The 51,312-nt window shown below is 38.7% G+C and overlaps 1 protein-coding gene across 1 annotated transcript; it reads right to left on the bottom strand.

Moving 5' to 3' along the window:
* Window positions 1-16,405: 16,405 nt before the first annotated feature.
* LOC113279279 lies at window positions 16,406-40,494 on the bottom strand. Its single transcript, XM_026527976.1, has 5 exons — window positions 40,318-40,494; window positions 18,010-18,101; window positions 17,798-17,867; window positions 17,567-17,701; window positions 16,406-16,918 (listed from the first exon to the last, which is right to left on the bottom strand). The coding sequence occupies exons 1-5, from the start codon at window positions 40,492-40,494 to the stop codon at window positions 16,406-16,408; spliced, it is 987 nt and encodes a 328-aa protein (XP_026383761.1).
* Between the last annotated feature and the right edge of the window lie 10,818 nt (window positions 40,495-51,312).

Here is a 51,312-nt window from a genome sequence, read left to right as displayed (position 1 = left end):
ATAATCACCTGAGATGGTATGATCGATTTGTTGTAATTGGTATGACCAACTCTAGACATTGGGGAACTGATCCTAGTAAGAGGTTCAACCGATCACAAAAGGGGAATCAATCCTTGTAAGAGGTGCAACAAGTTTTTAGTAATTGGGGAATCGATCCTATGAACATGTGAAACAAATACAAGTTAGATACCATATATATGTGGGAACCGATCCTAGTACCTAGTCAACCAAGTTTTGATAACTAGCGTGACTAATTCTAGTACCCACATGGAGGTAGAACCGAAACTTGTTTTGGTAGAACCGTGAAACCCATGATTAGTGATTTGATAGGATAATCAATGACATAGTTCTTGGAAGTCAGATGAACCAATTTTAAATTCATTTGGAAGTGTGGCAAATCGGTTCCAAGATTGTAAATATGAAAAAGGATTTACAAAATAAAGATGTCGACACACTTTGAACATGTGAAGTAACGCTTATCTTTTATTGTTCAAAGATATTCCTTAATAGCTAAAGGAAAATCCCGGATCGAAATAAATTAAGAATCTTTTAATTAAGGTTTTTAGTTTTATATGCTTTTAATTTCCAGCAACCAAAATGCATATCTTTAGAAAATAAAAATTGGTAATGTGCATTTACTAATTGGAGATTTTCTACTGAGATTTCGGTCAATATTAGACAAAGCATTTCCAGGAATTACGAAAACCGAATTTGGAAATATATTGCATATCTTGAGAATATTTTCGTTTTTGGAAATTTCTTGGTGTTCGAACTTCCTTGGTCTACAAATATTGAAGTTTGCATTTCAAGCAAACTAATCCTCAGAGCCAGCAAAACTACCTTGTTGTGTTTTTACTGGTGGAGCCGTCTATTCGGAGAGGAAAGTAACCTAATTAGGCGAAATCCCTTACGACCCTCGTTTTAAAGACTTCTTTAGGATTGGGAAGCTCTACGAGTACCGTTGGTGGGAAACTAGATAAATTGTATTTTATTATTAGTTTTCGATTGATTTGATTGATTAACGGTTGTCGAAATTTTATTGCACCTAGTTTGTTTATGCTTGAGAATCTTCTCTTCTGATATAAGATTCACTCAAACTAGATCGAAGTTTCGACGGGGATCTTTAGACTGTTTGTAGATCTAAAAACGTCTTGTGATAATCCATTGTTAACAGACTCTGTTCTGTGTGTGATTGATCACATGAGATTCAAGTTGATTGTGTGCAGGTGTTTATTAAAGATCTAAGAAGATTTGAAGACGAAGAAGATTTCTGATTTGGGTTCATAATCTTTGGTGTGCACAATACTTGTTTCGGCTGGAAAAGGATCCAATTATAATTGGTTTATCTTTGTGATAGATTTTATTGATTAGTTTAGTAGATCGGCATAAATATAATTCTTTGTGGTTAAAAGTATTGATTGCATAATCTTAACAATTACTTTGGTAGTTGTTGAAAAGAGAGATCTATGGACCGAACAAAAGAGTTTATTGGGATAAACGGAAGAGCCTTTTGTCAAACTCGTATCACTTGATTGAAAAGAGTTGTTACCGAACATATTTGTTGTTCCTTTACTGTTTGGAATACGAACCAAAGGAATTATTCCAAGTGCGTGACTTACCGTAAGATGGAGGCGCAGGGATACATACGGAACTAGGTGAACTATAGGTTTAGTTGCTTGGTCTCAACTATACGAAGTTGGTTTAGATTTTGTATAACGGCTTAATCCTGAGAGTATTCAATTCTGGACAAGGTCCCGGGGTTTTTGTGCATTTGCGGTTTCCTCGTTTACAAAATCTTGTTGTGTCTTTTACTTTTCTATTTTCGCAATTATAATTGTTTTATTATAATTAGAAGTAAAATACACAAACGTTAATTCCTATTTACTTGATAGCAATCCTATTTTGTTTGGTTAAGTCCGAACCTATTATCAAGTAAACATACTTCGTTGTTGTATTGTCTCGACCTCGTATCCGTAGACGATCACACGAAGTGTGAACCGATTAGTTGTATTTTCTCGACTCAGTCCATAGACAATCACTTTCGGAGAAAAGACTTATAGGTGGAAAAGTTTTAGATTGAGGTATATTTGGGTACCCTCGTCTTTTCAATTGGTATCAGAGAAGGAAAACACGAAAAGATCTAACAATCTGTGTTTGGTACGATCCAACCTATAAGACTGGAATCTAAAAATGGTTTTTATAGAACCTGATAATGATTCAGTTAACGTAAATCAAGGTATCAAGAGTTTTGAATTAACACTTGATGATGGCATCTACGAATCAATATCTGAAAACGATCATGAATTCATCACCAAAGATTCTACTAGACAAGTTAATCTTGTTAATGATGTAGAAACCGATGACAACTGGAAAATTTGTGTAGAAGAAAGGATGGATGAAATTTCGATGCTGATGACTCATATTTTGAGCGAGAAGTTCAAGAGGATATCTCAGAATACTCTAAATTACTGAATCCTTTGAAAAATAAAAAACTGAGATCTTCATATTTCATTGGTTTTATGACTCCTCTTTGTCGTGAGAACAAGAAATTGAAGAAGGTTTTTCAAGGATATTATATTGCTTACCAAATCGCTGATTCTATTCTTAAAGATCGTACAAACGAGCTAAATTCTAAGAAATTGGAATGTGAAAATCTTCGAAGAGATCTCTTTTTGTCGAAAAAGAAACTTGCTGAATCTGAAGCTAGGGTCAATTCTCAACCAAAGAGTTTTGAAGAGAAAGAAGGTGTATATCTCTCATGAGAAAAACATCTTAAGGCTGATCTAGCTGGTGTTCTTGATAAAATCAAGACATTGGAAGAAGAAATTTTGGACCTTAAAAAGTTCAATGTCAGCTCAAACAATTTAATCTCAATGTTAGAAGCAAGTAGAAATTATCGTGATACACGAGGATTGGGCTATAAGGAAATTGATGCTTCAAATATTAACAAAGAGGTAAAATTTGTTAAAGTTATTAATTATTATCAACCAGAGGCTTCCAATGTTGTCAAAAATGATATTATTTCTTGTAAAGAATTAAAGACAGTCAAGCCTAAGAATTGTGTTCAACCAGCAATAATCAAAGAGAGCACTTCTGTTAATGTCAAGAAAGCAACAACGTTGAATAAGGATAAGAATAAGAAGAAAACTCGTCGAGCTCCAATACAAGAGGATCCACAAAAAGGTAACACTAAAACTCATACTTCGTATGTATATACTAAGCATTGTTATTATTGTGGTAATAAAGGGCACTTACAATGGGGATGCAAAGTTCGTAAGATGCAAGATGGACTTTCTTTTGTATCAAACGAATTGGCTAAGATTGCTCCCTAAAGGAACTCAGATCGATATTATCCAAAGTTTAGGCAAAAGAATTATTATAATGACAGTTCAAATTTTGCCTGTCGCTCACCAAGGTCATCTTATAAAAGACCCGAACATAGAAAGAGATGACTTTGTAAATGCTAAGACAAGATCTGATGTTCCAAATTGGAGAAAAGTTGTTTCGCAAAATATCCAAAAGGACAATGGTTCTAATGGTATGAAGGAGAAAGCTGCTTCTGCGAAACCCAACTCTAAAAGGGTCCCAAAATCTTCCGTAGCCAAGAAAGAACCAAAAGTTAGTCACAAGAATGATTCTCAGCTGTTAATTGTTGGTAACAATAATAACAAGAGTTTTTTTGTTAGGGGTTTCAAAATGCCAATTTCTTCTTCTCAAGTTGATACGGCTTACAAGATATATAGAAGCTTCAAAGACAAGTGTGAAGACGATTGGGATGAAGGCATATTTCTATACAGAACACTTCTAGATGGTGAATCTATTCATGGTGATGAACCAGCACCACCACCTCCTTACATTGTTCTCGTTGAAGGACCCCCCAAAGTCAGTAAAACATAGGAGACCCCCCACCTTCTTCACTTTTATGACTTGATCTATTCTCATACTTCAGAGCACATAAGCAATGACTGACTAGAGTACTAACCATGGTGTTTGCGCTGTGTTAATCCTTTTCCAGGTTGGAAAGTCCCTGCTGATTAAATCTTGTCAAGTATTTTACTTCGATCCCATCACCATCATTAGGTTGGGGAGTCCCCATCACCGTCATGATAGATTTATGTGTAATATTAATTATCTACAAACTGAATATCCTGACTTTTTATTCATAGGTAGGGGATAACTTATTGGTTATGCTTAAATCTTGTCTTCTAGATAACACGAGAAGGCTACAGTTTGTTGAATGTCCAGATGATATTAATGCCATGATTGATGATATAAAGTACGTCGATCTTGTGCTGTTATTGGTTGATGCAAGTTACGGGTTTGAAGCGATATGTAGGTTGGTTAGTTTCTTTATTTCTATAACTACATTCCTGTACACTGTATAAAAATGCTGGGGATTTATTTTGATCATAATTACTTTTGTCGACTTCAGGACACATTCGAGTTTGTTAACTTTTTACAAGCGCACATTTTTCCACCTGTTATAGGTGTTTTGACACATCTTGACGAAATCAAAGATGAAAAGAACCCGATGAAACCATACATCGTCTCATGTACCGTCTCGCTTATCCGACCCTTGTCATGACTTGTAAGTTTCTTTTGATTAATTCATGCGCCTATCTTACACGCTCTCACTAGGTATCACCTCACCTTACAGTCGAGGCTCAAACCTCTTAGTATGGTAGGTTTTGTTTAGATAAAACAAATTAAATATCTCGACTTTTAATTTTTCTGTTATGGTGTATGAAAATTAGTACATTTGGGTAAAAGATATCATATGACCCCATAAAAATAAAAACATATATAGAGTTTCACTTGGAAAAGTAACAATTAGTTGTAATATATTTGGGTAAAAAAACACATGTAAATAATATGATAAACAAATATTTATCTGGAAATGTTCATAGTATTCATAATATTTCTACTTCTTTTTTTATGTGTGCAAAAGTTAAGGCATGTTTGGTACAATTTTTAAAAACAAATTTCAAAAATCATTTTATACTGTTTTTAAAACATATCATTTTTTCTTGTTTTCATTTTCCATTAGACTTGAAAATGGTTTTTGGTGTGAAATTTTAAAAACTGTTTTGGAAAATATATTTTCTAAGAACAAAACTTAGTTATAAATTATAACCAACAAAAGTTCATACTTGCCAACTCCATGAAATACTTCAAAACTGATTATAGATTCTGTATAATTAGTGGATCTAATGCAAGATGAAATTTTGTATAACTATTAATTTTTAATATCACTTTCAGTCATTTCATCAAACAGTTCATGCGTATTACAAATCTTCCATTAATTTGATCAGAAAAGTGATTGTTATAATATTATGATCATAACGTCTCTTAAAAATTTCACAAAACAAATAGAACTCATAATCAATTTGACTTAATTCACAACAAAAACTAATCAATATGGTATAAGCAACGATACTGGGTTTAATTCCCTTATCAGTTTCATCATTTTATACAGTGTGAAAACAAATGAACAACATCTTATTTTGGAAATTGAAGTGAATGGAAGATTGAATGGTTGAATAAAGAAATTAACCATGCAAGAGAGTTTTGAAGAGATCATACCTCTAGCTCTTTTACCATAGCTCATACCTTTCATTTGAAAAAAGAAAGGAAAATAAAAAACAGAGAAAACGATAGTATGTTGTTTTCATTTTTTTCGTTTTTAAAAACTGAAAATAATGGAGAAATTTTTTTAGGAAACATGTTTACCAAACGTGTTTCATTTTGTTTTCCGTTTTAAAAACTGTAGACGGTTTTTAAAATCCATACCAAACATGGCCTTAGGTTTTGTTTGTCACATTTCTTGTAAATCGTGTTAGTCATTAAGGTTGACTAATTTTGACATACCGTGGACTTAATGATGTGATGAAAAATATTCATTAAAAGTGAAATTATACAGTTGGGAGTTTCTCTTTTGCGTGTAAAGAAAGTTTAGTAGAATATTTTAACATGGATTAATTACGATCTAATAAACAAACTTTAATATGAAAAACCTTTGGTTCTCAGTTTGATAAATGTTCGAAAAATTTGTATCAAATTTATTAAACCAACTTATACCACTATACGTCATGAATAGTCTAAAGTGAACCAAAAAAAGTTAAGCCATGTCATTAGAAAATAACACCAAACTAAGCCGTAGAGCAACTACAAAAATATTATGAGAACAAAATATAGTAATTGGGAGTCTGTCTTCTGACATCAGTAAAACACACCTATAGATCCATTTCTTCGTAAGTTTAAAATATAAATGTAATTATTGTTAGTGATACTAATATTTTGCATCAAACATAATTGACTTATCAAAAGAGTACGCCTTCTATTTCGTCTGCACATAACAAACGATACTTAATTGAAATCAAGTTGATTTATGATGCATAGTCCAATTGCCCATCCTTGTACGTAGTTCTCCTAAATACATTAACTCATAAAAAGAAGCAAGGTTGTTACACAGAGTTACCAAATTCCATGGTGAATATGGTATCAAGCAAAAACAGACCCACAATCATATGGTGGGTACCATTACTATGTCAGAAACTATATTACATTATTAGAAAAAACATCTACCTGCATGGAACTCTGATAGCATGGTAAAAAATAAAAATAAAAAGAAAAGGAAAATAAAAATAAAGGTAAATGAATTACGATCAAACCCACATTCTACTTTCATGTACACTACCCGACTGCCCAAAAGGTTAAATCAAGTTGATGGGACTTAAAACTGTTCACTCAAAGTACAAACACTTGCGTGAAACCAAGATAGTCTTAGTTTTATATTAATATTTAAATCTAAGAAGCAAACTACACAAATCAAGGAATAAATGGTACCTTAGTTTATCACCTCTACATTGAGATAATACCGGGTTGCATGAATTATCTGCTAAATAATGCCCAATCACCCTTCAGTGATTAAGATGTCCCTGTCTCCAATACCATAGTTCGGTTATCATAAAATAGTCCATACCAATACGGGTTCAAGGCAATCATTGGAACAATTTACATGCATCATGTTTCCATGATACATTAATTAGCCAAACTTAAAAATCTTAACAAATGCAATCTAAGGATTATTTTAAAAGTCAAACAAACATAATCATTATGGTGATGAAATGATCGTCATTGTATAGCTTTTACATGTTAGAAAGTTATCTTGAAAAGGTATTGAAAGTCAAGTTCCATTAGGTGAGATTATGGTCTGAAAGAAGTTGCCTACACAACATTTTTCTCAGAAAACATCTTCATCATAAATCAAGCACAATTTCTAACATTTATCTCCATAAAAAGTGTCCATCATGATACTAATGTTTGGTTATGTTTTTAAATTATAAGTTTGAAAAGAGAACTACAAAAGTTACCTTTATAATGAAACTTCTTAATCAAATCAATCACCTTATTCGTTTCCCTACTACTATAAAATCAGTAATACCCCAACTAACTTCAACTAAAACCCATAAAATTCGTTTTCCTACTGCTATAAAATCAGTGATACCTCCAACTAACTTCAACTAAAACCCCTAAAATTCAATTTACAGTGAAGTTGTACCTTAACCTCTACTTCGATTTCCTCAATTTTAGTTAGTGAAAGTGCTTTGACGCTTCTACGGGTCTCAAAAGTTATGGTTTATTTTAGCGGAGAAAGAACAATGGTCAAAGGAGAAAGAATATAAGATGAGTGAGAGAGAAGGAAGAGTTTGAGAGAAAGATTTAATAATCATACAATATCAATGTCATGTTTGTATTCAATAACGATTACTGATGATCATGCTTCAAAAAGTAAATATTTTACTAAATATCAATTTAGGAAGAGAATTAGTTTTCAACATTTGGATACATGAGGTCAGAATGGTAGTTGAATAATGCAGACCGAGAGCCCGGGACAATAGGATGGCGGGTCTATCCGTCCTTCACCCGAGCATAAGTAGATATGGTTGGGTTGAGTTGTCTGTGTTTAGGCATAATCCTGATCGTCCTTGAAAAATCAATTCGGTCAATCTCGACCGTCCACCGCCAACTAACTTCAACTAAAACCCCTAAAATTTAATTTACAGGAAAGTTGTACCTTAACCTCTACTTCGATCTCCTCAATTTTAGTTGGTGAAAGTGCTTTGACGCTTCTACAGGTCTCAAAAGTTATGGTTTCTTTTAGCGGAGAAAGACTAATGGTCAAAGAATAAAAAATAGAAGATAAGTGAGAGAAAAGCCAGAGGTTTTAGAGAAAGATTTAATAATTATATAATATCAATGTCATGTTTTTATTCAATGAAGATTGTCATGTTTGTATTCAGTAAAGATTATCATGTTTGTATTTAATAAAAATTACTGATGATCATGCTTCAAAAACTAAATATTTTACTAAATATCAATTTAGGAAGAAAATTAATTTTCAAAATTTGGATACATGAGGTCAGGTTTGATATTATTTAATAATTATATACCATCAATGTCATGTTTGTATTCAATAAAGATTGTCATGTTTGTATTCAATAAAACTTACTGATGATCATGCTTCAAAAAGTAAATATTTTACTAAATATCAATTTAGGAAGAAAATTAGTTTTTAACATTTGGATACATGAGGTCAGAAAGAATAGTTGAATAATGCAGACCGAGAGTCCGAGACAATAGTATAACGGTCTAGATGTCCTTCGCCCGAGCATAAGTAGATATGGTTGGGTTAAGTTATCTAGACTAAGGCATAATCCTGACCCTCCTCCTTGAAAAATAAATTCGCCAATCTCGACCATCCTTGTTCCCTAGACACATGGATACCACTTCTTCTTATAATATAAATGTAGTTGCACCTTTTCAGATGACTACACCCAAGTAAATATAACGACTACAAATCTACTAACATTCAAGATTCAAAGATAAATAAGATGTAAAGAACATAAAAGTAAAGATAAACAAAAGCATATAACGTGGTCCGACCTTTGAGACCTACATCCACGAGAAATAAACTATCTCTTTTATTAATAAGGTCTTACCCTTGAATGAGTTACAGATCTCACTTAGACTTGTCACTTTTTCTTTCTCTAAATCTCTCTCTAGAATTCTCTGTAGAAAGACCATCTAAGATTACATATCAATTTCCTTCTACATGGACTAGTATTTATAGATAGACTGGGCTCATGAAGGTGTAACCCGATATTTCTGAGCTGGTGGTTCTTTCGTACATCTTATCATTACTTCAAACGAACTCTTCATTATTATCCTTCGTGGTGTCTAACTCGACTCTCCTTCCGAGTTGTCTCGCCTTGTTTACTATCGTACTGCTCCTCCTTGGAGGGCATCGTACTGCACCTTCTTTGGGTTGTATTGCAGATCTTCCTTCATCCGAGCTTCTGATACGATGTAATTTCTTCCACAAATGTATCACACCACTTCTGATCCTTCATTAAATGCATTGTTTTCTTTTTATACTTGACCGTCTGTGTTGATTAGACCACTCCTCATACACATCATACATGTATCCATTTAGCAGACGTCTCGATTCAGATGCAATCACTTTTTGGGGTATGATTCGGTACATCCTTCTTACTATCTTATCATGAAATCATCTCTTGAGATGGCGACACGTGGCGATCGGCTATTTTACCCTCACAAGTTGCTCTTTTTCTTTTCATCTCGCCGAGGGCATGATGGGAAGAAAACGTGTAACTGTCCCGTCTTTGTCGCCACGTCCCGAGATTTTTGCCACTTCTTTGCTTTTAATGTACTTTTACCTGTTGGACTTGAGGCGCCGGTTGATTGTCCAAAGGTTTGTATAAAATCCTCTTATGATTGAGAAACATGCTTTTATTTCTTTTTTCCTTTTGCAGAGTTCAGAGTTTTCTTGTTCTCTTTCTTCTCTGTATTTTCGTGTCCCTTCTTAACTTATCAAATCTCATAAGGAACTTCAATATGTCTGGCAGAAATGCTCCATCTCGACCTTCAAGATGGTAAGGGTTATACTTTTTCCCCCTTTAAGGTTGTTTTTTTTATTAATGGCTTTTGCCACTGTAGATGGTGGATTTTCGACAAGGGTTAAAATCGTAAAACCATAATTATACATGCTCCTGATCCGGCAATCAGATGAGTATTGAGGCTCGTGTCTCTCATTGAAGCATAAAATCTCATGCCATAAAATCTCTGACTGAGAAGGATGTCTCTCAGAGTATTATGTAGATGTGTAGTCTCTCAGTTGAGGCAACGACACATCTCATGAATACTGAGCAATATCAGTAATTATTTCTATATAGAATCGAAAGATTGGACGGCTCCTAGACAGCATGCCTGCTAGTATAGAGCAACAACGTCTTCAGGATGCGACAAAGTTTTCCCTGACCATATAGGAGAGACATGACGTTTCAACAAGCTCATATCTCTTAATCCTCAGATAATTAATGCTCATATACATCATGCCTTATGGTATAGAGCCATCAGTTAATTATCTATAATCGTTAACTGAATATTCAACAATATTCTACGATTCTTCGTAATATTTCATGACTTCAATTTGTGGTTCTTCCCAGCAGAATTCCATGGGTTAGTGATAAATATTCAACTTACAGGCATCTGAGCAGCTATCAAGTAAGCCCTGATTAAAATGGTGCAAGTGTACTCAGCAATAATGCACAAACGAGCATTCCAAAACACGAAGGAATGATGAACCTATGCAAAATAAGAAGAAAATAGTAAATATTGAAATATTAACTGAGGCGCTAGGGGACTGGGCCCACCGGCCGGCCGTCGTGCCGTGGCTAGTCCCACTCCCAATTTTACATTTTATCATATTTTCATTATTTTCCTTGATTTCATGAAAATATCTTCATTTGAGCAAATATCCTTCGTTTCATGAAAACTCCCTGATTTCATGATATTTCCCTAAACCCGTGAAAATAATATAAAATTAGGGAAAACTCGTGGGACCGACCCCTAGCCGTCCGGTCATGCCCTAGCCGGTCCCACACATCCCTTACTTTATTATTATTATTATTTTTTTATGTTTCCCTCATCTCATGGAAACTCCTTGATTTCAACAAATTCCTTGGTTTCAACAAACTCCTTGGTTTTATGATATTTCCCTAAAATCATGAAAAATATTATAAAATTTGGAAAAGTGCCTTGGGACGGGCCCTTTAGCAAGAAGGCCATGCCTTGGCCATAGCCGGTCCCACACTTCATGACTCTCTATTATTTTTATTATTATTTCCATGATCTCATGGAAATTCCCTAACTTCATGAAATTCCTCAGTTTCATGATAATTCTCTCACATCAGAGAACATACATAAAATTATATAAAATTGGGAAAGGTGTTGCGGGACTGAGCTGGCTAGATGGATGGCCATGCCCTAGCCATGGCCGGTCCCACACCTTGCAATCCCTTATTTTATTAATTATTTTCATCATCTCATGAATTTTTCCTAGTTTCAGCAAAACCCTGAATCCTTCATATTTTCTCGAAATATTGCTCAAACGCGCATCAGAAAATATCGAAACTCTCAGGACTGAGACGCTGACATTATGGTGACACGGGCATGTCTCCTTGACCGACCAAGGCCGGCACTAAGGCTTGCAAATAGCCGTACCCATATGTTTTAATAATTTTGACCTAATTTGCTCAATTGCTCATATTGGATCCAAACTATTCTCAAACAACTGGGAGTTTGCTCAAACGACCATCAGCTGGTCCCACGACCACCAAGAGCCGGTCCCATGACCCCTTGGTCGGTCCATCATCTCTCCATAATCAGGTTTTACTACCTAACGCTCACACGAGCATTATTATAATAAATGATTAAACCAGCATTTAATCATCTTTCACCAACTGGTCTTCAGGAGGATTTGGTATTTTGCTCATCCGAGCATCTAGGCGTTACATGGTCGCTCGTCATCCCGTGTAGCCGGTCCCTCCTTCACTCTGTGATCGATTTTCAATAAATCATCAATTGATCAAAATTAGGGTTTCGAATCCAGAGCTCTGCAACAACATAATTCTGAGCAGATTCAAATACTAATAATTTTATATTGATCCCGTGATCAACACCTTTATTATTATTATGCTCGGCCTAGCCGCCAGTATTTTAAATTAATATTTTATTTGGTCCTGCCACCAACAATTCATCAAATGAGCAATATTTGCTAAGATAAGCAATATTTGCTCAGACTAGCAATATTTGCTCAGACTAAGGAATATTGGTTCAACTATCAATATTCAACAATTCAGCAGCACAGTTTGCTCGTCTTAGGTTATCAACATTAAATCTTTGTCTCAACAGACATGTTCAGTTCTTGAGTCTCAGAACATTTGCAAATCACGTTAAACTCAACAATACAAGGACTCATCGTCCCATAAAGTCAGCAACTGACTCCACAATCACGAGATGTCAATCGTGTCACATGGGGGATATTAACTAGGGTTTTGGTCTGGCGGTCTACGAAACGTGTGTTCATACACACGACGAGAATGTGAGCAAGTCGTGCAATCAGTTGGAGGAGTTAACAAAGTAGTGGGTGGAAAATTAACCAAGTCTCCACACGGTGAGCAACTGGATTTAACATGATTTCCCACTTCCCCACTCTTTGACTCCGGCAACTGTCACACTTCATGGGATCATGGTGTTTTCAATTCAGCAATATAAAAGGCCTCTGAATCATGATTGAAAAAAAAACATTCGTCTACACAAGAATTTCTCGAAAAGTTCATACAGACAATCTTTCGTCTACACGAATTCACCGTCTGAGCAATCACTCTCAACTGAGTAAATTAAATCATTCAGAACTTTCCTACGCAGAATACACAACACACCTACAATCTCAGATCACCATTGATCTCACACATTTCTCAGCTTCCCTTCTACATATCAACCCATCCTCTCTTGTGACCGAATTGACTATGGAACGACCATTGTCTTGGTTTAAGACGGAGTCCTACAGATTGATCTCTCGAAATTAAAGCACTCCCTTCTTGCAGTGCATCTGTGTGAGGTTCAACATTTAGCTCGGTTCAAGGAATCTCCGCACGGTAGTCTCCTCAATTCCATAAAAACCATCAAATATTTTTTTCCCATCTACAGATTGGCGACCACAGTGGGAGGTTAATCTCTCGGTTGCAATCTCAATTCACAAAGATGGCTGGTCTTAGGTCTGGGTTAGTTGCAGGCTCCAACATAAATGACGCTAGCACTAGCAACAATAACAATGAGGATATCTCAGAAACCATTACGACCTCTAACACTGACTATGGTGATGTTATTCCTCCTCACACTAACATGAAAAGTCATCCCCTGTTCGGCCGACACCCTGAGGAAGTCAGGGGGAATCCACCACCTACCATGGATAATCTCATCAAAGTGCAAGAGACTCTTGCAAAGAATCAAACTGACATGGATGCAACATAGAAGGAGCTATTTAATTATCTCAAGACTCTCACAGATAAGATGTCAGAGAAGACTCAAGGAAAAGGAAAAGAAAAGGAAACATCCTCAGATGTTGATCCTGAAGTAGTTCCAATTCATACAGTGGATAACAGCAAAGTCCGGAAAGCTGCAGACGATCCATCAGCGAAGGAATCATCAAATTTTATTACTCGAGAAGGTTTGGAACGCCTCTTGGAGAACCATGGAAAAGATAAGACATCACATGTCCACCGTCACCAGCCTCCGTACCCTGCTGCGACGTAAAGGATTCCTCTTCCAAAAGGTTATACCTCTCAAACTTTCACTTTGTATGATGAAACATGTAATGCTCGGGAACATGTTTCTCGGTTCCTGGAAGCCTTGGGTGAACATGAACATAACCATGTTTTTCGCCTCAAAGAATTTTTAAAATCCTTGAAAGACAGGGCATACACCTGGCACAACAACATTGCACCAGGGACTATCAACAGTTGGGGAGAAATGATTAACGCCTTATACAGAAAGTACTTCTTTTTGTCAGAGAAAGTTACTCTCTATGATCTTGGAAGAATGTTTCAGAGGAATAGTGAACATCCCAATGACTATGTGAAAAGATTCAGAGTCCAGGCCCTAGATTGCCATGATCCAAACGTCACGGAGCAACAACCGGTATATTTGTGTATTAGAGGCATGATCCCGGTCTACAGAGATTTATTGGAAAATCTTCGTTTCCATACCTTCTCAGAGCTTCATGAAGCGGCGAAGAGATCGACAACTACTGCACCCGCCTTACTAGAAAGAGCAAAAGCTACCAAGGCTGAAGAACCACGAGACACTCGAGGTAGAAGACATCTGATCAACAAGCAGTACAACCTTCAACCTTCCACAAAAGTTGTCGCAGAAGGGAGCAAACGGAAAGTCGAACCATCGCACAAGCATACCTCAACTCCTTCAAAAGCACAAAGGAAGGATAAGCAATATGCACAAGCTCCTGACTAGCGCACGGGGGCTCCTGATCAAGACGCACCTGACTTTACCATTTCCATTGAATAGGTGATCGAACTCCTGGATGCTTGGATCCAAGATGGCGCTATCAAGTTGCCATATGTTAAGAAAGAACCAACTGAAGAAGACATGGAAGGTCCTAGTTACTGTCGCTTCCACAGGTTTGTCAATCATCCCACAAGTGATTGCAGAGTCTTAAAGTGTATATTCAAGGAAAAGGTTGAATCCATGGAACTTAACTTGGGTACTGAAGGAGTACACAGAGATCCTCTCCCAGTCAGGACTTTCTCCATCTCTGAACAACCAGTCAAAGAAGCAGTTCAGTCACTGATCGAGCATGTCTGCGAATTGCTCTATCTGTCGAAGGCGTAAAGGGGAGACATGTTCATGTCTTTGAACCACATAGTATCTGGGAAGCGTCTACCAATTCCATAAGTACCTCCTGAACCTCCAGCCATTGACAAAGAAATGTATGACTGGGGACTGCTCACCACAGTGCATATAAAAGGAAATGAATTCAAGAGAGCATTTTTTGATGTTGGCACTACCATCAACATCATTCCTCTGAAAACTCTCAGAGCCGCTGGCATTACCCGGAAAGAGGCTACTCATGCTCCCATAGCAATCAGAGATCACGAAGGGACTGCCAGAGACGCGTATGGCTACATCACCCTTAAGGTCAAAGAAAGCTCGGTCTGCACTGAGACAAAGTTTTAAATAATTCGAGAGGACCCAGAATACGACATGATCCTCGGAAGAACTTGGATTCACGCTGGAAAGATGGCTCCAAAGCCTTCAACACATCCTGTTGTCGAAGAGGACTCTGACTCGAAAGAAATAGAGGATACTCCATCATTTGAGCATCTGGAGGAAGTTAAAGCCTTAAAGAAACTTACGCAGAAGCCTGGAGAAAGTGCACACTCTTTCATCAAAAGGTTCCGTAGTCAGGCAAGTCTGATTCCCCTTCATGCACCTATAATACCAATGTTTAATCATATTGCCCTGGTCCGGGGACTTCTTCCCACCAAAAGCTTAGCCATCGCAAAGTTCTATGAGTGGGTAGCCTCACCTCAACAATATTACACCAAATGGTTGAGTACAGAGCCTCTTCAAATTGATCATTCTATCAAAAAATTTATTGCTGAAGATTTGGCTAAGCATGACAGACAGTATGCCGGATACTCCCCTCTGTACGAGTGTCCATATGTGCCGCAACCCTAGAATCCCATCATGCAAGGAATTCCGAATCAACAGAATATATTCAAGGCACGGACGACCAAGCCTAACGAATTCAAGGAACGAGATCTAGTTCTTAAGGCAACTAAGCGTGATCTCCATTCTGCAAGGAGCTCCAATTGGGAAGGACCTTTCATGATCGCAAGATCCATAACTGGAGGCTACTACAAACTGATCAACAAAGATGGGAGGACCCCGCCGGTGATCCATGAGAATTGGCTTAAGGCATTTGACGCCTGAAATTATTGGACATTTGAGGTACTGGGCGTTTGAGCATTCATGGCGTTTGGGATTTGGTGTTTAGGATTTTCTTTCATTGTATTTCAATTTCTCCAAAACGTTTGCAATACTTGCATTCAGTATTTGAATTCAGCAATTTATCAAATTTCAGTTCATTTTGCTTAAAGAAAATCTCCATCAAATCCAAAAGAAAATCCTCAATCATCTACCAATCCAAAACCAATGAATATTAAAACCAAAATAAAACCTCACATCTCTCATAAGTCCAGAAGTTCAAGAGATTATGAAAAGGAAATTAAAGAAAATCGGCAAAGAAGGATTTTCGCTCCTCTGCATCCTTCAAGACTTGCAAGGCCGCCTTCTCCATGTTCAGCTCCTCAGTCAGCTTAGCAATCTTGTCTTCTTTCTCCATCACAACATTATTGGGAAAGGGTATGTTATTCTCATACGAGTTCTTGATATCATCTATTTTCTTACGAAGCCACTTCCCGTTGAAGCCAAGTCTTTCAGAATTCTCCAACTTGAACTCTCAATCAAAGAGTACATATGGAGTCATAATATTTCTGTCCCTAGCGCATATATCACTTACAACACGCAAGATAACACTTACTTGCACTGTTAAAGCATAAGCGCGTCCGGGATCCCTGTTAACAATGATGTGACCAAACTTCCTCCATATTTTCTCGTACAAGCCTGCATATCCAATGGGAACGGTGAATCCACCAACTAGTTCATGATATGGGAGTGATGCATCAAATGGGGGATCAAAAGCAACTCCTGCACTTGGATATTCGTACACCACTATGCGATTCTCAATTACTGGAGCAACTTCTACGGTCATGGCAACAGTTTCTTCAGTCGCCTCTGCTTGTGGCTCGGTTTCTTCTATTACCGGAGTGGCAACAATTGAAGTTTCCATAACTTCAGTGACGACCCTCTCATGGCTTTGAAGTGTAGGGATAGTTTTCTCTTCATCAATAACTCCAGGGCTGCTCGAATTATCCTTATTGGTTTCAGTATCCTCAACTTCGGTATTTAGCACCTAATACGAAGATTACATGAGGTTAGAGCAATCTAAACATGGAAACCAAATGGGATCATAAACTACAGCATACAAGCAGTCCAACATCATCAAAGTTCATCATTATGCACTCAAGACAAATAGTGTGAAAGTCATAAAACACGTTTTGCGGCAAGCTCACCGGAAGAGATTTTACTCTGCTCTGTACAAGATGACAAATTGGGAGCAATATACAAAGAATCTAAGAATTAGTTATATACCATTCTCTTTGTATGAATGTTCTCTACAACATTTCAAAATTTCATAACAAGCTGATGAACGAGCAAGGAGATATGATCAAAACATTGGACGACGTACAGTCTGAAAAAGTTCTGAAAGTCTCTTGGAAGTTTACTGTTTCGCCTTTTTCAGGCCCTAAACATGCTCAAAACTTAAAAAGCTTCATTGACAAAGCTTGGAAATTTTCCTGGCTTGAAGATACATATGCAGACCGTGAAAATCCGACTTCAGACGAGGATTTTATGGCGTTTTTGCTAAAAAGCTGAGTTCTGAATTTTCTGGTAACGTATTTCGGCAAAGTTTTTCGTGTATGCACATGGATTCTCGTTCATTCAGTCATACATCAACAATTTTATGCTTCTACGGATAAAATGCAAGGGAAATACTTACTTGGGTGGTCTCTGAAACGTTCAAAGAATCAGAATTGCCCGTGTCAACATCAAGAGTATCGTTACTTCCGTTCGGTTTTGAACCCTGGGAATTTTCTTTACCTCCATTATCCGAAAATGAACGAGCATCAACACTCTATAATTCCATGGCGACATCCTCCTGGGCATATTCTCAAACAATTAGTATTTTATCTACGAAGCATCGTATTTGGTTATGTGGAGGAGTACTCACATCATTCTCTTCTTCAACACTCAAGTCAGAAACTGTCCACCCAGTAGCAGAGAACTGAAGACCATCAATACTTTATGGAGAAAAATTCTGTAACCAAATAACGAATATTGGTTTTACGATCCTAATAACACGGATAAGAAAGGGTCACGACGGAAAAGTATTGACAACTCACCAAAGAAACAACTGGGGACTTTATGGTGTTAGGCAACAACTTGCAATTCTTATTCCTGCCCTTTCCACCGTGAATAATTGTTTCTGCTTCAGAGAGGTTTACTTCAATTCGAGGTCTCACAGCACGACAGTCCTGCAGAAAAGAAATTGATGCGGTAACTAAAGGAAATTATTTTGATCTTATGAAGATTACACAAAAGGTACATACTGGTGAACACCCTGGAGATGTCTTTCGCTTGTCACCGCCAGAAATATGTTTCAATCTTGGTCGAAGAGAAATCATCTCAGCAGAAGGAGGCTCTTTCACTAAAGGTTGGCCAACCATTACGAAATTGTGTAAACACTCAAGATGCTGACTCCAAAAATCTATGTAACCTGGAGTTACATATGTAATTCGTTCAGAACAAGGGAACCAGTAAGAACTCCCTTTCACATGTGTACGATCTAAACAGGTCTTATGTTGTTCCACTGATGGTTTCCTCCTTCGAAAAGTTGGAACACATTGATCCATACCCATCTGACAAGCCACTCTATCGATGTTGTATTCTTCTACTGAAAAATCTCCATATATTGCTGATATCAAATGACCCGGAGTACAACTCAACATGAAGGATCTCTCGCCATCGCTCAAGTCAGCACCAGATTTCAAAGCCATACTTTCTTCAGTATTGAAAGTTTTCAATTGAGAAACATGAGAAGGAATTAGCACCCAGGGGCGGAAATTAAACTCAGATTCATCGTCTAACACATCAATGAGACGTGTCTTGGATTAAGGTTGTTTTGTAGACCAGCGCATAATCCTGGCATTATCCTTCTCAGGAAAAATACGACGAGAATCAGCAGTATTCAGCCCTTGCAAGATATTACGAGGAATAGGCGCATAATTCTTGAAGCGCTCCCACATCAAAGCCTGGAAAAACATCGTATCGGCGTAGCATTCAATCTTCATAAAGCCATTCGAAACGCTGGAGTCTATAACCAAGGAGTCCAGGTTAGAGTATAAAGAACGCAAGAATAGACTACCTATGGGAAGTTGTTCACCTTGAGCCATATTAATGGCAAAAGGGATTACAAATGGCTTTAACAAAGTTCCGATGTCTTCAAACACGTCCCTGGATAGCCATAAACACAAGAAAGCAGCAATAGATAACATACCGTCAGGTTCATCAAGAGGGGTATCTCGTGGCCACCAGTGTGTTAACCAGTGGGCGTAACAACGTTTTCCAGACGCCTTATTAATTCTCTCCATCTCGACTGTCAAGATGTTGGAAACTGTTGTTTCCTCTGCTGAAAGCTCTTCAGGGAAGTGACCTGTTGTCAGCCGTGCAAATATAATTCACTTCCTCACTCAACTAGAAATAAATATAGTATGCGATAAGAAAGAGTTCATTCCCACATAGAGGCTTTTGTTGTTATCAATTTTCAGTTTCTTAGTAACCAAAGGGGGGGGGGGGGTTGTTTTATCTAAATAAACAAAGAAATGAAAGTAAATTTAAAGCAATAAAATAATTGAATAATCAATAAGGAGAAGATATTGGTCATGGGATAGTATCATTCACAAACATGTATTTTCATCAATGATTAGAATTGAAATTTAATCTCTCATCTATTAGAAGTCCTAGGATATCTTGATCGCAAGAGTATCCCGTTTATTTCCCGATTTTATCACAAATAACATTAAAAGATGCTAATGTGAAATCTACCTAGAAAGCAACCTAAAATGTAAAAACACAATTAAGTTTAACTCCCTAAGAGCAATAAGTTCTATGAAATAAGACTAATCAATGCAAACAAAATGTGTAAAAGCACTAATTCGTTTTAACAAAGGTTATGATTCATATGTGACTAGTAGGATGTGTCACTACAAGCACTACCCACAATTATGCTACTTAAAATCAGGGACAAACAACTTTTTCGTATTAAAAACCCTAATATAGCTCTAGAGATGAATGCAAATCGGATTGATTCCGGACTCAACCAATCAAACAATCAAATCATATAACAATATAAACCATGAATCATAAACAATAAAGTTGAAACAAAACTAATTCATAGAATCAAATAACATGCATTGAGAAATCAACTTTTATCCCATAACCAAAGATTGAGTTTAGTTACTCATAATAATGGAGTTCATCATAATCATAATCATAAAATAATTGAAGAAGATGAAAAATAAACGAAAGCAAACCCTAGTTCTAGCTCTCTCCAAAGCTCCAAGAATAATACGTGATTTTCTTTTCAAAGTTGTAGAAACTTTCTCCTTTTGTAGCTTTTCATCTTTCCAAAACTAGGTCTTCAAAGCCCAAAGTCCAAGTGGTCCAATAAGCCCATTAGTGAGAACAACCCATGTAGAAAATATGTCCAAAAGAATGTCACCGGAAAGTAGCCGGAAAAGTCACCGGAAAACATCTCAGGTAACCGACAAAGTCCGCCCAGTACCGGTCAACGAGTCAACTCGGTCGGGTCAACTGAGTAACTCGGGTCAAACACCGAGTCAGTCACTGAATCAGAGCTGATTTAGCTTAGTAGGTTTTGGCCAAGGCCATTGCACTGGCCTAAGCTTTGTGCTGCACAATGATTGTGCTTCATAGCTCCATCCAGCCATGATGGCCCTGCATCTTCAGTGTTGGACCTGGCCATCCAAATTTTGCACAGTTCATCATCTTTAAACCTGTCAGCAGATCACAACACCACCACTTCCACCTGTAGCTTCAAATCACTCACTTAAACTGCAGCTGCAACCAATTCCTGTAGTTCAATTCTTCCACTTTTGCATCTCCTTCCACAAATAAAACCACCTGTGATGCTTCCATTAGACTCTCCACTAGCTACATCACAACTTCAGTCCTATGGATATCTCTGCCGCTTCATTACTAGCTCATGCCTGCACAATTCTACATATTCACCAACAACATCCATCCTTGTAATGCCATCACCTGTACAATTCATATCCCACCTGCAATTTCAGCTCTTTCTGTTCTGTGTCAACAGCCCAAACTGCAACACACTTCTCTTCCCTGCTTGCCAAGTGCTAGCAACACTCCACTTACCCACTGCAACTTAAATTGCAGCTTCAATCACCTGTAAAAGCTTCAACACAACTCTTTCCATCTCAGTTCTTCTCAGCTCATAGCCACCACTCCATAACACCAGCAACTTCATCAGATAAACCCTTACCTGCAATTTCTACTTCTCACAGACCCATCAATTTCTTAATCTATCTCATTCAGCACCTGAAACTACACACCTCCAGTTTAAACCAATAGCACACAACACCATCACCTGCAACACTTGCAACTTCAAGCACCAGCTCTGCCTTCTCATTCTCATCTCAGCTGCAATATCAGTTCAAGCAACACTACACAGCAACACAACCTGAGTCATCACACTCCTAGGCAGCAACAACGTCACCACATATTTTTCTGTAACTCTCAATCATAAACCACCATAATCAACACCTGCAGCTCAGTTCCTTCCACACATTCCAGTCCTGCAGCTTAACTCAAAACAACTCAATTTATACCATCAGGTCCATTCCATTGCTATCATACTGCAATCTTGCATCACCAAACACCAGCTGGTCCACTGCAAAGTTCAGCCTGCAATTTAGCTGCATTCCTCAAGCACCTGCAATTTTTTCCATCTGCACTTGAGCCCTCATTCAGACCCATGGAAATCACCACAAACAACTTCATCTCCCATCTTTCCTCATCTGCAATCCAGTAAAACTGCTGCCACTACCACCTGACCTGACCACAAACATTTCAGTCACCACCAACGCTTCTAAACACAACCCAGAGCTCATAACTAGCTCATTCTACAGCTTATTCTCCATTCATTACTGCAGCATCCACCAAGCTTCAACCGATCATCTTTTCAAGCCATACCTGCAATTCAGTTCAGGTAACAGTACACTTGAAATCTACAGCTCCATTTCCTTAAGCCATTATTTGCACTTCAGACACAACTCTAGTCCCATAACCTGCGATCCGCCTCAACATGTTTCAACTTCCATATTCTACCTCAAACAATTGCAACTGCAATGCCATTTCACAGCAAGACAACCATACACACAGGCTCCCTGTCACCAGTTCATCTGAGTCTTAACACAATACCACCAGTTTACCGACCTCCAGGACCATTCTTTGCTTCCAGCTGAAACAACAGCAACACCACCACCTTCTCTTGCTTAGAGACTCCACTCTCAAACTCAGTTCCAGACCACCTTCAATGCCATGGCTTCACTGCCACATCTCAGTCCTCAACAACAACAAGCAACAACAAACCTAGGCAGCTTATTCATCTCCAAATCCCTGTAACACAATAGCTCCTACTGCAGACCACCTAACATTCATCTAAATCCTTCATATCACCACAGAGCTTCATCACTTCAACCACTGTGAAATGCAATCACCAAAACACCTATAGCAACAACTGCATCTTCTCAAACCCATCTGCTCATCAACCAAACCAACAATTTCAGCTTCAGAACTTCAGTTCACCATCAGGACTCATTTAATATCACCACCAGAGTTCACTCAGTTCAGTTTCTTCTCAAACTTCGGAAGCATCATCTTCTTAACAAACCCAAAATCCCTTCTCCACTAATCCACCAGATTTACTAACCACAGATCTGAGCTCTTCTTCTCATCTTCTTATCATCATTACCATCTTCGAATTCAATACCAGAAACAATTAGCAGAAACCCTAACAATTTCTATAATCAATTCCAAACCCCAGATCCCTTGAGCTCAACCCACAAATACTGGGATTTAACTCTCAATTCGAGTGATACCCAACTCCAATCTTATTCATTAACCTGAATTTCTTCTTTAAATTCTTCCATTAAATCTTCCATGAACTGCAAGCTTCTTTTGTTGCTTTGTAAACACAGCAAAACCCCTAACCAACCTTCAATTCTTCATTTCTGGCAACAACAACCTTTAACATAACACCAGATTCGAATTCAAATCAAACCTAACTTCAATTGCATCAGATTCAGTTTCAATCTCCCATGAATTCTCTCTGAACCGCAGTCGCCATCCTCTCTCGGTTTTCAGGTGGAAAAGAAAAGAGAAATGATGAGAAAATGATTCCTCACTGAATTTTAGGGCTTGTGTAGTAGAATGGATGCAACCAACCAGGTGAGGAAGATAAGGGGTGCCTAGTTCCAGGGAACTATCTATTTTGTTTTCTTGCTCAACTGTCAATTGTGGAACTGACAACTCATTCTTCACTTCCTTTGTTGCATAACCTTGGCCGGCTCCAAATGTAACTCGCCCGTGAATCGACCTTTGTGCCATTTTTGCTCCAATCAAGTACTTTCTCCTTTTTTCGCTTTAAATGGCTCCAAAGTACCTAAACACTCAAAAGTGAACATAAGATACATATTTTACAAGAGAAATAGCAAAGAAAGCATAAACAACCGATATGAAATCTAGCTGTTTTACAACACCTATCAAATTCCCCCATACTTAGACTTTGCTAGTCCTCGAGCAAATCAAACCAAACTTATTCTAAAAGATACATACAACTCCCGTGAGGGTTTACTAGAGATATACCCACAAAACCTGCTTTTTCCAACTTACTAGTTCTCCATAATGATAGCATCCAACGCGCTAAGAAGACATAGAGATTCTGCACACTAGTCATAAGAAGTTAGACACATAAATGAACACAATCTCATCCTTAAAAGTTGAGAGAGAAATAACCATCCCTTCTCGAAAGAAATTCGGGTTCGGAGTGATCAAAAGCCTCGACTCTGCCTCACAAGAAAGGGTTTTATGAAGTTTCTCTCAATAATAAATAGCTCTTTATGGGTCACACATGTGTCGATGTAGGAATAAAGAGAGAATCCTGCGACATGTTGAATGGTAGGAAGGCCAAACCCTCCGATTTGTTTTGAAAACCCACATCTTTTATTCATTTTGAAAACCCATTTTCTGACGATCTCTAAGAAAGGAAATGAACCACTTAACGAATGTGGGAATATGCTTACTTACCTCTTTATCCGTTCGACGTGCAGCTAGCACCACTCTCACAGCATCCATAAAAACGTCTTCGGTCTTCAATCGGTGTCTTCATCTTCGTCTTCGGTCTTCAAATCTTGATGATAACTCTTGAACTTCGTAGAATCTTGACAATGATGATTCTTTCCTCTAATTCCTTGTTGCTTGAAACTTCATTACTGATATTTCTTCTTCCATTGGCTTTATTGAATAAATACAAAACCAAAAACGAACTAAACAAACAAAAATATGATGCAATGAATTTTTTTTTTATTTTCTTTTCTTTCTCTTTTTTTTCTCACTCTTTTTTTTTAAATGCAAGATAAATAAAATAAACAAAAAAAATTAAAACTAATGATGGACCTAACAAAATTTCTCTCGTCTCGTCTCTTTTCTCTTTTTTTTTCACCTTTTTTTTATAAGAGACCTAGCATAATGGTGACCATGTCTCATTTTTTGTTTTGTTTTTTTTTTTTGCTTGAGACAAGAGAAAATAATACAAAAACAAAATAAAGATAAAAATAAAAATGCAAGTACAAAGGCCATGGTGTAAGTACTTTACCGCTCGATAACTTGTATGTCTCGATATCACAAACTTCTTGAATTATCATCTTAATAATCTTCATTCTTGTACAATAGTCTTCAACTTGTAAAAAAAAATTATGCTCCTTGTCTTGTTGCTATACTTAAATATGAAATCTCTCATTTCTGTACTGTTGCTTGTAAACCTTAAACGTCTTCAACTTTCCTTCGAATTTGTGATGCTCCTCTTGTTGATGATGATGGTGTTTCTATGGACCTGTTGGTGTAGACAGAGATAAAGTGGATGGTGCTAAATGCGAACAAGATTACAAGTGGTATGTAAGTTAGCAATTCGATGTCACCATTCATGATTGATAAAATAGCACTCAAGAGATCAAAATAGTGCTTCTATTGGTGGGAGGTTGGGTAGCTCAGCATTCTACCCGGAGTTTACGTACGGTGACACACACTCTAAAAGCACAAATTTATACAAGTACAAAGAATTGAAGGTCGGTGCCTCTCATGATGTAACATGGGTAGTCTCCACTATAAGGGATCACAAATCTAATACCGAATTCAGTCTACACCTCATATGCCACTGGGATGGTTAAATCCAACTTTAACTCTCATACAAGTAAGAAACCCGATCATGTTCTCTGTCATCTCTAAGTTCAGTCACTCTTATGAGAATCTCGATGTAATCTTAGCGACATGTATGATATGTGACTCTAAACTAACCACAAGTTGGAGTTTTCTTATTCACTATTTTACAAAAAAAAATTGAAAATTTCATGAAAAATTTACAATGCAAATGCAGCCACTCCCCCACACTTAAACTTTACATTGTCCTCAATGTAAATTGAATCGTCCAAAGAAAGTCAAGGTGGGAAATCCTATATGATAATGATAAGAAATCAGAAAAAAAAAATAATAAAAATAAAAACAAAACAAGACAAGAAAAACTAAAAACAAAACAAGAAATAAATACAAGACAAGAAATACTCATCCTAAGGGTTGCCTCCCATTTAGCGCTTGGTTTAAAGTCGTCAGCCCGACTATCTCCTTGCTTTCTATGCCTCCTCCAGAGGGAGTGCATCCACAAAGTTAGCTCCTTCCACCACTTTGGAAGTGAAATTCTCATAATATGGTTTCAAACGGTGCCCATTAACTTTAAGTTCTTTGCCTGTAGCTATGCTACGAATTTCCACTGCACCATGAGAAAACACATTAGTAACAATAAAAGGTCCAATCCAACGTGATCTTAATTTACCCGGAAATAAATGCAAGCGAGAATTAAACAAAAACACTTTCTTCCCAATGTAAAATTGTTTCCTAGAAATCATGTTATCATGAATTGCTTTCGTTTTCTCCTTATAAATGCGTGAGCTTTCAAATGCATCATTGCGAGCTCCTCTATCTCTTGGAGTTGTAACTTCCTTTGCTTTCCAGCCCCATCCATCTCCATATTGCATTGATTAATATCCCAAAACGCCTTATGCTCAATTTCAACGGGTAAATGACAACGTTTACCATACACAAGCCTAAAGGGAGACATTCTGATAGGTGTCTTGTATGTGGTTCTATAAGCCCACAAAGCATCATTAAGTCGCATGCTCCAATATTTCCTTGTTGGGTTCACCGTCTTCTCTAGAATGGATTTCACCTCCCGGTTGGAAACCTCGGCTTGTCCATTTGTTTGGGGATGATAAGGTGTTGCAATCTTGTGCGACACATTGTACTTCTTCAACAAGCTTTGCAATATCCTGTTTTTGAAGTGAGAACCCCCATCGCTAATTATGGCTCTTGGAATTCCAAACCTTGCAAAGATATTAGCTTAAACAAAATATGAAACCACTTTAGAATCATTAGTCGGGTGGCCTTAGCTTCCACCCATTTGGAAACATAATCCACATCAAGTAAGATATAAAAATTCCCATGAGAGTTAACAAAAGGACCCATAAAATCAATACCCCATACATCGAAAACTTCAATAAATTGAATAAAAGTTTGTGGCATTTGATTTCGGGCACCTAGATTGCCTGTTCTTTAGCACCTATCACAAGTTGTACAAAATATATATGCATCTTTAAACAAGGTTGGCCAATAGAAACCTCTTTCAAGTACCTTGTAAGCGGTTCTGTTACTCCCAAAATGTCCTCCGCAAGCATAGGAGTGACAAAAAGACAAGATATAATTAAATTCAGATTCGGGAACGCACCTTCGTAACACTTGGTCACTACCTTGTTTCCATAAGTATGGATCATCCCATATGTATTGGTTCCCTAACCTCTTAAGTTTGTCCCTCTCAGCACGAGACAAGTTCTTTGGGATTTGTTTAGACACCAAGTAGTTCACAATGTCAGCATACCATGGCTATCCAAAGGCAATTGAGAATAGTTTCTCATCCGGGAAACTTTCACGCAATGGGATAGCTTCCTTGTCCACAGCAAGACGGCTCAAATGATCTGCAACGGTGTTCTCAATTCCTTTCTTGTCTTTGATTTCAATATCGAACTCTTGCAAAATTAGAATCCATCGTATGAGCCTCGGTTTCGCCTCTTTTTTCATAAGCAAGTACCTAAGCGCTGCATGATCAGAAAAGACAACAACTTTTGTACCAATTAGATAAGAGCGAAACTTTTCCAAAAAAAAACAATAACTAATAACTCTTTTTTAGTGGTTGTGTAGTTTTGTTGGGCCTCATTTAACGTTCTAGAAGCATAATAAATAACATGAGGTATCTTCCCCACACGTTGCCCAAGCACCGCACCAACCGCATAGTCACTTGCATCACACATGAGCTCAAAAGGCTTGCTCCAATCCGGTGGTTTAATGATAGGGGCTGAAATCAAAAGTTCTTTCAAACGATTGAATGCCGCCATACACTTTTCATCAAAGTTAAAAACCACATCTTTTTGCAATAAGTTGCAAAGTGGTGATGCTATCTTGGAAAAGTCTTTGATAAACCTACGATAAAAACCTGCATAACCAAGAAAAGAGCGTATATCCCTCACCGTAGTGGGAGGGGTTAGAGCACACATAAGGTCTATTTTAGATTTATCGACTTCCAAGCCTTTAGAAGATATTATATGGCCTAAAACTATGCCATGAGTTACCATGAAATGGCACTTCTCCCATTTAGCACAAGATTTGTTTCAACACATCGTTCAAGGATTAATGACAAGTTGTGCAAGCAAAGGTCAAATGGATCACCAAAGACACTAAAGTCATCCATAAACACTTAGATTATGTTTTCAACATATTCTGAGAAGATACTTACCATACACCTTTGAAAGGTAGCTGGAGCATTGCACAAGCCAAAAGGCATCCTTCTAAAAGCAAAAGTACCGAAAGGACAAGTGAAAGTGGTTTTCTCTTGATCCTCCGGCGCTATCATAATCTGATTGTAACCTGAATAACCATCAAGGAAGCAATAATAAGAATGTCCAGCTAAACGTTCAAGCATTTGATCAATTAAAGGTAATGGAAAATGATCCTTCCTAGTGGTGGCATTCAATTTCCTATAATCAATACAAACCCTCCAACCGGTTTGCACACGAGTTGGGACAAGTTCGTTCTTATCATTCTCCACCACCGTCACACCTGATTTCTTTGGTACTACTTGTACCGGGCTCACCCACTTGCTATCGGATATGGGGTAGATAACACCCACGTCCAAAATCTTTAGTATCTCCTTTTTCACAACTTCCATCATGGGAGGGTTCAAACGACGTTGCGCTTCCCTTGTAGGCTTTGCATCGTCCTCCAAACGTATTTTGTGCATACAAACGGCAGGGCTTATGCCCTTGATATCAGCAATCGTCCATCCTATGGCCGTCTTGTACTTCCTTAGCACCCTTAGAAGTTTTTGCTCCTGTAATTCACTAAGCTTGTTAGAAAAAATCACAGGTAAATCTTCCTTATCATCCAAGTACAAGTACTTTAGGTGATCGGGAAGAGGTTTCAATTCTAACTTTGGAGATTTAACAATGGAAGGTACAAGCTTTTCATCACTGCATGGTAAAGAAATAAAAGAGATATTATGAGTTTCCTGGCATCCTTGTAGTGAATTAAGATCACCAAGGGCTTCCTTGACTTCATTACCACACTCTACACCATTATCCATGGATGTAGTCAAAACGGTTTCCAAAGCATCATCACCATTCAATTCAAATACTTGTTGTGCCAATGTGTCCATAACATCAATGGAGAAACAATAGTGGACATCACTAGGATATCTCATCGTCTCAAAAATGTTGAAACATATTGTTTCTCCATCAAACTCCATAGTTAGCGTTCCTTTATCCACATCAATAATGGTTTTCGCCGTTTTCATGAAGGGACTCCCAAGTAGCAATGGAAGAGACGAGTCTGGTGACCCTTCATTCATCTCTAACACGCAAAAGTCAGCTGGAAATACAAGTTGATTAACCTGCATAAGAACATCCTCAACAATACCCATTGGGTAAACATTAGAGCGATCGGTGATGTATTTTCAAATGGTTGTAGTGATAGTGGTAAAAAGATTCGTTTCAGATTTATGAAGGAAATAATTTTTAGATTTAATTAAAATAAAGCAAATTAATTTTCAAAGAGTGATGTCAAGATTTAAAATGGACTAAGGCTCCGGATTCACTATTACTTCAAGTTGATTGGTTACAAAAATATTTCATAATTATTATCTAGCTCTTTTTCCATTAAATCACTTATTAATCTATAAGGTGTCCAAATATTAAATTGTAATCCTTAAGCATGATTTATCAAAGAATTAATTCTAAGCATAAAACATCAAACTGATTCACAACTAATTAAGAAAACCATTTTTATCTCTTTTTTTTATTGATCCAAGTGAATTAAATAAAATAAATAATTAAGAAATTATAAAAAGAATTTACCAATCAAAAAATGAATGAATAGCTCCTCCGTCGCCTCAGTCACCAGGTATTTTAGCCGCTCATCATGTTGGAAAACCTCTCGAAATATTTCATTGATGCTCACAAGTGTTTTACAAATGATGAAAAGGAAAATAATTGAGTAAATCGGGTGTTTGCAACACTTATAATTGTTGCAGAACACTGTTACAGAAACGATAGAAATAAACTGTTGATGACGGTAATTCTAAGACCCTCACGCGTTAGTCGTTATCCTTGTTGAAGAACGACTGCCCTGGTCTGTCCGTTCTTCGTGTTCTTCAATGGCAGCAGCAGCAGCAGAAACTTTCCTGTAACTTGATTTTCTCGCTCTGTTAATGCTCTATACTTCTCCCAAACTCTCCCTAAACTTGCTAGCCCCTCCTTCTCGACATTAGGGACCTATTTATACACAACAGGTCACTCAAATCCTCGTAATAATTCCAAGAATATTCGGCCATTAAAAAAATATTCCGAAATATTTTTCTTTAATTCTCTGATTTGTTACGGATTGTTCCCTGTTTTATCTCTTCTCACGCGTCATCCCTGAGCTGTAGGGATTGTTTCCAGCCAATAGAATCAACCCATGCACGTCTCTTCCATCCAAGAATTCCAAGAATAGAATATTTTTCCTATTTTAGAATATTTTCCTTGATTTGATTCCCACCGGTTATCTAACCAATTTTGACCGAATCCAACACCCATACCAGCTCTATCTAGGCCCTAGGAACAAACCCATTTAATTTGGGCCATTGAATCTCACTGGAACACCTTCAAATCCTCAACCCTAGTCAAGGCAGTTCAAGAACATTTTTTCCCGCCAAAATTTGAAATTCAAAAAGGTTGAAGATGATATTCCCCCTATCCTGAACTGGGGTGCGAATAGCAGATGCCTTGGGAGTGACCTGGGGGTGCCCCTTAGTAATTAGGTTACCCCTTATCCAAAAGTGAGAGTCTGAATAACACTTGTCCTTCGGGTGCCAAAATCAACTTTTCGAGCCGAATTTTCCAAAAATGTTTATTTCCTAAAAATACATAAAAACACAATATTAGTACAAAAATAGAGTTCCAACAATACAGACATTGAGGAAAAAGTAGACACAAAAATGTGTCTATCAAATACCCCCAAACCTATTATTTGCTAGTCCTCGAGCAAATCGAATAAAATGACTACACTTAGCACGTGCAGTAAGTTGTTAAACCACTAGGTGGCCCTAGTGGCGGAGTGTTGTCTCCGGAGGGTTTACCAGAGGTGTACCCACAAAACCTTTACTCCAGACCCTAGCTATCTACAACGAACCTTGGAAGGCACTAAAGAATCTCCTTGGTTGGCATACAATCATTGACTATAGGAGGAAGTACCCTGATGCGAAATTCCAATTGTTGTACACGAGTTTGCACTCAAGCATACTAAAATTCATATAAAGTGACAGAGCTCTACTCAGATAGTTGCACTATGGACATCATATTCGGATTCAAACTAATCATATGGATAGAAAAAGGAGATGGAAATAGAAAAATGTAGATGGTTTTTATGTTAACCAAATGATCGATGTTTCACATATCTGTCTGAAGGCCACTGCCAGAATGAACCTATCCTAATGGACTGAGATACCGGTCTGACTAATATCAACACAACTGGCATATACAAGGGAACCAATGGTCAATAACTTAAATCTAGATCAACAAACTGGCAAATACAAGGGAACCAACAGTTGACTACACAGAACAATAACCATTTTTTTAACTTAACGGCATGAATAGATCTTTTTGATCCAAGCGCATGCTTCTTGTCAGCAGATTACACGGTAGTTCCCACGGGTCCTGCATTCCACGCTTTCTTAGGCGACGGAAACAGGGAGAACACACGCATATTGCTATCCAAGTGTTAATACTTATTCCGATTGGTCTAACTGGTCCGGTCTTTTTTTTTTAGTAACTCAGTCACTCTAATTCATCCTAGCAGTGATAACAACTTGAATCGTGTGCCCCACCTAATCACTTAGAGAAACATAGTTTAAAATGAAAAAATAAAATAAAAAAAAAAGAAATGAAAAGGACTCAACGAGATATGGTGCAACTATCATGTTATTTCTAACACCTGATCTCTGTGCTTTTATGAATAGACTCTATATATGTTTCCATCTAATCAGATTGGTTCCTCAACTCCTACAACCAAGATGCTTCCATCCACTTAGATTAGTTAGTTCCATCCTGAATACGCATAAATTTCTAGGCTCTGGAGTTTATTTATTGCAACTAAAAGCTAACAAAAAGTTTCTTCCCCACCCCCAAACTTAAATCTAACATTGTCCTCAATGTTTCTAATTAAAGAGCAGTACCAAAAGTAAAATAACACGAGGAGAAGTTGGAAAGATAGTACCTGGGTGAAGAAAATCAAAAACTAATATACAACATACAACTGCCTCGATGGTCAATCAAGGGTAAACAGGGTCCTCCAGAGGGACCTCCTCAACATCACCTGTAGGAAAGGGCTCTAAAAAGGGTTTCAATCTCTGACCGTTAACCTTCGAAGAACTACTACCATCCGGTGTCTCGATCTCAACAGCTCCATGAGGAAAAACAGTGCGAACAATAAAAAGGACCCGTCCACCGAGAACGTAACTTCTCAGGGAAAAGATGCAAGCGGGTATCATACAGAAGAACTTTTGACCTGGAGAAAATGACTTCCGTAAAATGTGTATATCATGCACAAGTTTCATTTTGTTCTTATACTCCTTCGCACTATCGTAAGCATCTATACGAATCTCGTCCAACCCATTGAGCTGGAGTTTCCTATGGGCTCCTGCCTCGTCAAGTGAAAAATTTAGCTGCTTAACAGCCCAATAAGCTCTATGTTCTAACTCAACAGGTAAGTGACATGCCTTGCCATAAACAAGCCGATAAGGCGACATTCCAATGGGGATCTTAAACGTAGTACGGTAAGCCCATAAGACATCAGTAAGCCTAGACGACCAGTCTTTCCGATTAGGATTAACTGTTTTCTCTAATATACGTTTTATCTCCCTATTGGAAACCTCTACCTGACCACTAGTCTGTGGATGATACGGGGCAGCTATCTTATGTGTAATACCATATTTCTTCATCAGAAGCTTAAAAGGCCCATTACAAAAGTGCGACCCTCCATCACTAATTATAGCTCGTGGTGTACCAAAACGTGTAAGTATATTATTTTTCAAGAACTCAATCACAACCCTATGGTCATTGGTTTTACACGCAACCGCCTCAATCCACTTAAAGACATAGTCTACGGCGACAAGGATGTATAGGTCACCAAAAGAATTAGGAAACAGACCCATAAAGTCAATACCCCACACATCAAAGACCTCAACAATTAAAATAGGGTTCAAGGGCATCATGTTCCTACGGGAAATGGTTCCTAATTTCTGGCATCGTTCACAAGTAACGCAGTAAATGTGGGAGTCTTTAAACAACGAAGGCCAATAGAATCCACACTGTAATATCTTAGCAGCAGTTTTCTTAGCACTAAAGTGACCCCCACAAGCATGATCATGACAAAAGAAAATAATACTGAACTGGTCACTCTCAGGTATACATCTCCTAATAATCTGGTCTGGACAATACTTAAACAAATAAGGATCATCCCAAAAGAAGTGCTTAACCTCAGCTAAAAATCTAGAACGATCTTGTTTACCCCAATGTTGGGGCATTCAACCAGTAACAAGGTAGTTCACTATATTCACATACCAAGGTAATTGGGTAACAAAGAACAATTGTTCATCAGGAAAGCTATCCCTTATAGGAAGGGAATCATCTGGGGAACTAACAACTAGCCTAGACAAGTGATCTGCTACAACATTTTCGGCACCCTTTTTGTCTCTAATGTCCGGAGAAAACTCTTGCAACAACAGAATCCACCTAATCAATCTAGGTTTAGTATCCTTCTTAGACAAAAGATATTTTAAAGCAGCATGATCAGTATATATGATGATCTTAGAACCTAAGAGATAGGGTCTAAACTTGTCTAAGGCAAACACAATGGCTAATAGTTCCTTCTCGGTAGTTGTATAGTTCAACTGGGCATCATTCAGAGTTTTGCTAGCATAGTAAATCACATGAAGTAACTTATTTTCTCGCTGACCTAGCACAACACCAATAGCATAATCTGAAGAACCACACATGATCTCAAAGGGTAGGTTCCAGTTGGGTGCCTGGACTACGGGGGAGGTAGTGAGTAATGACTTAAGCTTCTCAAAAGCCTCTAAACAAGCATCATCAAAGACAAACTTAACATCTTTTGCAAGCAAATTGCAAAGAGGTCTAGACATCAAGCTAAAATCCTTAATGAAACGAGGATAAAAACCAGCATGCCCTAAGAATGACCTAATATCTCTTACGGTTTTTGGGACCGGTAAAGTTTTAATAAGGTCAACTTTGGCTATATCTACCTCTATACCCTTTGAAGATACAATATGCCCTAGAACAATTCCTGAACGAACCATAAAGTGACATTTCTCCCAATTAAGCACTAAATTCTTTTCCTTACACCTAGTCAAAACTAATGACAAATGATGCAAGCACTCATCGAAAGACGAACCAAACACTAAAAAATCATCCATAAAGAACTCTAAGAACCGTTCTACCATGTCAGAAAATATGCTCATCATGCAACGCTGAAAAGTCGCAGGGGCATTACATAGCCCGAAAGGCATGCGTCTATACGCAAAGGTACCAAAGGGACAGGTAAAAGTGGTTTTCTCCTGGTCTTCTGGGGAAATAACGATCTGATTATATCCAGAGTAGCCATCTAAAAAGCAGTAGTGACTATGTCCATCTAATCTCTCTAGCATCTGGTCGATGAAGGGAAGGGGAAAGTGGTGCTTCCTAGTGACCTTGTTCAATTTCCTATAGTCAATACAAACACGCCATCCTGTGGTCACTCGGGTCGGGATTAACTCATTGTTATCATTCTGGACTACAGTAATACCAGATTTCTTGGGAACAACCTGAACGGAGCTGACCCACTTACTGTCTGAAATAGGGTAGATAATGCCTGCATCTAATAGCTTAAGAACCTCAGTTCGAACTACTTCTTTCATATTGGGGTTTAGTCGACGTTGCATCTCCCTAGAAGGTTTGGTGTCTTCCTCTAAATAGATCTGATGCATACAAACAGTAGGACTTATACCCTTAATGTCTGCTATGGTCCACCCTAAAGCATCCTTGTTGTTTTGAAGGACGGTTACTAGCCTACTTTCCTGATCTCTATCCAAGTCGGAAGAAACAATCACAGGTAAAGTCTCAGACGGGCCTAAAAACACATACTTCAGGGTATCTGGCAATGCTTTTAGGTCCAACTTAGGAGGCTCTTCTAAAGAAGGAACTAGGGTAGACTTAGAAACTGGTAGTGGTTCGAACTTAGGTTTCCATCCATTACTAGTATCTAACAAAGGGGTTGAATCTAACAAAGCATTCACCTCATTAATCACCTTATCATCATCAAAATCAATCCCAAAGTGAGCTAGGCATTTCTCTAGTGGATCTTCTAACAAAGTGTTTGGTAATGACTCCTCGACTAATGTTCCTATCATGTTCACCTCTTCTATATTCGAGTCATCTAGTTCAGAGGGTAGCTTACTAATATTAAAATGTTCATCTCAATAGTCATATTACCAAAAGACAAATTCATAATACCATTTCGACAGTTAATGATCACATTGGATGTAGCTAAAAACGGGCGACCTAAAATCACTGGTATTTGGTTCTCTGGGTCAGGGACAAGTTATGTATCTAGGATAACAAAATCCACCGGATATATAAACTTGTCCACCTCTATGAGAACATCCTCGATCACACCACGAGGAATTTTAACGGACCTATCAGCTAACTGAAGTGTCATCTGTGTAGGTTTCATCTCACCAAGTCCTAGCTTAAGGTACACATGGTATGGCAGTAAGTTCACACTGGCTCCTAAGTCAAGCAACGCTTTCTCAACACGGTACTTACCTATTGTACAAGCAATGGTAGGGGACCCTGGGTCTTTATACTTAGGAGTAGTGGTATTCTGAATAATAGAACTCACATGACTAGCTATGAAGGATTTCTTCTGGACACTGAGCTTACGCTTTCGCGTACACAAGTCCTTAAGGAACTTGGCATAAGAGGGAATCTGCCTAATTGCATCTAAAATGGAAGGTTGATATTCACCTGCTTAAAAACCTCTAATATATCATTAAAGTTGGACTCCCTCTTAGTCGGAACTAGAAGCTGGGGGAACGGGGCGCTAGGAACAAATCCGGGCTCATCAGGACCCACATTGGTCTCTTTGGAGACTCTATCAGTCTCCTCATTTTCTGGCTCATAAGGGTGAACTACAACATGTTCATTATCAGGCATGGCAACCTTATTGTCAACTTTCTTTCCACTCCTAAGGGTTGTAATAGAGTTCACATGATTGTACGATTTCTCTTCTTTAGGATTGAGTTGAGTTTGACTAGGAAACTTACCTTTTTCCCTCAAAGATTCATTTATCTGACTAACCTGGTTTTTTAACTCAGAAATAGCTTGGGAGTTAGCATAACCTATATTTTTACTTTCTTCTATCCCTTGAACAACCATTAGGTTGATCTTATCAGAGTTTTTAATAAACGAGGCTAGAGTGTCTTATAAACTTGTGATTTTTTTATCCGAAGGGTTCTGAAACTGGGGTTGACCTGAAGAGTTATTAGCATAACTAAAACCTGAGGGAGGCTGAGAATTACTAGACTGACCTTGATTCTGGCCCTTAGACCAAGAAAAATTAGGATGGTTTCTCCAACCAGGGTTGTAGGTTTCTGAGTATGGGTCAAACTTCTGACGGTTCTCAAACCTAGCGTTGTTATAGACAGCATGGGATTGTTCTTCACTAACATGACCTTCCCAAAACGAGTTATTGGGCTCTACTCCACAACTAGAGACTTGAGCGGCTCTAATCCTATCATCAGGTTCAACAAGAGACCTATAATTAGGCTGATTCAATTCCAAAGCTTCTAACCTTCTAGACAAAGCAGCAAACTTAGCATCTGACGCAAAACTCGTATCTACCATATTGGTGCTACTTCTATTGACCAAGAGTCTTTTAGGGGGTTCAACACAAGACTCCCACTGTTGGGATTTTTCAGCGATAACTCATAAGAAGGTAAAAGCATCATCACCATTTTTACTAGTGAACTCACCAACGCACATAGGCTCGACCATAGCTTTGGTCGAATAGTATAAACCATTATAAATAATCTCTACAAGTTTCATCTTATCAAATCCATGGTGAGGACACTGGGATAGGAGATCATTGAATCTCTCTAAAAACCTATAAAGAGACTCTCCCTCTTGTTGCACACTAGTACTAATGTTCTGCCTAAAAAAAAAAATTGTCCAAATGTCCAAAGTCCAAAGTAAAGTGCAAAAATATTACAAAAATTTCCTAATACAATTCTAAAAAAATTAAAAATTAAAAAAAAATAATAAAACTAAATCCTAAAAAATTATTTGTCTTCTTTTTTTCTTTTCTTTTAGCTTTGAGCTTTGTTCCAAGTCCTTAGTGTCCAATCTTCAAACCTGCAAATCAAAGACACAAACAAAGAAACGTAAAGAGGAACAAATGAAAATAATAAAAAATAATAAAAACCTAAAAATTCTACCTAAGCACAAATCCCCGGCAACGGCGCCAAAAATTTGATGTATTTTCAAATGGTTGTAGTGATAGTGGTAAAAAGATTCGTTTCAGATTTATGAAGGAAATAATTTTTAGATTTAATAAAAATAAAGCAAATTGATTTTCAAAGAGTGATGTCAAGATTTAAAATGGACTAAGGCTCCGGATTCACTATTACTTCAAGTTGATTGGTTACAAAAATATTTCATAATTATTATCTAGCTCTTTTTCCATTAAATCACTTATTAATCTATAAGGTGTCCAAATATTAAATTGTAATCCTTAAGCATGATTTATCAAAGAATTAATTCTAAGCATAAAACATCAAACTGATTCACAACTAATTAAGAAAACCATTTTTCTCTTTTTTTATTGATCTAAGTGAATTAAATAAAATAAATAATTAAGAAATTATAAAAAGAATTTACCAATCAAACATGAGTGAATAGCTCCTCCGTCGCCTCAGTCACCAAGTATTTTAGCCGCTCATCATGTTGGAAAACCTCTCAAAATATTTCATTGATGCTCACAAGTGTTTTACAAATGATGAAAAGGAAAATAATTGAGTAAATCGGGTGTTTGCAACACTTATAATTGTTGCAGAACACTGTTACAGAAACAATAGAAATAAACTGCTGATGACGGTAATTCTAAGACCCTCACGTGTTAGTCGTTATCCTTGTTGAAGAACGAGTGCCCTGGTCTGTCCGTTCTTCGTGTTCTTCAATGGCAGCAGCAGCAGAAACTTTCCTGTAACTTGATTTTCTCGCTCTGTTAATGCTCTATACTTCTCCCAAACTCTCCCTAAACTTGCTAGCCCCTCCTTCTCGACATTAGGGACCTATTTATACACAACAGGTCACTCAAATCCTCGTAATAATTCCAAGAATATTCGGCCATTAAAAAAATATTCCGAAATATTTTTCTTTAATTCTCCGATTTGTTACGGATTGTTCACTGGTTTATCTCTTCTCACGCGTCATCCCTGAGTTGTAGGGATTGTTTCCATCCAATAGAATCAACCCATGCACGTCTCTTCCATCCAAGAATTCCAAGAATAGAATATTTTTCCTATTTTAGAATATTTTCCTTGATTTGATTCCCACCGGTTATCTAACCAATTTTGACCGAATCCAACACCCATACCAGCTCTATCTAGGCCCTAGGAACAAACCCATTTAATTTGGGCCATTGAATCTCACTGGAACACCTTCAAATCCTCAACCCTAGTCACGACAGTTCAAGAACAATTTTTCCCGCCAAAATTTGAAATTCAAAAAGGTTGAAGATGATATGCCCCCTATCCTGAACTGGGGTGCGAATAGCAGATGCCTTGGGAATGACCTGGGGGTGCCCCTTAGTAATTAGGTTACCCCTTATCCAAAAGTGAGAGTCTGAATAACACTTGTCCTTCGGGTGCCAAAATCAACTTTTCGAGCCGAATTTTCCAAAAATGTTTATTTCCTAAAAATACATAAAAACACAATATTAGTACAAAAATAGAGTTCCAACAATACAGACATTGAGGACAAAGTAGACACAAAAATGTGTCTATCAAATACCCCCAAACCTATTATTTGCTAGTCCTCGAGCAAATCGAATAAAATGACTACACTTAGCACGTGCAGTAAGCTGTTAAACCACTAGGTGGCCCTAGTGGCGGAGTGTTGTCTCCGGAGGGTTTACCAGAGGTGTACCCACAAAACCTTTACTCCAGACCCTAGCTATCTACAACGAACCTTGGAAGGCACTAAAGAATCTCCTTGGTTGGCATACAATCAAATAACATGCATTGAGAAATCAACTTTTATCCCATAACCAAAGATTGAGTTTAGTTACTCATAATAATGGAGTTCATCATAATCATAATCATAAAATAATTGAAGAAGATGAAAAATAAACGAAAGCAAACCCTAGTTCTAGCTCTCTCCAAAGCTCCAAGAATAATACGTGATTTTCTTTTCAAAGTTGTAGAAACTTTCTCCTTTTGTAACTTTTCATCTTTCCAAAACTAGGTCTTCAAAGCCCAAAGTCCAAGTGGTCCAATAAGCCCATTAGTGAGAACAACCCATGTAGAAAATATGTCCAAAAGAATGTCGCCGGAAAGTAGCCGGAAAACATCTCCGGTAACCGACAAAGTCCGCCCAGTACCGGTCAACGAGTCAACTCGGTCGGGTCAACTGAGTAACTCGGGTCAAACACCGAGTCAGTCACTGAATCAGAGCTGATTTAGCTTAGTAGGTTTTGGCCAAGGCCATTGCACTGGCCTAAGCTTTGTGCTGCACAATGATTGTGCTTCATAGCTCCATCCAGCCATGATGGCCCTGCATCTTCAGTGTTGGACCTGGCCATCCAAATTTTGCACAGTTCATCATCTTTAAACCTGTCAGCAGATCACAACACCACCACTTCCACCTGTAGCTTCAAATCACTCACTTAAACTGCAGCTGCAACCAATTCCTGTAGTTCAATTCTTCCACTTTTGCATCTCCTTCCACAAATAAAACCACCTGTGATGCTTCCATTAGACTCTCCACTAGCTACATCACAACTTCAGTCCTATGGATATCTCTGCCGCTTCATTACTAGCTCATGCCTGCACAATTCTACATATTCACCAACAACATCCATCCTTGTAATGCCATCACCTGTACAGTTCATATCCCATCTGCAATTTCAGCTCTTTCTGTTCTGTGTCAACAACCCAAACTGCAACACACTTCTCTTCCCTGCTTGCCAAGTGCTAGCAACACTCCACTTACCCACTGCAACTTAAATTGCAGCTTCAATCACCTGTAAAAGCTTCAACACAACTCTTTCCATCTCAGTTCTTCTCAGCTCATAGCCACCACTCCATAACACCAGCAACTTCATCAGATAAACCCTTACCTGCAATTTCTACTTCTCACAGACCCATCAATTTCTTAATCTATCTCATTCAGCACCTGAAACTACACACCTCCAGTTTAAACCAATAGCACACAACACCATCACCTGCAACACTTGCAACTTCAAGCACCAGCTCTGCCTTCTCATTCTCATCTCAGCTGCAATATCAGTTCAAGCAACACTACACAGCAACACAACCTGAGTCATCACACTCCTAGGCAGCAACAACGTCACCACATATTTTTCTGTAACTCTCAATCATAAACCACCATAATCAACACCTGCAGCTCAGTTCCTTCCACACATTCCAGTCCTGCAGCTTAACTCAAACAACTCAATTTATACCATCAGGTCCATTCCATTGCTATCATACTGCAATCTTGCATCACCAAACACCAGCTGGTCCACTGCAAAGTTCAGCCTGCAATTTAGAGCATTCCTCAAGCACCTGCAATTTTTTCCATCTGCACTTGAGCCCTCATTCAGACCCATGGAAATCACCACAAAAACTTCATCTCCCATCTTTCCTCATCTGCAATCCAGAAAACTGCTGCCACTACCACCTGACCTGACCACAAACATTTCAGTCACCACCAACGCTTCTAAACACAACCCAGAGCTCATAACTAGCTCATTCTACAGCTTATTCTCCATTCATTACTGCAGCATCCACCAAGCTTCAACCGATCATCTTTCAAGCCATACCTGCAATTCAGTTCAGGTAACAGTACACTTGAAATCTACAGCTCCATTTCCTTAAGCCTTATTGCACTTCAGACACACTATCGTCCCATAACTGCGATCGCCTCAACATGTTTCAACTTCCATATTTACCTCAAACATGCAACTGCAATGCCATTTCACAGAAGGACAACCATACACAGGCTCCCTGTCACCAGTTCATCTGAGTCTTAACACAATACCACCAGTTTACAGACCTCCCGGACCATTCTTTGCTTCCAGCTGAAAACAACAGCAACAACACCACCTTCTTGCTTAGAGACTCCACTCTCAAACTCAGTTCCAGACCACCTTCAATGCCATGGCTTCACTGCCACATCTCAGTCCTCAACAACAACAAGCAACAACAAACCTAGGCAGCTTATTCATCTCCAAATCCCTGTAACACAATAGCTCCTACTGCAGACCACCTAACATTCATCTAAATCCTTCATATCACCACAGAGCTTCATCACTTCAACCACTGTGAAATGCAATCACCAAAACACCTATAGCAACAACTGCATCTTCTCAAACCCATCTGCTCATCAACCAAACCAACAATTTCAGCTTCAGAACTTCAGTTCACCATCAGGACTCATTTAATATCACCACCAGAGTTCACTCAGTTCAGTTTCTTCTCAAACTTCGGAAGCATCATCTTCTTAACAAACCCCAAATCCCTTCTCCCCTAATCCACCAGATTTACTAACCACAGATGTGAGCTATTCTTCTCATCTTCTTATCATCATTACCATCTTCGAATTCAATACCAGAAACAATTAGCAGAAACCCTAACAATTTCTATAATCAATTCCAAACCCCAGATCCCTTGAGCTCAACCCACAAATACTGGGATTTAACTCTCAATTCGAGTGATACCCAACTCCAATCTTATTAATTAACCTGAATTTCTTCTTTAAATTCTTCCATTAAATCTTCCATGAACTGCAAGCTTCTTTTGTTGCTTTGTAAACACAGCAAAACCCCCAACCAACCTTCAATTCTTCATTTCCGGCAACAACAACCTTTAACATAACACCAGATTCGAATTCAAATCAAACCTAAATTCAATTGCATCAGATTCAGTTTCAATCTCCCATGAATTCTCTCTGAACCGCAGTCGCCATCCTCTCTCGGTTTTCAGGTGGAAAAGAAAAGAGAAATGATGAGAAAATGATTCCTCACTGAATTCTAGGGCTTGTGTAGTAGAATGGATGCAACCAACCAGATGAGGAAGATAAGGGGTGCCTAGTTCCAGGGAACTATCTATTTTGTTTTCTTGCTCAAGTGTCAATTGTGGAACTGACAACTCATTCTTCACTTCCTTTGTTGCATAACCTTAGCCGGCTCCAAATGTAACTCGCCCGTGAATCGACCTTTGTGCCATTTTTGCTCCAATCGAGTACTTTCTCCTTCTTTTGTTCTAAATGGCTCCAAAGTACCTAAACACTCAAAAGTGAACATAAGATACATATTTTACAAGAGAAATAACAAAGAAAGCATAAACAATAGATATGAAATCTAGGTGTTTTACAACACCTATCAGGAAGTTACCTGTGATTGAGAGATGCAGCAAACCAACTACATCCTCCAAAGTAATGGTAAACTCTCCCCATCTGCATATGAAGGTGTGAGTTGGAATGCACCAGCGAGCAAGAAGAGCTACAATACCTCGCGCATCATGCAAAATGAACAAATCTCCAGATGTTTGGATATCCCTGGTTACCTGTGCTCTATCCAACATAGCTCTAACACGAGGAAAACCCAGCATATGTCTCGCCTATACAGAGAATTTTTCTAAAGGTCGTCGAGAAAGCTTGAATTCTATAATGGACGCAAGAAAAAGTCCTCGTTCAAGACAAAATCGAATAGCTGCTCGAGGAGTCACTAATTTCTTTTGAACAACCTCTATGGGATTTATCAGAAGGCGAAATGCTAGGGATTGAAGACGTTTTTCAGTTCCCTGCTGAACCGCAAAAAATGCATCATCTATATTTGGAACGTTTTTGATCCCAGGAGTCTCTTCTTCTTCACCAGCGGAAGTGTCATCCATACATGTATCGTCTCTGGAGGCATCATTTTCCTGGGAGTCAGACATCCTTGCGAAGTAGTTGTAATGTGCACAAAGCATTCTACTTCAGTGTATCATCATACAAGGTGCAAACTTCGACAGTATGATGGAGTTATATAATCTGATAACAGAATACTTATGCAGACATCTACAAAAATGGTAATTCTTAACTCTTACCTCTTTACAATTTCACTAGCACGTTAATTGTGATATAAGAGTTAACACTCCAAATTAGTTCGTTCTTTGAAACCTGCAATAACGAACAAAGCATTATCATTTGAAAATCAGAACTGATTTTCGTAAAATCATGAGCATAATTTTCATAGTATAAACATCCACAACCGGGCTATGAAATTTACACGAATACAATATTTCATCATAAATAAATTGTCTAATTTCGAGGGTTACTCAAAACCCATGTTTTGATTTTACGAAATAATAATTAACATGAATAACTCACGTAAATTTTCAATTTTTTTTATCTAACGTGAGCAAACTCACGTAAATAAATATATGGAATTATATTTTATATAATATGTCACGGTTTCATAATAATAATAAAAAAAATCTTTTCCTTCGTGTGAGCATTTTCTTTGAAACGAAGGTTTATTTCGATTTTGTGAAAAGTTCACACCTTTTAAAATAAAGTTTTGGTTTCCATGAAAGCTCATAAACAAAATTTTATCATTGGACACAGGTCTATTTCAAAATAAAAATCTCTCTCAAGTTAGGGATTATTGCTAGTCTCTTGAACTAATGATCGAACGAACATATGTTTAATAAAATAAGGGTTTTCAACAAAACTCACACTCATATATACACATGTATATAATTTTAAATGATCAAAGCATGAACAACTCATGAACTCAGCAAAAAAAAAAAAAACTCACCTGGTCGGTGCCGACGGGAATATGACCGGACGGTGGACGGACGACGCCGACGATCAACAACTCCGGCGAAAATATCCCTGCTCTCTCCTGTGCTCAGACGTGAGGATGAAGAAGGGATGAAGGTGGTGGACGGTTGTGTGGAGGAAAAAAATGGATTAATTCCCTTTTATATCAATTTTTATTTCCAAAACCTAATTTCACAAGGATTTCCTTATTTGGGCCCGCCTCGCGAATCCTAAACCGACCAAGGTTCCACCATCAAATCAGCGGTTCTACACCGATTTATGCTCGTTGGGTGACGCTCTATTATTCCACTGAGGTTTTCATTCAAACCATGGTTTTCTCATTCAGTCAAAATCCGGTAACGTCTTATCTTATGACTAAGTTCAATTACTTATTTTATCTGTAACTGAAAAATCACCATTCAGTGTTGAATGAGGAACATGAATGTCCCTCACTAAGCAGGGGACTTAATATAGATGGTGGATTTTCGATAAGGGTTAAAATCGTAAAACCATAATTATACATGCTCCTGATCCGGCAATCAGATGAGTATTGAGGCTCATGTCTCTCATTGAAGCATGAAATCTCATGCCATAAAATCTCTGACTGAGAAGGATGTCTCTCAGAGTATATGTGGATGTGTAGTCTCTCAGCTGAGGCAACGACATATCTCATGAATACTGAGCAATATCAGTAATTATTTCTATATAGAATCGAAAGATTGGACGGCTCCTAGACAGCATGCCTGCTAGTATAGAGCAACAATGTCTTCAGGATGCAACAACGTTTTACCTGACTATATAGGAGAGATATGACGTTTCAACAAGCTCATATCTCTCAATCCTCAGATAATTAATGCTCCTAGACAGCATGCCTGCTAGTATAGACCCATCAGTTAATTATCTATAATCGTTAACTGAATATTAAACAATATTCTACGATTCTCCGTAATATTTCATCACTTCAATTTGTGGTTCTTCCCAGCAGAATTCCATGGGTTAGTGATAAATATTCAACTTACAGGCATCTGAGCAGCTATCAAGTAAGCCCTGATTAAAATGGTGCAAGTGTACTCAGCAATAATGCACAAACGAGCACCTGAATGCGCAAACGAGCATTCCAAAACACGAAGGAATGATGAACCTATGCAAAATAGGAAGAAAATAGTAAATATTAAAATATTAATTGAGGCGCTAGGGGACTGGGCCCACCGGTCGTGTTGTGGCCAGTCACGCGCCCAATTTACATTTTATCATATTTTCATTATTTTCCTTGATTTCATGAAAATCTCTTCATTTGAGCAAATATCCTTCGTTTCATGATATTTCCCTAAACCCGTGAAAAATAATATAAAATTAGGAAAAACTCGTGGGACCGGCCCCTAACTGGCCGGTCATACCCTAGCTGGTCCCACACGTCCCTTACTTTATTATTATTATTTTTTATGTTTCCTTCATCTCATGGAAACTCCTTGATTTCAACAAATTCTTTGGTTTCAACAAACTCCTTGGTTTTATGATATTTCCCTAAAATCATGAAAAATATTATAAAATTGGTAAAAGTGCCATGGGCCGGGCCCTTTGGCCGGCCGGCCATGCCTTGGCCGTAGCCGGTACCACACTTCATGATTCCCTATTATTTTATTATTATTTCCATGATCTCATGGAAATTCCCTAACTTCATGAAATTCCTCAGTTTCATGATATTTCTCTCACATCAGAGAAAATACATAAAATTGTATAAAATTAGGAAAGGTGTTGCGGGACTAAGCTAGCAAGCTTAGTCCCACACCTTGCAATCCCTTATTTTATTAATTATTTTCATCATCTCATGAAGTTTTCCTAATTTCAGCAAAACCACGAATCTTTCATATTTTTCTCGAAATATTGCTCAAACGCGCATCAGAAAATATCAAAACTCTCAGGACTGAGACACTAACATTATGGTAACACGGGCATGTCCCCTTGACCGAACAAGGCCGGCCCTAAAGCTTGCAAATAGCCGGTCCCATATGTTTTAATAATTTTGACCTAATTTGCTCAATTGCTCATATTGGATCCAAACTCTTCTCAAACAACTGGGAGTTTGCTCAAACGACCATCAGCTGGTCCCACGACCACCAAGATCCGGTCCCATGACCCTTTGGTCGGTCCATCATCTCTCCATAATCAGGTTTTACTACCTAACGCTCACACGAGCATTATTATAATAAATGATTAAACCAGCATTTAATCATCTTTCACCAACTGGTCTTCAGAAGACTTTGGTATTTTTCTCATCCGAGCATCTAGGCGTTACATGGTCGACTCGTCATCCCGTGTATCCGGTCCCTCCTTCACTCTGTGATCGATTTTCAATAAATCATCAATTGATCAAAATTAGGGTTTCGAATCCAGAACTCTGCAACACCATAATTCTGAGCAGATTCAAACACTAATAATTTTATGCTGATCCCGTGATCAACACCTTTATTATTATTATGCTCGGCCTAGACGCCAGTATTTTAAATTAATATTTTATTTGGTCTTGCCACCAACAATTCATCAGATGAGCAACATTTGCTCAGATAAGCAATATTTGCTCAGACTAGCAATATTTGCTCAGACTAAGGAATATTGGTTCAACTATCAATATTCAACAATTTCAGCAGCACCGTTTGATCGTCTTAGGTTATCAACATTAAACCTTTGTCTCAACATACATGTTCAATTCTTGGGTCTCACAACATTTGCAAATCACGTTCAACTCAACAATACAAGGGCTCATCATCCCATAAAGTCAGCAAATGACTCCACAATCACGAGATGTCAATCGTGTCACATGGGGGATATTAACTAGGGTTTTGGTCTGGCGGTCTACGACACGTGTGTTCTTACACATGACGAGAATGTGAGCAAGTCGTGCAATCAGTTGTAGGAGTTTGCAAAGTAGTGGGTGGAAAATTAACCAAGTTTCCGCACGATGAGCAACTGGTTTTAACATGATTTCCCACTTCCTCACTCTTTGACTTCGGCAACTGTCACACTTCATGGGATCGTGGTGTTTTCAATTCAGCAATATAAAATGCCTCTGAATCATGATTGGAAAAAAAACATTCGTCTACACAAGAATTTCTCGGCAAGTTCATACAAACAATCTTTCTTCTACACGAACTCACTGTCTGAGCAATCACTCTCAACTGAGTAAATTCAATCATTCAGAACTTTCCTACGCAGAATACACAACACACCTACAATCTCAGATCACCATTGATCTCACACATTTTTCAGCTTCCCTCCTACAGATCAACCCATCCTCTCTTGTGACCGAATTGACTCTGGAACGGCCATTGTCTTGGTTTAGGCCGGAGTCCTACAGATTGATCTCTCGAACTTAAAGCACTCCCTTCTTGCAGTGCATATATGTGAGGTTCAACATTTCTCTCGGTTCAAGGAGTCTCCTCAATTCCGTAAAAACCAGCAAATCGTTTTTCCCCATCTACAACCACTTTTACTGCTTTATCGTTGTCATCCCAGAACTTTCATCTTTTGTATTTTCACCATCTTATTCTTTTCAGTTTATGATTATGATGTTTTTCTTTTCTGGGTGTGTTTGCTTCTTTTTTCTCGAGCTTTTGCAGTGCTGATAAGAGACCTATTTCCAAACCCTCTGAAACTAGTCGTTCCTACTGGATGTCTGATACTGCTTATTTAGAGAGCTTGAAGGCCAAGTACCGCCTTCAGAGGTCTGAAGTCTCTTTTGCTAGACCTGCAGGACAAGCCGACGTTCTGACTAAGAAAACCGCCGAGCAACCTTGTGGTCCGAACGATATAATCGTGACTAAGGGAAAATTAGAGGCAGGACTTCGTCTTCCCTTGTATTGTCCCTTGGACTCATTTCAGTACGATGTGCTTTGTCTGCTTAACCCTCGGCGAGGCGTGTTTTATCCTAACAACAACTTCTGGCAGATCGTCCGAGAGTGTGCTCTCCGAAGTAAAGGTAAAGTTACTAATCATAATAAGAACGAGTTCGTTCCGTTTTGTTGATGGTGGTTTTTAGTTCAGGGCTAGAACTGTAAAACCCTGTATTTAACGCGCTGTCATCCTGCAAAGGAATGAAGGCCATTTAAAAGAAATGAGTGTGTAAACCTCTTCGCTCACAAATATATTGAGCAATTCAATATATTTGTATATATAAAATTCACTCAGAATGGTGCATATAGCAACGATCCCAAATATTCTATGAATTTTAACCTACTGCATTATTCACTAATACATTGACCTGCCTAGTATTTTCCTACGCAATGTTCCCAGCCGAACTCTCAATATTGGCATGACATGACGATTAATTTTCACTCGCAGCGGAGTAGCATGAATCTCCCGAAGTGTCAGTATTGAGACCTGCATGAAAACACTCACGTAGGCTGCACCACTCTCTGATAAAGAGATCAGCGTGTTTACACACTTTTTGATTAAAAGTTAGCGCGATCGCACGCGTTTAAATTCCTTAAGGAAAATCAAGACTGTCTATAACATTCTTAAAAAATGATCATGACCACATGATTTTGCCACACAATTCAACAGGCCTATCCTACTCCTAGCGGAACTAGGCGATCATCATGATGACCACCGGCGAGCCCACTAACATCCCAACTCGATCAGATTCCATCTAGCACACCCGCAACGCCTTTGAACGCTAACCCTAACATGGGTAATCACGCTGTTTAAAGATAGGTCAACGAGCTAAGACCGACAAAAACGGTCTCAAAAATATCACGACCGTCCAACTTAGCTAGCATAGTTGGACGGCTTAGATTTTCCCTTGAATGATCAAAGGGGTACTGGCGTGATCGCCAACGACCCAACTACATTCTTGGTCAATCGACTTGCCCAAGGAAAACCAGAAACACGTTGAATCGCTCGCCCAAATAAGGGTGATTGCACGCCTTTTGAAAACCCTAAATTGAATAAATGGCGTTATGCAACTTCCGCAAATCAATCGTGTCCGTCCATCTTCGCCAGCCTAGTCGGACGACCTAGATCCAGTTTCAGGCGGCCAATGAGGTGCTGACGCGTTCACTGGCGACCCAGCTCCATACTTGGTTGATCGAACTACACATAGCAATCCAAGAGCGCGTCAAATTGCTTGCCCAAAATAGGGCGATCGCGCGCTCTTTAAACCCTAAATTAAGTCATCGGCGTTATGCAACTACCGCGAATCGATCGTGTCCGTCCATCTTCGCCAGCTTGGTCGAACAGCTTGGATCGGATTCTAGATGGACAACAACGTGGCACTGTGATCACCGGCCACCCCTCTTCCATGAGGAGCGATCGGCCAAGCCACAACTTGCTCATATGGCCTCCGAACGATCACACAAAAGAGGTTGGTCGCGATGTTCGCATAATCCAACGGCAGTACACAACTGCCGCAAATCATCTCGTCCATCCAACTTCGCTAGGCTAGTCAGATGGTTTAGATTTATTTTCAGGAGGCCACCAGGGTAACGTCGTGATCGTCGGCCACCCTTCCTTCACAGGGAGTGATCGACCAAGTAGTAGCTCACCCATAGAACGATTGCCCAAAGGTGGCCGGTCATGCTACCTTTTTAAGACGCTCAAATCGCGACTAACTTAAACGAGCTCTAAAACAACGATGTTTTCTGCACATCGATTATTTTTCAGGTGCTTTTCTGAAAGCGATGCTTTATATACATCGATTATAAGCGATGTTATACAAATATTGATTTCAAAAATAACTTATTATTTCACCTAAAAGCACTATGTGCTGATTTTAGCGGCGAGTCTCACGACTTGACCCATTCACTCGAGACATCAAACATGTCACAAACTGGGGGATGCTCACCGGGGTATTGGTCTGGCGGTTTACAGCATGCGGTGTGCAACGCGCGCATTACGATAAAGTGTCAGAAAAGGATGGACGGTTAACAGTAATGAGAGTAGTGGGTGAAAGTGTGACCAGTCTTCCCTCATAACGGAAACACGATGATCACCACCTTCCACACAACTCCACTTCTCTACTACTTAACTTCTTCCACTTCCTATGAGATCAGGGTGAGCTCAATGACTTACATAAATAGGTTTTTCAACCTATTTCAAGAAAAACAACACAAGTGTTATCAACACAAGTATCCAGAAAACACCAAGAACTGATAGTTTGCATTCTGCAAGCCAGTTCCACATTCTGATACAAGTCATAAAATAGCCACACCTTTATAATTCAACATTCTGATCTCAAACACCTTCTTCGCTTCCCTCCCTAAGATCAACCCCTTCTCCTTCACTTTGTGACCGAATTGAATCTGGAACGACCATTTCTTGGTTTAGGCCAGAGTCTTACAGATTGATTTCTCGAATCTAAAATTACTCCCGTGAAGTGCGTTTGTTTAGGGTTTTAATTCGTTTCTCATCAACACACCCAAAATCTACCAAAAACAGCAGAATCAGTTTTTACCCCAGAAAAACCGGCGACCATAGTGGGAGATTAATCTCTCGGTTGCGAAGTTAATTTCTCAATTTTCATCTCAATCTTTCTAATTTCAAGGATCTTAGGTCTGGATCAGCAACAAATCCCGATGTTACTGGCGCTGAAAACACCCCTAGTATCAACATTCCTGCTGGTGACACCAATATACCGCCTACCACCACGATCAACACATCTCGTGGCGCTACAACCTCTACCACCATTACCAGCGGCGCAGGAAATGTTCCCTCCGGTGTGACACCTCCTATCACCAGAGCCAGAGCCGCTACCACCCTTCCCAATGTTTCTTCGAGCGTTACGCCCCCAATTGTTACCAGATACACTGCCACTCCTCTGTCAGGACGAGAGGCCGGAGGAGACAGAAGAATCCAACCTCCTATTGCCATTGTTTATTTGATGGAAAGACAAGAAGATCTCTCTAAGGCTCAGACAGACATGGCTACAACTCAGAAAGAGGTACTTACTTTCCTCAAGACACTAACGAAGCGGCTACCACAAGAGCCACGTCAACCCCATATGGAGACGGCAAGAAGTACTTTTAACACGCCCGGCGCAAGCACCTCAGCAGGACGCACCTTTATAGATGAAGAGGCTCGCGTTGCTCCTGAACGCTAAAGGAATCAGCAATCCAATTTCATCACACGTGAGGATCTGGAACGACTTCTCCAAAATTGAAGCAAAGAAAACCCGACGGGCATGCACCAGTATCAACCTCCTTATCCTCCTGATGTGCAAAGAATTCCTCTTCCAAAAGGATACTCTTCTCTTAAATTTTCCCTTTATGACGGAATCGAACGTGTGCTTCCAAAGATTCTATGAGCTTCATAAGGCTGCTAAACGGTCAGCTACAACAGGACCAGCATTGCTGGAAAGAACCAGACTCGCCAAGAACGAAGATGCGCGCGAGACTCGAGGGAAAAAATGTCTCATCAACAAGCAATATAATACCGGGACCTCTGTAAGCGTAGTGGGTGAAGGAGGAAAGAGGAAAGCTCCATCCGCAACCCAAACGAGCGGCGCCAGCACATCAGACGGCTTCACCCCTGAAGGCCGTGACTAAGACTCCTACACAACAACAAGAAACTGGAGAGGCTTCTCTAACCTTCCCGTTTCCATTTGAAGAGGTAATCGAACTCCTAGAAACTTGGATTCAAGATGGCTTCATCAAGCTAC

The sequence above is a fragment of the Papaver somniferum genome, chromosome 5 (assembly GCF_003573695.1).
Source record: "Papaver somniferum cultivar HN1 chromosome 5, ASM357369v1, whole genome shotgun sequence".
Classification (NCBI taxonomy): domain Eukaryota; kingdom Viridiplantae; phylum Streptophyta; class Magnoliopsida; order Ranunculales; family Papaveraceae; genus Papaver; species Papaver somniferum.
This window is presented reverse-complemented; position numbering and strand designations above follow the sequence as displayed.

Excerpts from the sequence above, each read along its gene's own strand:
- LOC113279279 (XM_026527976.1), bottom strand. The coding sequence starts at position 40,494 with ATGGGAGATGAAGTTTTTGTGGTGATTTCCATGGGTCTGAATGAGGGC. Across the intron at positions 18,102-40,317 it reads GCAATGGAATGGACCTGATG|GACTGTCGTGCTGTGAGACC; the intron begins GTATAAATTGAG and ends TCTTTTCTGCAG. Across the intron at positions 16,919-17,566 it reads ACGTTTCAGAGACCACCCAA|GTGCTAAATACCGAAGTTGA; the intron begins GTAAGTATTTCC and ends TCTTCGTATTAG.